This window comes from Lontra canadensis, unplaced genomic scaffold, assembly GCF_010015895.1.
Source record: "Lontra canadensis isolate GAN:19392208 unplaced genomic scaffold, GSC_riverotter_1.0 scaffold110, whole genome shotgun sequence".
In the NCBI taxonomy this organism is placed as follows: Eukaryota; Metazoa; Chordata; class Mammalia; order Carnivora; family Mustelidae; genus Lontra; species Lontra canadensis.
Genome location: NW_022631104.1, coordinates 2920726 through 2987164, shown reverse-complemented (window position 1 = coordinate 2987164; position 66439 = coordinate 2920726). Strand labels below are relative to the sequence as shown.

At 54.4% G+C, this 66439-nt stretch overlaps 6 protein-coding genes across 18 annotated transcripts in view; 2 read left to right on the top strand and 4 right to left on the bottom strand.

The window, feature by feature from the left end:
• KRBA2 (KRAB-A domain containing 2) overlaps window positions 1–3127 on the top strand; it is a 6274-nt gene extending 3147 nt beyond the window's left edge. For both annotated transcript variants that reach the window (XM_032839955.1, XM_032839954.1), the window contains exon 2: window positions 489–3127. In XM_032839955.1, the coding sequence (XP_032695846.1) occupies window positions 509–1744 (1236 nt within the window). In that variant the 5' untranslated portion in view covers window positions 489–508 and the 3' untranslated portion in view covers window positions 1745–3127. The remainder of the gene's footprint in view (window positions 1–488) is intronic.
• A 7415-nt stretch (window positions 3128–10542) lies between these two features.
• ODF4 (outer dense fiber of sperm tails 4) lies at window positions 10543–13559 on the bottom strand. Its single transcript, XM_032839967.1, has 4 exons — window positions 13109–13559; window positions 11408–11581; window positions 11005–11139; window positions 10543–10797 (listed from the first exon to the last, which is right to left on the bottom strand). Exons 1-4 carry the CDS (start codon window positions 13557–13559, stop codon window positions 10613–10615), a joined length of 945 nt encoding a protein of 314 aa, XP_032695858.1. The 3' UTR covers window positions 10543–10612.
• Window positions 13560–21680: 8121 nt separating this feature from the next.
• On the bottom strand, window positions 21681–32647 carry ARHGEF15 (Rho guanine nucleotide exchange factor 15). Of its 5 annotated transcripts, XM_032839912.1 has the most exons (17): window positions 32547–32565; window positions 32047–32080; window positions 30040–30692; window positions 29149–29481; window positions 28892–28946; window positions 28266–28324; window positions 27952–28163; window positions 27694–27854; window positions 27381–27533; window positions 27151–27280; window positions 25551–25625; window positions 25343–25435; window positions 25099–25259; window positions 24831–24983; window positions 24591–24673; window positions 24375–24479; window positions 21681–23301 (listed from the first exon to the last, which is right to left on the bottom strand). In XM_032839912.1, the coding sequence occupies exons 3-17, from the start codon at window positions 30641–30643 to the stop codon at window positions 23150–23152; spliced, it is 2529 nt and encodes an 842-aa protein (XP_032695803.1). In that variant the 5' UTR covers window positions 30644–30692; window positions 32047–32080; window positions 32547–32565; the 3' UTR covers window positions 21681–23149. The 5 variants fall into 5 exon arrangements, with proteins under 5 accessions (XP_032695803.1, XP_032695802.1, XP_032695804.1 ...); XM_032839911.1 differs by lacking the exon at window positions 32047–32080 and having other exon boundaries at window positions 32547–32647; XM_032839913.1 differs by lacking the exons at window positions 32047–32080; window positions 32547–32565 and adding an exon at window positions 31973–31986.
• Window positions 32648–43088: 10441 nt separating this feature from the next.
• Window positions 43089–46207, top strand: SLC25A35 (solute carrier family 25 member 35). 2 transcript variants are annotated; one of them, XM_032839882.1, is made up of 5 exons: window positions 43089–43548; window positions 44400–44465; window positions 44782–44934; window positions 45284–45418; window positions 45595–46207. In XM_032839882.1, the coding sequence occupies exons 1-5, from the start codon at window positions 43174–43176 to the stop codon at window positions 45766–45768; spliced, it is 903 nt and encodes a 300-aa protein (XP_032695773.1). In that variant the 5' UTR covers window positions 43089–43173; the 3' UTR covers window positions 45769–46207. The 2 variants fall into 2 exon arrangements, with proteins under 2 accessions (XP_032695773.1, XP_032695772.1); XM_032839881.1 differs by lacking the exon at window positions 44782–44934 and having other exon boundaries at window positions 43092–43548.
• RANGRF (RAN guanine nucleotide release factor) lies at window positions 46180–47639 on the bottom strand. Of its 4 annotated transcripts, none has more exons than XM_032839887.1 (5): window positions 47445–47639; window positions 47238–47354; window positions 46880–47015; window positions 46679–46764; window positions 46180–46442 (listed from the first exon to the last, which is right to left on the bottom strand). In XM_032839887.1, the coding sequence occupies exons 1-5, from the start codon at window positions 47543–47545 to the stop codon at window positions 46331–46333; spliced, it is 552 nt and encodes a 183-aa protein (XP_032695778.1). In that variant the 5' UTR covers window positions 47546–47639; the 3' UTR covers window positions 46180–46330. The 4 variants fall into 4 exon arrangements, with proteins under 4 accessions (XP_032695778.1, XP_032695775.1, XP_032695777.1 ...); XM_032839884.1 differs by having other exon boundaries at window positions 46859–47015; window positions 47445–47636; XM_032839886.1 differs by having other exon boundaries at window positions 46180–46454; window positions 47445–47636.
• Window positions 47640–60467: 12828 nt separating this feature from the next.
• PFAS (phosphoribosylformylglycinamidine synthase) overlaps window positions 60468–66439 on the bottom strand; it is a 17628-nt gene continuing 11656 nt past the window's right edge. For all 4 annotated transcript variants that reach the window (XM_032839837.1, XM_032839836.1, XM_032839838.1 and 1 more), the window contains 14 exons: window positions 66189–66350; window positions 65786–65911; window positions 65508–65639; window positions 65069–65299; window positions 64740–64920; window positions 64296–64379; window positions 63927–64082; window positions 63621–63740; window positions 63154–63299; window positions 62838–63045; window positions 62589–62680; window positions 62391–62505; window positions 61011–61343; window positions 60468–60905 (listed from right to left, as the gene is read on the bottom strand). In XM_032839837.1, coding sequence (XP_032695728.1) covers window positions 60595–60905; window positions 61011–61343; window positions 62391–62505; window positions 62589–62680; window positions 62838–63045; window positions 63154–63299; window positions 63621–63740; window positions 63927–64082; window positions 64296–64379; window positions 64740–64920; window positions 65069–65299; window positions 65508–65639; window positions 65786–65911; window positions 66189–66350 — 2397 coding nt within the window. In that variant the 3' untranslated portion in view covers window positions 60468–60594. The remainder of the gene's footprint in view (window positions 60906–61010; window positions 61344–62390; window positions 62506–62588; window positions 62681–62837; window positions 63046–63153; window positions 63300–63620; window positions 63741–63926; window positions 64083–64295; window positions 64380–64739; window positions 64921–65068; window positions 65300–65507; window positions 65640–65785; window positions 65912–66188; window positions 66351–66439) is intronic.

Here is a 66439-nt window from a genome sequence, read left to right as displayed (position 1 = left end):
AAAAAAAAAAAAAAAGCCCCTTCCTGGTGCTTACTTCAGGTTCAACTTTGCAGTTATCATGGTGCCTTCCAGCAACATTCTCCCATTTATATTATCTTAAATGTTACTGAGGGAGAGTGTCCATCTACTGCCTGAAGCATTTCCATGTATCCTCTCTCCTACTCATGTAATAAATAAAGACCAGTTAACTAGGTTTCACTTAAAGAGTGAATAGTTTCATTCACTCTGTTTGCCTAAAGTCTAAAATTACTACATATTTCCATATATATCTTAGTAACTTTAAATTCTCTTGACACGCTTGGGTTTTGAGCAGTCTCGGTTGCTTTCTAGTTGATTTATTTTGTTGCTGCTTTTATACTATTCCTCTGTGATCTTCCTTTTCTGTGGTAGTCTTCAAAAATCAGATGAAGAATGAGGAACCTGGGAGGGAAAGTCTCCCAGAGGGAATATCGGGGATTTTAACTCTGTTTTCTCTCTCCCTGTCTTAGGCTCCTTCTTACAGTTGTCCATGATGCCCCAGAAACCTGGAAATGACCCTCCTCATGTGTCCACTACAAGTGACACGGAAACGGAGATACGTGACATGAGAGAAAAGTTTCTTTCAAGTGTGACCAAGTTAGTAGAAAGCAAAAGTTACAACAGCAAGGTATTTTCCAAAGAAAAGTACTTTCAAACGATAAAGGAAGTCAAAGAAGCTAAGGAAAAGGGGAAGAAGTCCTCGCGTGACTACCGCCGTGCGGCAAAATACGACGTGATCTCCGTGCAAGGCACAGAGAAACTGATCGAGGCGACCCACGGAGAACGCGACCGAATTCGGTATTATGTGCATAAGGAAGAGTTGTTTGACATTCTCCATGATACACATCTCAACATTGGACACGGTGGGCGGACACGCATGCTCAAGGAGCTACAAGGAAAGTATGGGAATGTCACCAAAGAGGTCATTGTCTTGTACCTGACGCTCTGTAAACAGTGCTACCAGAAGAACCCGGTACCCAAGAGAGGTCTTGCCCTCAAGCCCATGCCTTCGAAGGACGCTGACTCCAGATGCCAAGTTGAGGTCCTGGACATGCAGTCAAATGCCGACGGTGAGTTCAAGTTTATCTTGTATTACCAGGACCGCTTAACCAAGTTTATTATTTTACGGCCGTTGAAAGCGAAGCGGGCCCGTGACGTGGTCAGTGTCCTCTTGGATGTCTTCACGATTCTTGGTACACCTCGTGTGTTAGACTCTGGCAGTGGCGTGGAGTTCACAAACCAGGTTGTGCATGAGCTCAGTGAGGTATGGCCAGACCTAAAGATTGCCTGTGGTAAGCAGCGCCCTGGCCAGGGCCCGGGCTCCCTGGAGCAAGTCAGCCACGATGTCAAGAACATGGTAAGGGCCTGGATGCAGAGTAACCGCTCACGTCACTGGGCAGAAGGCCTGAGATTCATACAGATGGTGAGGAATCAGCTGTTTGACGTGTCCCTGCAGCAAAGTCCATACGAGGCTATGTTTGGTTTTAAGGCCAAACTTGGGCTGTACTCTTCGCACTTACCCCGGGAAACCGTGGCCATCTTACAAACAGAGGAGGAGCTAGAAATTGCTGAAGAACAGCTAGAGAGTAGCCTTTGGATGGGGCAGGAAGAAAGGGCTGAGGTCGCAGCAGACAGATCTGATGTGGACGAGGACCTCGATCCCACCGCTCCAGAAGCAGCAGAGCCCAGCACCTCACATGGGGCCCCACGTCTCTTTTGCTGGTGACCAGGCACCTGCCGAGTGGGCGCCATACGGCCCTTGGGGAACTGCCACCAAATTCCCTGGGGAAAGGGGCTCGAAGGGTAGACCTTCCCGTCGGTCAAATTGTCCATGGCAGCCCTTGCTTGAAGGGGCAAACCTGGTGAGGTCTGTGACCTGGGGCCACCATGACAAATGACCGCAGTCTTAGCAGCCTAGAACAGCAGGAACTTACCCTCTCGTCCTTCTGGGGCCAGAAATTCAGAATCGGGGTGTTGGCAGGGTCTGCCTCTCCTGGAGGCCCCGAGGAAGAATCCATTCTGTGCCTCTGGCCTTTCTCTGATGGCTGTTGGCAATCCTTGGCTTGTACAAGGCCAGTCTCTGCCCCATCTTCCTGCGGGTCTCCACAGGGCCTCCTGCCCTCGGTCTCCATGTGTGTTCTCCTTTTCCATCTCTTAGAAGGACCCACTGGATACCAGATCCATGTCATTGGGTTTAAGGTCCACCCCAGTGGAGGGTGATCTCATCTCGAGAGCCTCCCCTAAATTATGTTTGCAAAGCCCCTTTCCCCAAGTGGGGTCAGAGTCTCAGGTACTCGGGGTTTGGCCCTGGGCATAACTTTCTGGGGGACAGAGTTCTACCAACTATGGAGGAGTGTGTTTGCCTGCAGGATGTGAACTGATGGGGTCTTACCTGTGAAGCTGATGGGGGTGCCCTCCCTATTTCTAGTAAGCATTCCTTCTGCCAAATCCTGCTCCTCAGACAATATCCGAAAAGACAGGGCACAGAGGAAAAGATGGAGATGAAGGACAAGTCACGAGAGAAGACGTGGACCCAGCACACCCTGGGGACTGGCCACCTCAGCACCTGCTCTCTATTTCCCGCCTCAAGAAAAACTGTAGGTGCCATCCCGGCTCTCAGAACAGCCTGTGCAGGAACGGTGTGACCTGCCTGGAAGGTACTTTAAAAGTTGGCCAGAATTAAGACATGGCTAGGATTTCAGTCTGAGTCTGCCGCTTGTCTCCGCCTTAAGAATAGCAAAGCATGTCTTTCTGGAACGGGTCAGTACATTCCAGGAAGCGACCAGTCGCCAGGGACTCTGGAGCAAAGGGCAAACATGGGCCAGATGTCCCTGCTCTGGCCAGAGGAGACTAGAGCAAGGGCCAGTCTGGGTCATGGTTCAGGGTAAGGAGAGCTGACCTGGACAAGGAGAAGGACAGTGCCTTGGATCTGGGTTCTGCTGTGTTCCCACGGCCAAGACAAAGGCCTAGCCCGCTGGAGATGTTCCGGGAGGATCTGTCGTGGGAACAAATAGTTCTACAGAGATGACCACGGGAAGGAGAAGGGTCTGGTCTTTATTCCCCCGTGCACCGTTCCTGCGTATCCTGGGGCCGTTCAGGCCCATTCTGATCACTCCTCGAGGCAGTTCCCTCCTCCCCAAGGGGCGGTACCTACCCCTACCCACAGAGGGGGCAACACTGCCTGCCTCACAGGGTTGTTGTGAGAACCAGAGAGAAGATGTGGGAAGGGCTTTGTCTAAACGCTGAGTTAGTTGTCCTTGCTACCAGCGGAGCCCATCCCCCACATGAAAGCTGGAGGCCTCTCCCCTTCCTCTGCTGGCTAAACAGTGGTACCAGGAGGCTACATGATTATTATTAGAAAGGAGGTGACAGCACCTTCCAGTTTGTTCCGGGGGTGGGGGTGGGGAATCCTGTTCCATCCTTGGCGGGGACCGCACTCTGCACTGCTCCTTTGTCACTCACCCTGGCCGGGTCTGGGAGGCCCTGCTCGACTCATGTTACGACACTCTTGCTAACCTACTGCCTCCTGGTTGCCAGGCAAACCAGGAACAGCATCATGGACCCAGGCAGGGGAGAGGTGAGATGAGGCACAGCAACCCCGCCTGCCCCAGGGAGGGGCTGCAGAGAACCCAGGTCTCCCGAGCTGCTGCAGCCCCTCCCTGGGTCTTCCTTCCCCTTTTCCTTCTTAATGCTGGCGGTGGGAGAAGTGTTAGAGGTGTACGCTGAGACCTGGCGTGGCCTTACTCTGCGTTTCAGCATCTGGAACAGGAGCTCCCAGGGTGGGAGCTTTCAGCGTGCAAATGTAGTTCGTGTGCGAAACTGAAAACTGTCACCACCATCACTCTCGAAAACCAGGTTTCACATACATCTCTAGAAAAGTTGGAAGACCTGGCCACACCAGGCCTGCGTCTTTGCATCACAGCAGAGTGGAGCTCAGTGGCAGCCCCCAGGGGGCAGTCTGCGCATGCATCCTCCAGGCGGCCACCGTCAGGCCCCTGCAGAATACGGGCAGGTGCATTTCTGTGGCCGTTGCTGGAGAAAGGCACGTGAAGTCAGAATATGAACCAAGGCCAGAAACCGACCTCTGTTTGCTTTAAGAATTTATGATAAAAGTGGCATTCCAGGGGCGCCTGGGTGACTCAGTGGGTTGAAGCCTCTGTATTCGGCTCAGGTCATGATCCCAGGTCCTGGGATCGAGCCCCACATCTGGCTCTCGGCTCAGCAGGGAGCCTGCTTCCCCCTTTCTCTCTGCCTGCCTCTCTGCCTACTTGTGATCTCTGTCTGTCAAATAAATAAATACATAAATCTTAAAAAAAAAAAAAAAGAAAGTGGCATTCCACATCAGCGAGAGGGGTGGCATTACTCCGTTAATGTGTTCAAGCAGGGAACACATGAAGTCTGATTCCGAAACAGGAAAGGAAACTACAAAAGTGTTGGGGGGAAGTGGGGGACTGCTGTGATCTTGGAATGGAGAAAACTTTCCTCAGCACTACAAGAAATTCAAAAGCCGTAAAAGGAAAAGCTAATACACTTGGCCCTCATGAAAATCTCAAACATCTGTGGAAAATCCTGGTTTAAAAAGTGAACAAAGAGGGGCGCCTGGGTGGCTCAGTGGGTTAAGCCACTGCCTTCGGCTCAGGTCATGATCCCAGGATCCTGGGATCGAGTCCCGCATCGGGCTCTCTGCTCAGCAGGGAGCCTGCTTCCCTTCCTCTCTCTCTGCCTGCCTCTCCACCTGCTTGTGATCTCTGTCAAATAAATAAATAAAATCTTAAAAAAAAAAAGTGAACAAAGATAAGTGACATTGGAAGAAAATACTTGCAACACCTAAAACATCCTCGTATTTGAAAAAAGTTTGCTTACAAATGAATAATGAAAAGAGGAACCAATAGTGAGTGAGCAGAGGCTAAAAGAAGGAAAAGAAATGGGTAATGCTTCACGTGTCTGTATGCACCTGCAGTGTGTTCAGAGAACCCCGAGGCTGTTCGTTTCACAAAACAGACTCAAGTTATCTGAGAATCTTAATGTTCTCCACTGTGCAGGGGAGAGAAGAGACACGAGCCTAGTGATCCTGTCTTGATGGGACAAACCTTACCGATAAGGAGCTACAGTGATTACTAGGTTATTTTCAAGACCGCTGTATTCGTTTCCCACGGCTGCCACCCCACAATGAACTGGGGGCTGAGACAACAGAAATGTATCGTGTCACGGTTCTGGAAGCCAGAAGTCTGAGATCAAGGTGTCCGCAGGTTTGGCTCCTTGCCAGGGTGCTGGGGAGACTTCCGTGCCTCTCCTAGTTTCTGGTAGCCTCAGGTGTCCCTGGGCTTGCAGATGACGTTTTCCCTATTCCTTCGCATCTGTGTGTCTGTCTGTCTCTGTGTCCAAGGGTCCCCTTCTAATAAGGACCCCATCATTGAATTGAACAATGAGGCAGAAGAGGAAATGTTGCTCAGAAAGGGCATCTAGCCCAAGATTCAGACCCAAGTCTTTCCAAGTCCAAGGTCAGCTCTTACAACCACCCCTCTTGCTTATGAATTTCTAGGGGTGCCCACTGCTCATGGGAAAATGGCTTAAACCTGATGGCCCAACTTGATGTGTAAGTCGGCACACAGTGTGGTCCCAACTCAGGCACAAGAGCAGCTTCGGTGGCCTCTGCGCTAGGCGTGTGATTTTTTCCACTGCCCTTGCCATAGGGAGAGAGGCCATCAGCCAGTCTAGGTCCTGCTAGAGTTGCTTATACTTGCCAAGGCTTGGTTCCCTCAACCCAGACCAGATGACTGAACCGGCCCAGATGAGTGTTCTTCCTACTCTCTGTGTCATGTGGAAACTGTCCTCTTGTACTTTTGTGCTTCCTGCCTCTCCCCAGAGCTCCATGCCGAAGCTCCCCATCAGGGCTCATGTCCCCGCTTCCAAGAAGGCCACAGAAGTTGGGAGACCCAGAGATAGATGCTTTAGCAAATCTTCTCCATCTGCCACTTTATCAGAACTAGTTTTATGTTGTGGGATAAAACCTGCTTTTCTGCAGCTCTCAGAGAAGAGGGACACTTTCTTCTGATATTTGTGAGATGCTGTTCCCAGTGGTTTTGTGAAGCCAAGCATCGGAGTGGCCTTAGCACTGAGAGAAGTGAGAGAAAGTGCCTGAGAACCTGACTTACACACTTGCTTCCCAATTATGTTGCAAGTTTTTTAGACAGGAGGGCACCAGACCATTAAAGCACGGTTTGCCAAGGCCAAGTTCAATCACTGTGCAGGTCAATTACCTTTGCCCAGTTACCTTAACCTTTCCCAGTCCCATAGCTTTGGGTTGTAGTATTTGAAGGGGGAGGTTTTGAATTTGTTTTTAAATGTTATTTACAAACCTTCCCACTTGATTGTGGACATTTTACAGAAATCAATTTAAAACCTGAGATACTTTTAAATATGAAAGAGAAAGAGTCCTTCCCAGGACTCTTGTTCCAAAAGTTAACCAATGGCAGAATCTGTTTGTCCCTGGAATCTTCTTCTGAATTTTGTCCAGAATCCTATCCCTTTGAATGTATTGAAACGTGGTTTCTCTTTTAGTTCCTGGTTCCTTTTATTGTTTTTATCTTGGCGCTAATCTTTGTTTACCCAGGTTCTGACATTTTTACCCCAGAATTAATTACCCCAGATGGTCTGCTCTCCTGTGTTTTCCAAGCAAACAAAGTGGGCAGGAAATAAGAGTTTCCTGAGCAAATCGGCCTTCCGTTTTAGTATGAGACTTTGCCTTTCAGAAGCTTGCTTCTTTCATGTCTACTTCTTCTATTTGTAATTGATTAAAGATTTTTTTCATTTGGATCTAATTAGATTTTACCTTCTCCCAATTCACAAGTAGTCCTAATATTTTGCCTTTTGCTTTCCTGAGTCTCTTTCGCAGAATCCACTGTTCTGTTTAATGTCAACTGTGACATCCTTTTTGTTGACCAGCTCCTCGCTCAGACCAGCTTCTCCACACCTGGAACTTTGGCTTCAGATCTCTTCTATTCTTCTAGGCACTTCTAGGCACTTCCCTTGACAGGACCGTGTGCTTTAGCAGCAGATGAGCTCTGAGGAGCCTTGCCTCTTGGCGTTTTGCACAGATGGGTCCCTCCTAACTTTGGTGAGTCATTCAGCAACCAGATATTTGCTTTTCTCCCCTCTCCGCTCTACCTCGAGCCCAGGGTGTGCTGTGCCCTGAAGGACAGCACCTTTCTTTCTGCCTTTCCGTGAGGCAGGAATCCTGGAAATGCCCCCCCTTACGTGCAGGGACCCCACCAGGATCTTTCTTCCAAGAGTAACCCATATCACCAGTAATAACCCAGTCGCAGAGCCCTCTACCTGAACTAGGGTTGGGCCAGGCTAGACACCTGAGGTCTGCCTCCTCTGTTGCAGAAACTTTCTGTACCCGGAAGAGAGCCTCCATACCCCCAGTCCTCTGCCCCTCACTTCCATCCATTCAATGCCTACAGACAACTGCTGTGTGCCAGGCGTGCGCTGGTCTGTGGAGGCACCACCAAGCCGGGGATCATGGTAGCGTACTACATGCTGACACAGGGACACGGCAGAGCCTTCTCAGCCATATCAGGGGCTCTGTGAAGGCCCCGCACGAAGGCCACTGAGCAGAGTGCTGAAAGAGGGTCTGCGCCTCACCCTTGAACATGCCCCATCCCGCCTACTGTGTATCAGAGGACTTCTCGCAGGCGGGATCATCCACAGAAAACCCGACCAGACGTCACCTTAACCCAGTGATCCAAATGAACACCTCCAGCATTTGTCCGACCCAACGTTTCTGCGACATTTATACCCCAAATGCATTACGTGCGTCTAATTATAATGAAACCAGATAAACCCAGATTGAGGGCCATCCTACAGACAGCTGGCCTGTGCTCTTCAAAAAGGTCGAAGCTGGGAAAGACAAAGACTGAAGGAAATAAAAAAAAGACTAAGGAACTGCCCCAGGAAAAGTGGGCTAAAAAGACATGGCAACTGAACGCGGTGCATGATCCCGAACTTTCTTTTGTCGTAATGGACGTTGTTGGGGCAGCTGGCAAATCTGAACATTGCCCGAAGCCTGCAGTGTTGTTCCGTCAGTGTTAATGTCCTGATCTTGAGAGCTGTGCTACGATTATGTAGGAGTTTTTAGGAAATACACATGGGAGTATTCGAGGGTAAAGGGGCATTTAGTCTGTAATTTATTGTCAAATGGTAGGAGTGGGAGAAAAAAGTGGGGGGGGGAGTATGTGGGGGGAGGGAGAGAGAGAGAGGCCGGGGGAGATAAAGCAAATGTAGTCATGGTAACATTTGGGGAAATCTGGGTGAAGCGTATAAAAGAATTATACTGTCCTTCCAACTTTTCTATAAGTCAGAAATGTCTAGAAAAAAATTTTTAGGGGACCCTGGGTGGTTCAGTTGGTTAATCATCCAACCCTCGGTCTCGCCCAGGTGGTGATCTCAGGGTTGCAGCATCGAGCCCTGTGTCGGGCTCTGCGATCACCAGGGAGTCTGCTTGAGATTCTCTCCGTGTGTCCCTTCCCCCATGCATGTGCACTCCCTCTCTCTCAAATAGATGAATCTTTATTATTATTATTATTATTATTTTTTAGATTTTAAAGAAGATTTTATTATTTGACAGAGAGAGAGAAAGCAGAAGCAGGGGGAGGAGCAGAGGGAGAAGAAGAAAGAGGCTCCCCACCGAGCAGGGAGCCCGATGAGGGACTCGATCCCAGGACCCTGAGATCATGACCTGAGCCAAAGGCAGACACTTAACGAACTTAAGCCACCCAAGTACCCTCCATTTATTTTTCTTTTAAAGTAATCTCTACACCCAAGGTAGGGCTCGAACTCACGACCGTGAGACCAAACGTCGCACATTCAAGGACTGACCCAACCAGGAGCCCCTGCAGTGAGTCATTGTAGAAAATGATAACAAAGCTGCAGAGTATTCTTTAAGACATTAGATCAAAGATACAAAGACTGTGAATCCTAACCTATATCGAGGAAAAAGGGCCCCAAAGCAAGATGTATATACTTGTGTGGTAAAATCTTTCCATTATTTTTCTGTCAGAATTATTGTAAAAGTTTCTCTCGCAGGGTGCCTGGCTGGCTCAGTCCCTGGAGCCCCAACTCCTGATCTCTGGGGTCGTGAGTTCAACCTCCACCTTGGGCACAGAGATTACTCAAAAATAAAACCTTTCTTTTCTTTTCTTTTCTTTTCTTTTCTTTTCTTTTCTTTTCTTTTCTTTTCTTTTCTTTTCTTTCTTTCTTTCTTCTTTCTTTCTTACTTACTTACTTACTTCTTAAGTCCCTCGATAGATCCTTGCTACCAGGGAGAAGGAGCATAAGGGGGACCATGAGTAGGGATTTGTGGAATGCCTGTTCTGCCCAAATTTCAAGCCATTGTATCCGATTCTTTGCTCAGAATGTTTGCTTGGAGCTAAGTTAGGAATTCCACTACTGCTGGTCAGGTCTGATAAAAATAAGAATTTTAAAGGAGCCCCAACACCAAAGAGAAATTGATCATATAGATTAGGTTGAACTCTATGAAGTTGTTGGCATTTAACTGCTACAACAGCAGTATCGTGTGGTTCAACCTAATAATGTAGTTTCAACATATCCAGTCCACTCATGAGTTGTCCCTTTCCTCCCTAGCTGGCTGGCATGTGCAGAGCTATGACAAAGATCAGTTACGGCTGCTCTCTTGGAGGCCAGACTTTCTGGGCAGGATGTCTGAATCCCAATAGTCATCACCAGTGGGTGTTGCACCTGTTCGTGAGACTCAGGTTATAACCCAAAGGTGCAGTCTGTGTCTTGAGCTTAGGGCCCGACTCTAATGTTTTTCTTCTTGTCATGTTTTAGTCCTGCTGTTACAGGATGGAGAACAAGGGAGGCTTAGGAGGGGAGCAGTAGCAACCAGGGAGTCGTGGAGGTGGTAAGGATGGTGGAGGTGAAGTGGTGGTGGAGGTAGTAGTCAAGGTGAAGTTGTGATGGAGGTGAAGGCGGAGATGGTGGTACCCAGGCACAGGGCTCTAGTTCTCCATCACCTGATCTGGACACAGAAGGTGGGATGGTTGCCCCACGCACACAGTACAGCCACACCCCCAGATGACCTGCCTCTTTGGGCCAGTTTGCTCTTGAATTGTTCACTCTGAATAAACCAACTAGTTCATAAATTATCTCTCCCTCCTGGTCACTCCCCTCGACCCACTAAACATGTCAGAATAGTGGGGACAAAGTTGAAAGAGGCTTAGCTCCTGAGAGGAGTTTCACCTGTGTCCAAGTGCGCTACGGGAGAAATTGGGCAATTCTGGGAACCCAAGGGTGCCAAAAGGCTCCTATGCAGGAACGATTGGGAAACAAAGTTATTCTTTCTCCCTTCCCCTCCTTCAAGTTGTCGTCTTATCTCAACAATGACCAGACATGGTAACAAGAGACCGTTTATTCCACATTGCCCAAGCTATAAGCTAATAGGAACAAGGAGGAGAAATATTATCCTCCCTCTTTAACTCCTTGCAGTGATGGAGGCCAAGGTTGTGAGAAAAGGATGAGGACAGGGATTCCGATGAATGGGCAGAACGTGGCACCAGGATTTCCGACAAGTTTACGGAGATGCCTCCTTTTGCTCAGGATCCCAGACGTCCCGCTGGTCGACCGAGCTGTGTGAGACAACCGGCTTCATCTCCAAGTTTTGTTTGGGGCTGGAGAAGTTGCTACAGAGCACGGTGCCAGACGGACGGTTCAAAATCACCCTCCAGAAATGTTTATGGTTGAAGTAGCACAGGGCCGCTGGGAAATCACAAAGGGATGGGGGAGAGGAAATTTGGAGAACGGGAAAAATGTGGCCAGCGAGGTGAGGCCAAAGGAAAGAGTAATCACTAAGAACTTGTCCCTGGGAATTGCCAGCCCCCCGCCCCCCACCAGCTGCCTCCCTGTAAACTTCCTCTGTCCCAGGCACCCATGTCCCCTCCTTCCTGGGGCCCTCAGGCCACTCACCACAGGTGACATAGAGGACAAACACCAGCCAGCCTATGAAATAGCTCCAGCCGATGGGGATTGATAAATTCTTCTTCAACTCAAAGATCCAGAGGTTAATAGGGAACAACATCATGGTGAAGAAAATAAGGAAAACTAGGAGACAGGAACCGGAGAGAGCTTATTCTTACCTGAGGACCCACAGGGATTTTTCTTCACCTGCTGGGATGCACCCACAAACCACCATCCACCCCTCCAACCTCACCTCTCCGGGGACGAGGAAATGGCAGAGCTCGGTTCTCAAGGACGATCAGTTCTGTTTGGCCAAACCCCTGCCCTACCCCCAAAGAAAGAAAGACGGAGAAGTGCCCAGAAAGATGTGTTTGGGGAGAAACCAATGACCATTTCCAGAGCCACGCGGTACCTTCAAAGAAGCTCATGATAGTCCCAACCCAGCTGAAGCAGGGCAGTCTTTGAAGACCGGGTATGTACGGCAGGTGCAACCAGATGGTAAAGAGAAAGCCCAGCACCAGCGTCAGGCAGAAAGTTATCACGGCCGCCCCGAAGATTGGGTGATTGGTCCACAGCTTGTAACTATCTGGAGAAAACAAGAAACAGGATGAAACTAAGATTCACAAAGGGAAAAAATATATAATCGAATGACATGAGAAAAGATTAACTAAAGAAATGCACATTTTTTTAAAAAGATTTTATTTATTATTTATTTATTCAGAGAGAGAGAGAGAGAGAGAGAGCACAAGCAGGCAGAGGCAGAGAGAGAAGCAGGCGCCCTGACGATCAAGGAGCCCAATGCAGGACTCGATCCCAGGACCCCAGGATCATGACCTGAGCCAAAGCCTGAGGCACCCAGGCATCCCAAGAAATGCACATTTTTAAGAAAACATTTTGTTTATTTATTTAACAGAGAGAGAGAGATCACAAGCAGGCAGAGAGGCAGGCAGAGAGAGAGGGGGACACAGACTCCCCGCTGGACAGAGAGCCTGATGTGGGGCTCGATCCCAGGACCCCGAGATCATGACCTGAGCTGAAGGCAGTGGCTTAACCCACGGAGCCATCCAGGCGCCCTGAAATGTGCATTTTAAAAACAGATTTATCTATTTATTTTAGAGAGAGAGAGAGCACTTGCCGGGGAAAGGTAGAGGGACAGAGAGAGAAACCCCAGCAGACTCCTCACTGAGCACACGGCCCCATGCAGGGCTTGAGCTCATGACCTGATCAGGACCTGAGCCGAAATCAAGAGTCAGACATTTAACCAACTGAGCTACCCAAGCGCTCCAGAAATGCACATGTGAGATAACAATGAAATATCATTTTCCCTCCTTAAATAAGCCATGATTCTTTTTTTTTTTTTTAAGATTTTATTTATTTATTTGACAGAGAGAGATCACAAGTGGGCAGAGAGTCAGGCGGTGGGGAAGGGGGGGGGAGCAGGCTCCCTGCTGAGCAGAGAGCCAGATGCGGGACCCGATCCCAGGACCCTGAGATCGTGACCTGAGCAGAAGGCAGAGGCTTTAACCCACTGAGCCACCCAGGCGCCCCACTATCATGCTTTTTGAAAGCAACATGGAACAGTGAAGGGAGACATGGTGTTCTAAGTACAGGAACTGGCAGTGAAGGGCGACGAGAGGCTGGGAAGGAAGGAACAAGCAGGGCCTGAGACAGAAGGGAAGAAATGAGGCTGGGGCCAGGGCTGGGGAAGGAGAGCATCCTGGGGACTCCTCCCAAAACTGGACCCTCGGGGTACACAAGCCTAGAGGAAGGCAATCCCCACCTCCCTGAGGCTCTTCTCCCCATATAACAGGGAGAGTTGTGTGATTAAGGAGTGATTCACCAGCACTGAGAGTCTATGCCCCTTGCAACATGGTGATACCCCCAGACGAGGCTCAGAACCTTCCCGAAAGCAGTGATTTGGGTCAGGCAAAGTGATGTGGCCGGGATGGATGGGGACAGGAAGACCGATCCTTGGTGGTCTCCGCCGGTGAAGCCATCTTGCAGGCCAGATCACTGCGGATGACCAGAAGGAGAGGACAAGGGCACAGGGTGACCCAGAATAACCAAGGCAGACTGGAGCCCCGGGGTGGGATGGGGCTGTGGAGGGTCTCACCTTTCCAGTTTTCTGAGTGGAAACAGCTGTTGGATCTGCAGATATGCAGGAGCCCCATGGACATGACGTGGGTGGCCGTGTAGATTCCGGCGCTGACGTTGGCGGGCCAGCGCTGGTAGAAGCAGCTTCTAGAGGGGTCCAGCCATTTCTTGGAGAACACCATGACCAGCAGCAGGGCGAAGGCGACTAGGCTGAGCTCGGAGGCCAGCACCTGCACTATCCAGTGGGAGCTGTGGGTAATTCTCCACCACAGGGGCAACACAGAGACTCTCCGGGGCTCTGAGTGCTTATCCTTGAGCCCCTGCCTGCTCCCGCTGGGCTCAGAGAATGAGTTCCGTCCCCTGGCTTCTTGTTCCCCACTCTCCTCCACCCCATCCTGTGTCTCAGCAGCCCCCTTCCCTTCCAAGTTTCCGGTTTTCATCCCTTTCTTTTCCTGACACAGGGAACTCATCCCTAAAGTCCCCTGCCCCCATCTTGCACACCCCCTGTCTCCCCCTCTCCCCTCCACCCCATCCCCCCTTCTCCCTTGTTGGACTCAGTCGTCCCTCATCTTGTAAATATTTTATGCAGCAGAGCTCTTTGCACCACAGGGCCTGGGGGCTGGGAAAGCACAACCCATTCAGTAAGAAAGGGCCCCTAACTGCCATGGAATATTCCTGAAGGGTGGGGGAGGTGGTTCGTCAAGTGGGGGAGGGGCCCATGGGGCAGCCCCACTCCTAAGAGCTATGGTTTCTGAGGGTGTCCCCTTCTCTTCCTGTCTGCTCTGCCCTGACCCTACCCGCAAATGCTGGCAGAGCAGGAGGGAGAAGGTAGGTGCTTGTCCTCAGGGAAACAGCCTCCTTCCATTGTTCTTTGGAATTGTCTTCCAAAGGGGGGGGGCCACCCTCTCACTGCCTCCCCCACCCTCTTCCCCTCCTTCCCACCCCCACTTGCTTCTGGTGAACCATTGCCATTCCCCTCCCTCTTCTCTGTACTTTCTTCCCTTCTTTTTCCCCTCAGTACTAGAAGGGGAGGGACATAGGATAAGGAGGGGTGGGCGGGCATCTCACAACCTGAGATCTTTCTTTTTTTTAAGTTTTTTTTTTTTCCAGTAATCTCTACACCCACCATGGGGCTCGAACCCATAAGGCCGAGATCACGCGTCGCACGTCCCATGCACTAAGTCAGCCAGGAGCCCCACAAGCTGAGATTTTTTTTTTTCCCTAACTTCCTTTTTAAGCTACAGGAAAATAGAAATGAGTCACCTGATGGTGGTGGCTTCTGGGAGAAGAGAGACCCTGGGAACTCTCCCAAGGAAAAAGGCTTTTGGATTTGGGATGTGAGTTTGAATCCCACCAGAGCTGGTTTACGCTGTGGAGGCAGTGACGCGTGTGTTTAAGAACACAGGCTTTGGCGTCCAACAGGCAGAGAGAGGAGTACGGGCTTGTGAACCTGCATGTACCCTCTAGCTTCTATGTGCCTTAGTTTACTGATCTGTAACACTGGGACAATGAGACTTGTCTCAGACTTGGTTTGAATATCGAATGAGGTAAAGAAACAGTAAGCATTCATTGCTTCATAGTGAATTCCCAGAAAGTGAGAGTGGTGACTGTTACATTATTAATTTTTTAAAAGATTTTATTTATATATCTGAGAAAGAGAGAGACAGAGATAGCAAGAGAACCCAAATTAGCCTAAGCAAAAAGGGGAGTTCATCGTGAATCCCAAGGTCATGTGCTCCCTGGACCCGAGGAACAGTTGGAATTAGGAATTCAAATCCTGTGAGAGCTCTTTCTTCGGTTTCTTAGTCCGTCCAGAGGCTACGACAAAACACCACACACAGGGTAGCTTGTAAGCAACAGAAATGTAGTCCTCACATTTTCAGAGGCTGAAAGTCCAAGTTCATGGTGCCAGCCTGGGCCAGTGAGGGCCTGCTGGAGGTCTCGGACTTTTTGCTGTCACGCTCCTGTGGGACCAAGGAGCCCTGTGGGGTGTTTTTTATAAGACACTGATTCCATTTGTGAGGACAGACTCCCCAAAGCCCCTAATCAACCCCCGCCAAAGGCCCCAGTTCCTAAAAGCATCACCTTGGGGTTAGCTTGCCAACACGGGAATTTTGGAGACACAGACAGTCTGGCTCTGTGCCTGCTCACCCCTGAGCATCCTTCTCCTCCTCACCAGACCAACCTCCTCTTCTCCTCTGGCCCACACGATGAGAAACGCGACCCTCACACCTCAAGTTGTCCGTCTTATTCCTTCAATCACCAGAGCGGAGACCTCTCTGTGCCAAGTCTGCACGCGATCTGGCCCTGCCAGGGACAAGCGCCATCCTTAGAACCCTCTGCCATGGTCAGGGGCATCCGGGTCAGGAGGCTGAGCAGAGCTGGTGATCCTCGGGATTTCGTTTCCTTCCTTGGATCTGTTTTCATTTTCTTGGAATTTCTAAGAGTTTCTCATCCTAACAAGCGGTTCTAACAGTAACACAAAACAACACAGGAGAATCTTGGAAATACAATATCTCCCGAAAAACATTAACTCCCAGAAGACTACGCTATAAACATGATACCGTTTTTATAGAGCTCGTAAACAAATTCAGCAAAACAAAACACTATTTAAGCACACATACTACTATGATGGCATGGTAAGTTTTTAAAAATCAGCAGAGGGGCACCTGGCTGGCTCAGTTGGAAAGGCGTGCAACTCATGATCTTGGGGTTGTGAGTTCAAGCCCCATATTAGGTGTGGAGATTACTTAAAATAAATAAAAATGTAAACAAGACTAAAAATAAAAATCAGCAGAATGATAAATGCAAAATGTAGAATAGTAGTTATTTTATTTCCCGGGGAGGCAAGGGAATGGGACCAGGAGGATGGCCCTGGTACATACATGTTATTGGTAATAGGTTATTGGTTCCTGAGTTAGGATAGGTGCACAGATATTCATTATATATTTATCTCTTATAACGAACGTGTAATTCATATGGTCCCGTGAATGTATGAGGTCCTGTTTTTCAAAAGGTAATTAAAAATAGTCTAAGAAAGGAAATGCAATCTTAGTGATTACTAGGTCTGCAATGAAAGCTATTTATGTAGTCACAATATATAAGGTAAACACTGTTAATTGAGTTTCAACTTTTAGAATCAACAGATGGACAAAGCACGGAAGACTGAACTATGGCTACAAAAGTAAACATAGCTGTTATCAGCCTCGATGCCGTCCAAGTAAACACTTAGAAGAGATAAACTGGCAGGTGGAAGGAGGAGAAGAGAACTGAAGGGAAGGGTGGGGGGACCTGACAACAGGGTCTCCACAGAAGGATGTGCAGGATGTGCACTGCACAAGAGCACTCAGCTGGGGGTGGGGTGAGGGATGAGTGAGAACTGAAGTCCAGTCTGCATTCTGCTCAATAATTGAGGACCCTCCAAGGGGGTTCCACTGAATGGGAGGAAGAAGTTCTTTGTTCAATATCACGTAAAGGTGCCACTCCCCCCAAGACAACCACCCCAACATCCATTCAGAGGGGCTGCCTTTTAACCACAAGGTCAGAGGCACAAGCAGCGGTCCAGCCAATGACATGACTGTGTATCAGTGGGGGTTCTCCGGTTGCAAGCACCCACCCAGGCTAAGTTAGGCGAAAAGGAATGTCTTGGGGCAGTACTGAGCGAACGCAGACTCAAACAGGAAGCCAGATGTCCAGTCCAGGCTAGCAGGAGCCAGGGGAGCACAGGCGAATCCTCGGCAGGAGCTGCCCCCCTCCCCCGCTTACTGCTTCGTCATAGAATTCCCCACTAAACCCCCTCTACCCTTGTCTATTTCTGATCAGGATTCCACATCTCAGAATCTGCATGGCCTCAACTGTGTCACCTGCCCACCTCTGAGATGGGAAGGCGGATGACCTGACCAACAGCCCACCAAGAGCCACATGGACTTGGAGTGGGACAGTTCCCCAAAAGAAAGGAAGCCGAGCATTCAAAAAATAATGATAATGTGGGGGCGCCTGGCTGGCTCAGTCAGTGGAGCCCTCGACTCTTGGTTTCAGGGTTGTGAGATTAAGCCCCACATTGAATATAGAGATTACTTATTTTTTTTTTAAAGATTTTATTTATTTATTCATGAGGGATGGGGAAGGGGGGCAAAGGTAGAGGGAGAAGCGGGCTCCCTACTGAGCAGGGAGTCCCACAGGGGCTCATCCCAGGACCCCAGGATCATAACCTGAGCCAAAGACAGATGCTTAAGCGACTGAGCCACCCCAGTGCCCGCGGGTGTAGATATTACTTAAAAAAATATTACTTAAAAAAATAAAAAATAAAAACAGAGTGGAAGCCAGAATGGCGTACAAGGCTGGAAGCTTTCCAAAAAGGAAAGTGGCCACTGTCCCACTGATGGCGTGGGCCCCTGACGTCCCTTATAAGACAATAATCCCGGGGGCCTGTGTGGCTCAGTCAGCTGAGCATCTGCCTACACTCAGGTCATGATCCCTGGGTCCCTGGATCAGGCTCCTTGCTCGGCAGGGAGCCTGCTTCTCCCTCTGCCTGCTGCTCTCCTCCTGCTTGTTCTCTCTGTCTCTCTCTCTCTCTCTCAAGTAAATAAATAAAATCTTAAAAAAAAAAAACAAAACAGAATCATTAGCTATAAGAGAATCAGAGATTAAAACCATAAGAAGGGGCTCCTAGGTGGCTCAGTTAAGCATCTGCTCAGATAGTGACCCCAGAGTCCTGGGATCGAGCCCCGCCTGGGGTTCCAGGCTCAGTGGGGAGTCTGCTCAGAATTCTCTCTTTCTCCCACTCCCTCCCACCTCCCTCCCACCTCCCTCCTACCTCTCCCACCTCCCTCCTACCCCTCCCTCCTCCCCCTGCTCGTGCTCACAAGCTCTCTCTCAAATAAAAAAAATCTTTTTTTAAAAATTAGAAACAACCCAAATGCCCCCCCACTAAAATTGATATATCCATACAACGCAATATTACTCAACAGTAAAAAGTAATGACGTACCTGGATGAACCCCAAATACATTAAGCTAAGTGAAAGACTACAAACTTGAAAGTCTACCTGCCCTATGATTCCATTTACATGACATTACAGGAAAGGCAAAACTACGGGAGACAGAAAACAGATCAGGGGTTGCCCGAGGCTGGAATTGAGGAAGAGGTTTGCCAGGAAGGGCACAGGGGAATTCACCAGGGTGATGGAAGGAAGTCCTTCGTTTCTCAGTTGCGATGGTGGTTCCATGACTAGTTATGTTTGCCAAAAATCTCTGACTTTTACACTGAAAGGGGTGAATTTCTCTGAATGTGAATTGTACCCTAAAAATATACCCTAATTATGTATAGAATTTTTGAATCACTATATTGTACACCTGAAACTAACGCTGTATGTTTACGAAAATGAAATTTTTTTGAAAGATTTTATTTATTTATTTGACAGACAGAGATCACAAGTAGACAGAGAGGCAGGCAGAGAGGCAGGGAGGAAGCAGACTCCCTGCCGAGTAGAGAGCTGAATGCGGGACTCGATCCCAGGACCCTGAGATCATGACCTGAGCCAAAGGCAGAGGCTTTAACCCACTGAGCCACCCAGGCGCCCCCTAAAATAAAATTAAAATGTAAATAAAAATGAAAAATGCAATATATATTATGTAATATAGACGTATATATTACGTAATATATACGTCTATATTATGTAATACATATGTATATATTTTTAAAGGGCAGAAAAAAATATTATATTTTACAAATAGCAAAAAAGTGACTTCTGCGGTCTCCGGTGGGCGGGTGACATAATTCCCATCAAGAATGATGCTGGTGGGGCGCCTGGGTGGCTCAGTGGGTTAAGCCGCTGCCTTCGGCTCAGGTCATGATCTCGGGGTCCTGGGATCGAGTCCCGCATCGGGCTCTCTGCTCAGCAGGGAGCCTGCTTCTCTCTCTCTCTCTCTCTCTCTCTCTGCCTGCCTCTCTGTCTACTTGTGATATCTCTCTGTCGAATAAATAAATAAAATCTTTAAAAAAAAAAAAAAAAAAAAGAATGATGCTGGTTCTTCGCAGAAGGAAGAGTGGGGCAGAGAGCCACGCCCAAGAGCTCGATGGGGATGGAGGAGGAGCTGACAGGTCGAGCTTCTTGCAGGCCCCAGAACCACAGTGGGAGATGGACACAGTGCAGGGGCGAGAGCGGGGCGGTCGCTGGGGACCGCCCAGGAGCCCGGGGATCAGGTGACCCGCACGCGCCCGCAGTTTGCGCTTCAACCTCTCAGGGCCTCCTCGGCGGGGGCGGGCCACCTTGTCGCGAACCCGGAGCCGGAGCCCGGCCGGAGGACCGGAGGCGGGAAGCCAGCCTTCCCAGCGCCCGAGGTGCGGAGAGTGGGGCGGAGCCGGGTGCGGAGGGGCGGGGCCAGGACTGGGGGCGGGACTAATCCGTGAGCTCGGAGCCCAAAGGGTCCCGGCCACGCCGCGCCCCCCGGGGGTGCCTGCCTTCAGCGCTCAGTCGAAAGCGGAGTTCTGCCCCTCTGCGCTCCCTAGGCCTGGCCAGAGGCGCTCTGGGGCTGCGGGGTGGGGATTTGGTTTGGATTGGGCATGCTGGGGACCGAGGTCAGGGGTTCGCCGGGCAGGCGGAGGAGCTCTCGGAGGACACTACCTTTTGCCCCGATGGGGGTGCCTCCCTGGTGACCTGGCCAAGCCTGACAGCAGGAACCATCACCATCACATACCCCTGTGCCTGAAGAGAGAGGGAGCCCTGCGAGGAAGGAGGGAGGGGAGAGAGAGACCAGCTTTTGGGGCTGGACAGAGAGCCAGGCTGAAGGACTCTGGAAAGGATCTCAGGGAGGTGGGAGGGCTCAATGGGGTTAGGAGAGGGGGGAGAGCTAGCGAGCAGGCTGTGAGGAGGGGGTGACAGCTCTTCTCATCCACCTGCTGCTTGTGGTCGTGGCTGTAACCCCCTCCGCCACGACAGCGTTGACCCAGAGCTGTAAAAGGGCCCATGCAAAGACCCTTCGGTGCCCTGTCCCATCTTTATGATCATTGATCATCCACTCGCCAAACACGAAGGCCACAGACATGAGGGGCAGGGCTGTGGGTGGAGAAAGGGCTTATTGACTCATAGAGACTCCCAACAAGGGCCCAGCTTCCCCACTCTGTCCCCTCCTGCACCTTTCCTAAGCCTGTGACAATATTTGTTTCTTCCATCCCCCCAGCATGGCAGAATGTGAATGAATGGGGTAATGCGACATGTGTCCCTGCTACCCCCTCCGCCATGCCTGGAGTGGCAGACTGGGCAGCCCTGAGAGGCGCCTTCTCCCCTGGACCCTCCTACCACACCTCCAAGAAACTGGCCCAAAGCACCCAGAGGGGCAGGAAGGAGCTGCACAAAGAGGGAGAGGCTGATGGACGCCTGGGGGTGTGTGGGAGAGGGAGGGGAGGAATGCAGGATGGGACACGTGACCCACTGCCCCCAAGTACCACCTCTACCGCCTCCCCGCTATTCCGCCTCCTCTGTCTTCCTTACCTGGGTCCCATTCCTTCCCTCATCCACTCTCTCTGCACGCACAGTGGCCCTCATTCCTGCCCGCACCCCTTCCCCCTACGGTTGGTGTTGCGTGCCCCGCCCCCCCCCAGGCCCGCAGAAGGCAGACCCCTCCAGGACTGCACAGACACACCCAGATCACCCCCCCAACATAAAGAGGCCTCCAGGGACACAGAAACATGACAACCCCTTCCCTCCCTGCCTTTTCTGTCCCTTTAGGGACATGCCGCTGCATTTTATGTGCTTTATGTCCCCAGAAAGACTCTTGTCCACTCCCCATCTACCCATTATCCCAGTATCAGGACATCTGAACTGGAGAATGAAGGCATCTGTAGGGACAGGAATGGGGGAAGCTGGGAGGGAGTGCATAGAGGGTACCTGTGTAGCTTTGGGTCAGCCTCTGCATGTCTGCCTGTCTGTCTCAGTATCTCAGAGGAAGAGGGGAGGAGAGTAGGGAGTGGGGAGGGGCTCCCCCACCAGGAAACTTGAAGGAGCATGTGCACCAGCTCCCTCCTATGATCACTACCTCCTCTTCCTGGACTTCAGGCCCCCGTGGCCACCCCTAGAAAGCTCTTTGCCCAGACGGTCCCAGGGCTGCTTCCTTCTTGTCATTCCCAGAATGTAGGCTCCTAGAGGGCAAAACCCTTGTCTTTTTCATCTCCACATCCCTATGTTCTAGAAGGCACTGGATAAACACGTGGCGAATTGAATTGCATTGAACAGAGATGCTTGGCTGGTCGGTAAAGGACATTTGCTGCTGACTTACTGTCCTTTCTGTCCTTCTCGCTCGCAGCTTCGTCCCCTGCTGGAGCCCCAGCGATACCTGGCCTGGCCCTGTGCTCCTCCCCAGCCCACACCAGCCTTCTGTTCCTGCCTCCCTCTGCAGACCTACCACAACCTAGATCCCTAGATTCCTCAGCAACTAGGAGTGGGCCAACACACTCGGGCCATGCTCCCAGTCTCCAAGGCCCAGTCCCAGCCCAACTGACCGCGGCTCTCAAAGAATGTCATTCCAAGCAGCCTCACCCCCTTACAAAGCCAAATTTGCAGACTATTGTTCCCTTAAGCACACACTCCCCCCAGTACAGGCCCACCAACATTTATTGAAGGTTTCTCATAAGCCAGGCACTGTGCAAAGTCCTGGGTGGCCAAAGGCCAGTCCCTTTCTCCCTCCCAGCCTCCCAGAGTCCTTGCCCCTCCTGCGGTTGGGGGGCAGTTGCCATCCTGGGCCAGCTGCCATACGTGAGCTGAAGGGACACTGTGACAGGCCCAGCTCAGGGACGGCCTGGTGCCAGGCTGAGCCACCAGCAACTGTGGGCTCTGCTCTGTCTCCATCCCTCACCTTCTGGCATCCCCTGGGGCACTTTCTCCCCTGGAATGAGATGCTAGGGTAGGGCTGGGACTCCACAATGGCTCTTTGTTCCCTCCCCACTGGTGAGCCCAGAGTTTCCATGAGAGGTCCAGAATGAAGTCAGGAAAGCTGGAGAAGCTCCCCGGCCGGCCCTCGATGCACAGCTCCTGTTTCTTCCCCCAAATCTGGGCCCAGAGCCACTGTGAAGCCCGAAGCTGAGCTGGATGGATGGCTGGTTACGGTTCAGGTTGGAGGCCAAGGTTGAGGCAAGGAAGCCTCAGGGGGCTTCAGGCCGCGGCTACTGGCCGTCTTCAGTCCCTCGGACTCCTCGACCAGGCTGTGTGGCTGAGCCCCAGCATCACCCTCCAGCTGCCGTGGACCCCTGGCCCAGAGCTCAGGCTTCTCCTCCCCCACTCTGGCCTCTGGCTGCCAAGCCACACCCAGCACATCATCTCCGGGGGAGCCCAGACCTCCTGTCTTCTTGGAGAAAATAACAGGAAAAGCAGGGGGTGAGGGGAGAAATGGAGCGCTCAGTCCCCGGGGAGGAGGCGGGACCACACACACACCGCCTTCACTAGGACACCTCCCCTGACACCTACAGAGACACAGGCACACATGCGCCGATTCTCTGAGACACTCACTCTGGATTCTTCTAGAAGAGAGGAAGTGGCTTCAGAGGGCACAGGAGGCACCCCAGGAATGGAATGAAGCGCTTCCCACACTCGAAGGGCAGGACGGTCATTGCTATAGAACCAAGCAGGTGCAGCACAGGTCTCTGCGGCCCGGACCACCGTCTTCCGTGGCTGGACGTCCCTGCTCACTGCTGTTGGCTATTTTATCCCGGGCCTTCATTTCCAACGCAGCCCTTTTTAAAAACTTTATTGACTTAGTTTATCAGTCTTCCTTGGCTGTGAGCGGAGCAGGGATACTCATTGGCCAGCGGCTCAGCCAGCTCAGGACCCATTGGCTGCTCTGCACCAGGCCTCTGTCTCCATTGGCCACCCACTCAAGCCATCCTTCGCCGGTGGGCTCCGACGGCCTTGCTTTCATTGGCTGCCTTCTCCTGAAGCTCGGTCCCTATTGGTTGCCAATAGAGGTAGCGTTTCCACTGACAGCGAATCCGATGGATGGATGAGCTTTGTCCTCTCCTCGCCCAGCTGCCAGCTGTCCCAGCCTGTGCACCGCCGCCGCCCAGCCTGCATTAAGGTGGGGGGGCACTGGGGGAGCCCGAAGAGGGCCCAACAGCCTCGAGGAGCCTCTGGTGCTGCCGAAGGTGCTTCCTCCTCTCGTGTTCCCCTGTGACTTCACACACCAACTGGGCAGGGAAGGCCCCCGGAAACCCCTTCAGCCAGCCTTGGGAAAGAGAGACAGGGGTCCAAGTGAAACCAAGGCAAGGGAGAGGTCGGGAAGGAAAGGAGGAGGTCCCATGGGGTCTAATGCCCAAGGGTCCCAGTGAGTGCGGGGATTAGTGGAGAAGCCTGGAGCATCAGGAGAAATGACATTAGAGGCGGAGGCCACAGCAGCAACAGAGGATGGGAGTCCCTCCTGTCGAGCCCTGCAATGCCCGCTCATCTCACTCAGAGGGAGAGCCGGATTTCTCAGGGGAACCTAAGGGGACCCCCATGGCCCAGTCCCCATTACCTCTGTGACCCCATCTGCCCCTCTGCCCTTTTCTCACTCCCTGTAGCACACTGGCCTCCTTACTGTTGCTCAAATGCCCTGGCCACAGGACCTTTGCACCCACTCCTGTCTGGGCTCCCTGACACTCTTCCCCCAGATACCATGTGCCTAAGTTCTTCACCTCTACCAAGTCACTGCTCACACATGCCTCCTCATGGAGGGGCATCTTGACCTCCCAATTTTATTTTATTATTATTATTTTTAAGATTTTATTTATTCATTTGACAGTGAGAGACACAATGAGAGAGGGAACACAAGCAGGGGAAGTGGGAGAGGGAGAAGCAGGCTTCCCGCTGAGCAGGAGCCTGATGTGGGGCTCGATCCCAGGACTCTGGGATCATGACCTGAGCCAAAAGCAGGTGCTTAACGACTGAGCCATCCAGGCACTCCTTGACCTCCAGATTTTAAATCGTAATCCTACCCAACCCTGGGACTCCTGACCTCCTTGACTCTGTTCCACTTGTGTTTTCGCACAGCACTTATAACTGTCAGACACACTGTAGCATTGTGATCTCTACACCCAAAGTGGGGCTCGAATTCATGACCCCGAGATCAAGAGTCAGATATTCCAGTCAGGCGCTCCTGTATCATTTACTTTTATATCTTGTTAATTCTTTGTTGTTTCTCCTCCACTGGAATGTGCATTCCAGCAGGGCAAGAATCTCGGGGCCTGGGACAGCAAGCAGCACCTGGGAGGTGCTTAATAAAAATTCACTGAACAAATAATAAGTACAAGAATTTCTCACCTTCGGGGCTCTTGTGTGGGTGCTTGGGGGGAGCCCTGGACTCCAGACTTCGTCCCTCCATCCTGGCCGCTGCAGAAGGCTCTGAACACAGTTCCTGGGAACAGTCTGGTTGGGGGCAAGTGACACATAGTGGGATCGAGATTCTTTTTAGCTTGTCCCCCATCTTCCCTTGAAGCCTCATGTTTCCTTCCCTCCTCCCCTCTGGGGGACACTCACCACAGTCCTCATAGACAGTATCCGGGGAGCAGGGAAGGGGACCCGGGGTTGGGAAAGCTCCCAGCCAGCGCTGCATGTCTGATCTGGTGGGGACAGAGGGAGGAGTCACATCTGAACCAAGAGGTCCTTCTTGGGGACAGACAAGGGCTGCAGAAGAGGGAGACTGAGGAGGAGAAGGGTGGTGCTCTGAGAAGCCTAGTGAGGGTCCCTGGGGTGTTTTCTGAAGGAGATAAAACTCACAGGGACGAAGCTTGCAGGAGCCGGTGGGTAGGGCGGCCCTGGTGGTTGCTGAGAAGGGAGAGGCGGAATGTGGGGGGTCCGGATGGGTCTGGAACCTGCTGGGCCTGGACCAGGGAGCGATGGGCATAGTCCAGAACTTGTAGCCGCTGCCCGCTGCCCGGTGGAGGGGGTGGGGTGGGGAGGAGAGGCGGTTCAGAGGGAGGACAGGGATCCAGCCGGACCCCTCCTCCCTCCCCCAGCCCGGGCACCCTCCCTCCCTGGGACGCACCTCTTGGGCTGAGTGATAAGCAGCAGGTCGCTGAACAGCAGCAGGCAGAGGGGGGTGAAGCGGGGGCGCGAGGTGAACAGCACTCCGCCCCTCCGGCAGCCGAGCTCTGTCAGCTCCCCCTGCAGCTCCAGGCGCCGGGACCAGGACACCAGGGGCAGGGCCTGTGAAAGCCAGGGGGGCTTGTTGCAGCATTGGGGGTGGGGGAGGCGGGAAAGGGAAGGTGGGAACCAGGGCAGGGACCGACCTTGACTTTGTGAAAGCGCAGCCTCTGGGTGAGACGGATCAGCTCCTCCGTCTGCTTCATGCGCCCCACCTCAGCGCTGCAACGCTCAATGATCTGGGGTTAGGGGAGTCGTGTCACCCACCCCCACACACCCCTACCTCTTCTCCCACCCACCCTCTGCCCGCCCCTGTCCCTGTCCCCTCCCAACCCCAGCATCCCTGCTGCCCACCTTGCTGACAGCACCCAGGGCTTTCTGTGCATTCTCCTGGCGGCTGGACCCCTCCTCTGTCTGGCGCAGAATATTCTGGGGACAAGGCGGAGCTTCAGTTAAGAGGACCCCACCTGGCTTGACAAAATGCTTAGTCTGGGTTCACAGGGTGGGGTAACCAACCTCGATCAAGCCAAGAGACCTCACCTCTCACTGCCTGCACAACCCTGAGGACCTCAGGTTACCTCCCCGAGCCTCAGTTTTCCCCATCTGTCAAATGGGGAGAAAACACACCTAGCATACCACCAATAGCCCTGTCGTGAGGATTCAGTGAGGTAAGGAGACATAAAGGGCTCAGCATAGTCCTGGGTACATGGGAAATGCAAAAGAGAGGGTTGCTACCGTTTTAATCATTATCAACCACAACTCTTAGCGCCAACAATGTAGCAGACTGACTAAGAGTGCTAGATTCATGTGTTGCCTCTCTCAATTATTTTCCGTGCCTCAGTTTCCCCATCTACAAAGTGGAGTCAGTAACAGTTCCTACCCACAGTTGTTGGTAGGGGTAAACAGGTACAGAGCACTTAGAACCGTGTCGAAGATGGGGTGCTCTGTAGTCCTGTAGCTGCTATGATTAGTGTTACAATTATTAGGTTGTCTACACTGGGGATACACAAAGTTGAACAGGATATGAAAATGCCGATAATCTAGATGGGGACTCCTCACACCAAGGCACCCCCATTGCATCACCTGGTTTAAGGAGAAGTTTCTACTTTGCCAGGAAAACTCTTTCTCCACCTGATCCCACCCCCACTCCCCACTCTGCCTCTCTCTCCACAGGGGAGCCTTTTTAGACACATTTTCCCTAAGTGTCCCACCCATCATGACATTTTAATACCCCAGATACACTGCGTGTCTATTTACGAGCCCTTGGGAGTCCCACCAACATTAGCATGGTGAAGATTTTGCCCCCCCCGAAGAACTAATTTTTGCCTCTTTGGGAGTGACATCTCTGCCATCGGGAAGGCATGCAGTGGGAGAGCCCAAAGACCACCCCCCATATTCCTCTTGAAACCCGGAGAAACGGGGCGCCTGGGTGGCTCAATGGGTTAAAGCCTCTGCCTTCGGCTAGGGTCATGATCCCAGGGTCCTAGGATGGAGCCCAGCATCGGGCTCTCTGCTCAGTGGGGAGCCTGCTTCTCCCTCTCTCTCTCTGCCTGCCTCTCTGCCTACTTGTGATCTCTGTCAAATAAATGAATAAAATCTTTAAAAAAAACCCAAAAACCAAAACCCAAACAAAACAAAACAAAACAAAACAAAACAAAACAAAAAACAGAGAAAGGAAGGGACCTGTCCAAGGTCCCTCAGCCAGTTCTCAGCAGAGCTAGGTCTAGAACTCGCGTCTCTAGCCAGGGGCGCTTTTCACCTGCACCCAGATGGCTCCCGGAGACATCTGCTTACCTCCAGGGAAGGCTGGTGTGTCCTGGATTGAGAAGCCTGGGGAGAATTCCCCAAGGGGGCCGGTGCGGGGGCAGAGAAGCAGAGGACCTCTTCCCCTGGCCCCCTCCCGCCCTCCCTTGCCACAACCCCCTCCCTTACCCCTACCCCCCTCCCCAGGCACCTGCAGCAGCATGCGGAGCCTGGTGATACGCTGGAAAGGCAGCAGCAGGAAGGATGGCAGGGGCAGCCGCTCGCATTTCGGGAGGCTCTGCAGGCGCCTCAGCTCCGCGGAGAAGCGCACGTTTGTGTCCCTGAAAAAGCAGGCCACCTCCAGGCTCTGGCCCTGAACCCCGCTCCCCAGCTTCCTCTCCCACGCATGCACGGCCCGCTTTCCACCTCCCGCACGCTCACATAAGGCGGCTGTAGGTCTCCTCCTGGTATTGCTGGTTCCGCACGTAATCCACGTACACAGAGAAGGGACCCACGGCGTGGTCATGCACCACGTCACATAGGTCGCTGATGTGGGGGGAAGAGCGCACACGGGACAGGAGCGTCCCTAGAAACCTGAAGGGGAGGGGGCAGAGAGCCAAGTCTACCAGGAGTTTGCACAAGAGCTGGGCACTAAGCGGGCGCGAGGAAGGGAAGACCTGGGACAAGCAGAAAGCTAAGGGAGTGCTCAGCCGCCCGAGGCCTGCTGTGGCTGCAGGGACAGGACCCCACTGACCGCTCGCTGACACCCTGGACGCGCTGCACGTTGGAGAAGAGGGTGTGGTGGTCCCGGGGGGTGAGCGTGTCCCGGAGAGCCTGGCTTAGCACGAAAGTGTCCGTCAGCAGCCGCAGCGAGCGCAGGTAGGAGGCCTCCGATGTCACCACCTCGAACAGGCTCTGAGGAGGCAGAGCTGGGCCGTAGTGCAAAGCCCAGCTCCCAGGTCCCACGCCCCCATCCCCTGCGCCAGCACTGCCCGAGCCCAGGCGTGCCCACCTCCTGCATGCGCCTCTCCTGGGCGCTCAGCGTGTCCAGGAGGCCACTGGCTCGGACGGCCGGAAGCTCCTGCCACAGTGTGTTGCGAGGTCCAGGGGGCCGTGCGAAGGTGGAACCTTCACCGGGGGTTGTGGAGGAGGGACATCCGTCCTCGCTGACCCCCCAGAGCTCCTCGGACAGCACAGCTGCTCGATAGTTCTGGTACAGGGGCTCTGCAGAGCAGACAGAGCACATTAGGGAAAGCCAGCGCCCCGGGACCCTTCCCCCAGGGCTTGCTGGTCACAGCAGGGACCCCCACATCCGGAGGCCCTCACCATCCTGCAGGGGCAGCTCCCAGTTCTGTTCCTTCAACTCCTCCAGCCCCTCCTTGTCTCTGTGGAGAGAAAGAGATGGAGTGCCCCAGAGCCCCCACTGAGACCCCCCTGGGGGTGGGGGGTAGTTGCTATTCACACTCTAGTGTAAAGCCTCTCTCTCAGCTGTTTCAGGATGAACCATTGTCTGCGATGCCCTGTTTGTGCCTCAGGGACACTCCGTGTGATCAACCCAAGCTTGCACCCCCCTGCTCTTTCCCATGCAACCGAGAGATCCGCCCAGGAGAATTCATGCCAGCTGGGGGTCCTGAATCTAAAATGAATGACAAGCCCAGAGGACACAGGAGAGATGTTCCTGGTGCCAGACAGATCTGTGGACGGTGGCCACAGAGGGAGGCTGGAGGTGGGGGACTGTCAAACGGACCCCCAAGACCACCCTCAGTGCCTCGGGTGAGGTCACTGGCGGGCTTACCCCCGCCCACAGATGAGGACCTGAGACCCGGAAAGTCAAAGTGATTTGTCTCAGGTCACACGGCAAGGAACAGAGCCCGAGACGTGCTTTGCCCCATATTGGGGCAGGGCAGGGGTTGAGCTCTGGGGTAGGGAGTAAGTGTGAGGGGGTTTGGTACCTGCCCTCTGTTGTTGCTGGAGGAGTGTTCTGAGGAGTTTCATCAGGATTGTCCTCTGGAGAGAGATTGCCCACAGTGAAGAGAACAGACCTCCAGGTCCCCAGCCCAGGACCCCTGAGTCCAGACCCAGCAGAGACACTTACTGGCAGAGGAACCAAAGCCCCCGGGGCCTGTTGAGGGTGGCAGTCTGTAGGCTTTTAGACCTCTTCGGCCCCTTCCCTTCCCAGCCCGGAAGCCCCCTCCCCCAGGCCCAGTACCTGTATGGATTCCATCTTCCGAGGGCGGATCAAGATCTGGCTGGGGCGGGTCCCCGGAGTTGGTGGTGTCCTGCCTGACCCAAGTTGGTTTGGGGGCTTTGAGGGGTGGGAGGAGTTTGTGCTCGGCTGTGGAGCGGTAGGACGTAAGGACCACTGGGGGGAGACCGATGCTTGGAGGGCTGGGGCGAGAGCGGGAGGCCCTCAGTGGGGAGGCGCGGCAGAAAGCCCTGGGGCCATCCTCATAGCCCCCCACAGGCACCCAGCGGAGCTCAAGGCCAGGCCGGCCTATGTGACAGACACAGGGGCAGCAAGGAGGGCAGGCCAGGCCAGCATCTGTGGGAGACACGGGTGTCCTAAGGTGGAGGCCCTTGAGGCCTGGTCCCACGCTGCCCAGGCCCCCTCCCTCCCCTGAACCCATCCAGCAGGGGGACATGGTGGTCTAGCCTCAAGTATCTCTTTCCTCCACCTGCCTGTCTTCAGACCCCAGCAAATATGCAAACCAGATTTTCCAAACATGAAATCCATTTTTAAGATCGTAACCTCTGGGACGCCTGGGTGGCTCAGTTGGTTAAGCGGCTGCCTTCGGCTCAGGTCATGATCCCAGTGTCCTGGGATCGAGTCCCGCATCGGGCTCCTTGCTCGGGGTGGGGGGGGGAGCCTGGGAGCCTGGGAGCCTGGGAGCCTGGAGCCTGCTTCTCCCTCTGCCTCTGCCTGCCTCTCTGTCTGCCTGTGCTCGCTCACTCTCTCTCCCTCTGTCTCTGACAAATAAATAAATAAAATCTTAAAAAAAAAAAAAAAGATCGTAACCTCTGAAAGCACCCAGTCTTAAAGCACCGAGAGCAAAGAAGATGGGCTAGAAGGAGCCCACCCAGGGCCCCATGACACACTTACCCGGAGTGCCGTTCTCCTGGGATCCACTCCCAGCAAGGTTGCCCTGTGGAGCCTCTCTCTCCCCATTCACGTCCGCTGCCCCTTGGGGACCCGACTCCAGGGCCTCTGCAGCCTGGACCCTGCTTTCAGTCCCCCATTCAAACCTGCCAGCCAGTCTCCGCACAGTGCCTGGGGCTGAGGCAGAGCCGCCCTGGGCGGGGACCCCAGGCGTGGGGAGCAGGGGCAGAGTATGTGACCCAGAGGGCTTGGGTGGGGGAACTGGAGACCGGGGAGCAGGCTCTGGGGTGACCGAGCGCCTGGACGCAGGACTAGGGGTGCTAGAAGGCGAGTCTGGAGAAGTCTGGGAGTCGAGGCTGGCTTTAGAAGCTGATGGAGGCAGGAGGGCAGGGGGCTTGAGGGAGGAGGCAGGGGGGTCCCAGTGGATGGGGGTGCCCACTGGGGTTGGTGCATCATTGGAGGTGAGGGCAGGTTCTTGGGGAGATGAGCCGTTGTGGTGGGCCCCTAGGGACTGGGCAGTCCGGGGTCGAGAAGGGGGGCGGGGGCGGATGATCCGAGGGGGCTTCTGGGTAGGGGGTGTTGCTGCAGGAAGAGACTGGGCTGACATCTCCCTCTGGGCTCTTCAAAAGAATGGGGTGCTCTGCTGGAGTCATCCCCTGAGGAAGAGAGAGGGAGAAAGAGACCCTTAGTGCCCCCCAGCCCGCGGGTAGACTGAGGCCTCCGAGCAGAAACTGTGGGCCAACAAAAAGGGCAGGATGTCAGGGTCAGGAGGGGAGGCTGGTGCCCGCCCTCGGCTTCCTTCTCATCTCGCTGTCTCCTGCCTTCACCGCTCACCTCTCCTTGCCTCCCCGCCTGCATTTCTGTTTTCTGGCTTCTGCTGCCACAGTCAGGCCAGAGGAGACAGTGAGCGGGCTTGGGGGCGCCCAGTTAGAGACCCAGAGGGGGCGGGCGGCGGTGGGGGGGAAGTACATGAGAACTGGAAATGTAAGGGACGCTGGGCTTGCCCTGTGGCCAGATGCATCTAGCTGCCGAGCTCTGTGTGTGTGCACGTGTGCGCGCGTGTGTGATCGCGTGTGCAGTGTGTGTGTGTACGCTCGTGTGCCATTTACACGGCTGCGGTGAGACACGCTGAGAGCGCACCGCTCTGTGCAGACAGGCGCCGGCGAGCGGAGGCTGCTGGGAGTGTGCGGGGGTGAGGTGGGGTGCACCGGGCGCCTGTGCCCCGCGCCGTCTACGGGGGTGGGGGGTGGCGGGGGGGCGCCTGGGCCGCCGTGTGCGCAGGCGCGCCGCGCGAGCCCGGCGGTAAGGGATGCATCACTATTTCCCTGCCCCAGCCGGCCCTCCGCCCCCCATTTCCCAGTTCCTCTCTCCGGACTCTCCCTTTCCGGATTATTTTTAGTCTCCTTTTCCTGCCCTGAAGATTCCTGGAGCCTCTGACCCCAAGAGACCAGGAGGCCCCGGGCATGGTCTGTCCTGCCCCGTCCCCATCCCTGCCTGCCCCCCCCCACCTACCCCCTCCAGTCTGGTCCGAGAGGCCCCAGCGGCAGCCTGGGTCCTGCCAGGAGGCCGGGTGGGTGGGCAGGAGACCAGACAGAAGGTGAGGACCAGTGGGGCCGGGATACCCGCATCTGGGCTTCACCTCCTCTTGCGCGCAGGCAGGCGGCAGCAATCCTGAGCAGGCTGCGGGGGGTCAGGGCGGTGCCCCCAAACTCCGGAGAGGAGTAGGCAGGAGAGTCAGAGCCCTCCAAGACCCAGGCTGGGTTCTGGAGAAATGATGCCGGGTGGCGGCTGCGGGCGGGACGCTGGAGTCTTACAGCTCAATGGCCTCTGTGTTCTGGCAGGAAGTTCCTTAGGTGGCCTGGCGAGTGGCCTCACTAGCCCGCCAGCTCCTCCCCAGCCTTGGCCCTCTCCTGGATCCCTCCCCACCCCCAGGTACCTGCGTTTACTTCCTTTCCCGCCCCCCACTCGGGCCTCTGGCAGGACCCAGGTACTCGGGTTCCACGCACTCACCCTTCAGTCCTGTCCCCTCTGTCACCTCCCAGGGCTGAGTGAGTAGGGGCAGGAAACAGGAATCGGATCCTCCTCCCAACCGGACAACCCCCCCCCCCAAACCACAGCGCACTCCACATGCGCACACTAGGGTCTGGAAGATGCAAGGGACCCAGGATCCCGAGGGTCCTGGGAAAGGCTGAACCTCAGGCCCAGAGGGTGGTCTCTACTGTACCAACCATTGGGTTTGCCCTGCTGTTTAGATGGGGGTCTCCCAGGGGCTGCAGTGAGGACTGGGTAGCAGTAGCACAGGACTGGGCTGGCGGGAGGGCCCAGGGTCTAAACTCCTCTCTGTCAGCTAAGGGACGGTGTGTGAGTCCCTCCACTATTGTCTGACCCTCTGTCCCACACCTCACACCATAGCCTGTCCCTTTAACTGCTAACCTGTCCCACGGGGTGCGACAGTCCATTATTTACACCAAGGCACCCCCACCAGCTCTGTGATAGTGCCCTGAACTTACCTTTATCTTTCTGGAAGCAGCGTCTACTTTCAGCGGGTCCTGCTGACCCCTTGGAGGGAGGAATGTGGGGCCCAGTCTCTGAATGTCTGTTCCTGTGTTTCTGGGGCGGGAACCGAGGGCCCAGATTGAGATCTCCACAGAGGAAGCCAGTTCCTCAGCCCCACCCGGCCATTGTGTCAGGCATGTGTGCATGTGTGTATGGGGTGGGGGGGGAAGCAGCGGGAGAGGGCCCAGGAGCGAGAGGAGAGCTGAGACCGTCTCCTCCAGGTGGGTGCTGGACATTTGCTGGGATCCCTGCCTGCCCCCGGTTCTTAGTCTGCCTCTCTCTGGGTCCCAGGCGCTGACTCTCCCTTTCCCAGTGGGCAGCTTTGGTGTCCACCACTGGGGCTGCGTGGGCAGTGGACCCTCTCACTTCCAGTTCGCTCTGTGCTTAGGGAGCTGAGTCCAGAGGGCAGGGTGTACGCCGTAAAAGCAGCTGAGGGGGTGGCAGGAGCCACACCCAAGCCTGGCTGCAGGTGACGGGGAGGAAGATACAAGGGCAGTTTTGAAATCCCGGGGCCTCTGCCCACGCCCAGGTGCGTCTTTTTCTAGATCCGTACGTGCACACACACCCCGAAACAAGACACTGCAAATTTTTCTCAATGATCGACCAGGCACTACAGGATCTACCCTCCGCCCTGCCCTCTGCTAGCAGGGGAGGGGGGTGGCCAGGGGCAGAGGGAGAGGGAGAAGCAGGCTCCCCACTGAGCAGGGAGCCTATGACCTGGGGCTCCATCCAAGTGATGTAGGAAAGACTTTAGGATTCAAAGCCCGCGGCCAAGAAAGAATTCTTGAGACATCTTTGGTGCAAAAAGGTGATTTTACTAAAGCAGAGAGACAGGTCCCGTGGGCAGAAAGAGCTGACTGGGGTCATGAGTGGCCCGTTATGTACTTCCAAGTCAGGAGGGGGCTAGGGAGAGTGTAAGTCTCTAAGAAATTTTGAAAGCAAGGTTTCCAGGACCTTGAGGGGGCTAGCTGTTGCTGGGAAAAAGTCATTTATTACTGTCTAAACAAACCTGAGTCATTACATTTCAGAGGTAAATCAGTGGGTTATATGCTTGGGGGATGATTGCCAAAATATATCTGGGGGGTTGGTTGGAGATAAAGGAAGTTTCCAAAGGAATTTTTATACATTAAAGTAGACTTACAGGAAGGGGGGGTGTGGGAGACTCAGGCTAGGATTGCTGTTTGCCCTCAGCAAAGTGTTAACACTGAGGCAGTTGAGTCCCTAGAGGAAAGTCACTCTGCTTGTTTCAAGGACCAGTCAGTGGGCTGTAGGTAGTAAGGAAATTTGATCATTCTTCTGCCTTTGTTTCCCACATCACAAGGACCTCCAGATCATGACCTGAGCTGAAGGCAGAGGCTTAACCAACTGAGCCACCCAGGCACCCCTGAGTATATAAATCTTAAAAAACAAACAAACAAACAAACCCACAACCACAGCGTTTACCATTAAATTGATAGATTATGTCCATAGTTAATTATGTTTTCATGTTAAAAAGTAAGCTTCCTGGTGGCGGAATCTTTATGTTTTGTTCCCTGATGTATCCTAAAATTCTGGAACAGGGTCAGGCATATAATAGGTGTTTAATATTTTAGAAATTAAGCCAAATTGAATTGAATTCCCCCCTCCCCAATAGCCCACTAGCCCCCTGACTCACCTTCCCTACAGACCATTTCCACAACTCTGTTGATCCCACTGTTTTTCCATCTCTCTCTCTCTCTCTCTCTCACACACACACACACCGACCAGAAATCCAACCTCCCAGCCCTCACCCCTAGGTCCTTTTGGGCTTTCCAAAAGAGGACATCTCTCCAAGATTACCTCACAGACCCACTCAAGAAAGCTAGATAGACATATGTAGCCAAACGAATCCTGTTTTGTTTAGAAATAGGAATATCTTATTCATTTTGCTACTTATAAAAATAACATCAGGGGCACTTGGGTGGGTCAGTCAGTTGGTTAAGCATCTGCCTTCAGCTCAGGTCTTGATCCCAGGGTCCTGGGATTGAGCCCTGCATCGGGCTCTCTGCTCAGTGGGACGCCTGCTTCTCCCTCTCCCTCTGATCTTCACCCCTGCTTGTGCTATCTCTCTCAAATAAATAATCTTTTCTAAAAAATAACATTAAAAAAAGATAACCCAAGGGGCGCTTGGCTGGCTCAGTCTGTAGCGCGTGTGACTCTTGAACTTGGGGTCATGAGTTCAAGTCCCAACTCGGTGTACAGATAACTTTAAAATATTTTTTTCAAAAAAAAAATAAACAAAAACAAGGTATCTGGGGTGCCTGGGTGGCTCAGTGGGTTAAGCCTCTGCCTTCAGCTCAGGTCATGATCTCAGGGTCCTGGGATCGAGCCCCGCATCGGGCTCTCTGCTCAGCAGGGAGCCTGCTTCCTCCTCTCTCTCTCTCTGTCAGCCTCTCTGCCTACTTGTGATCTCTCACTGTCAAATAAATAAATAAAATATTTTAAAAAAAAGGTATCCCCAAAGTGAAGGTTATTAGCTGCAAACATGAGTGGCATCTGGCATCCCATAAACCATGCCAGGCAGTGTGAGTGGGAACGTAGGCAGCAGCGGACTGGAGTGACCTGGACCACCCTGGGCTCCCTGACCTTCCTCTCTCCTCTCTCTGTCCTGACAGACCCACCTAGAGGCTTCTCATCGGCCTGTTGGTGAGACACGTTCCCCACTCCCAGAAGCAGGACAGCGTATTTTGGGGAATGGAAGTTCCTTGAAACAATGCTCTGAATGTTCTAACATTCCCAACAAAGAGGTTCTACCGGGCTCACTGCTCAAAGCAACCACAAAGACCCAGACCGTGAGACTTTGCAGAGCTATAAAAATCACCATCTGTTTCTTTGTACATCTGCCCCGTCTCCTTCCAAAAGGAAACTGAGCTCTGAAAATCTGATCATGTGATACACACCAGGTTATTTTCTTTCGCACACACATATTGTGTTGTACAAGTGCTTTTGCAAAGGGAGTGAGCGTCGTGAATGCAGTCATACAGTCTCCCACCACCCCCGCGAGGCGAAGGCTTTCTATGATACCGCATTCCAAAGGGACCAGCATGGTTTCAAGTCTGTATTCTGCCTCCTTCTCTTAGCATTGCTTAATGACCAGTGATCATGTTGCTACATGGTCTTTGTCACTACACCTTTTCCTGGACTATAATATCCCATCAACTAGGGTTTACCGTCTTGGTAAGAGCAATAACAATCTTCTAGGAAATTCATCGCCTCCCCCCGCAACCCTCCCCACTCTGTCTGGTTCCAACCAACCACAAGAACCTCCTCGCGGCCATCTGACACAGGTTTGGTCAGTCACGGTTCCTATTCCTCTGGCCACAGCGACTGGCCCAGGAATGCACAAGTCACCCCAGCCAAGACAGCCTCCTTCTCCGGGCCCCTGGGAAAGAGCTGCTTTCTCTTTCCTCCAAGGTCACAAAGCAGGAACAATGTAAGTCCAGAGCAATCAGACTTGGCCTCCCTTCCACCACCCACCACTCCCCTCCCCTGCGATGGAGGAAACTAGTCAATAGTGGGAGAAAATGAGTCCCATACCCAAGGAAAGCAGAGCCAAGGGTTGGAGGGGGCCTGACAACTCAAGGGGGTCCCTTGGACGGCCCCATTTCCTGAGCCACTGAATTCCCTTTTGTGGTTAGGTTAGTGGGGAGCTGGGTTTCTGTCTCTTATTTCTGAAAGAATCAATGATAAAAACCCATTTCCACGTGCAAGCCACATGGGTAGCATTCAGGTTTTGCCATTACGATGAATGCTGCAATGGACTTTTTTTTTTTTTTGGTCCATATGCTTTCAATTTGAAATATAATTTTTTAAAAGATTTTATTTATTTGACAGAGAGATCACAAGTAGGCAGAGAGGCAGGCAGAGAGAGAGGAAGGGAAGCAGGCTCCCCAAAGAGCAGAGAGCCCGACGCAGGGCTCGATCCCAGGACCCTGGAATCATGACCTGAGCAGAGGGCAGAGGCTTTAACCCACTGAGCCACCCAGGCACCCCTTCAATTTGAAATATGACTAACGAAGTAATCAAGGAGTTTCAATGTGATTGGTTTTGATTCTGCTTGAAGATTATTTTCTGGAAGGACACAGGAGCCCTCAGGTCTTATCTCCCAGTTCTTTACCTCCACATCAGGCAGCCTTGAGTGTTCCTTGAAAATCAGGTAGGAAAAAAAAAAAAAATCAGGTAGGGTTTGGCCAGGACATCTGGGGAGACCATGGAAGCATAGACATAGTGAAGAGGAAATGGAACTATCCAGAGAACAGTGAAGGGGAAGCTCAGGGGCACCTGGGTGGCTCATTTGGTTAAGCACCCGCCTCTTGGTTTTGGCTCCGGTCATGATCTCAGGGTCCTGGGATCGAACCCTGCGTCAGGCTCCCCACTGAGTGTGGAGAACTGCTTAATGTTCTCTCCATCCGCCTCTCCCCTTCCCCCTGCTTGTGTTCTGTCTCTCCCTCTCTCAAATAAATAAAATCTTTTTTTTTTTTTTAAAGGGAATCTTAGCTTTTCAAAATGGAAAGAGGGATAGGATGCCCAAGGAAGGAGAGGCCACATGGTGGGCAACCAGATGGGACGGAACAGGCACTGAAGGTTGAGCCTGGATGAGGGAAGTGGACAGCAGTAATTTTAATTGGTACCATGCCTGGTCCCCCCCTTCTGGTACCTGGTTTTCCTTTGGGGAACTGTTCCCCCCACCGTTTCCCGCTCCCATCATTCTCGTCCAGATGGCCCATCCTGGGCGTGATGCATGGCCCAGAAGCAGCGAGTCAACACATTCTGCCTCCCCTCGCTGCTGAGATGGGTTCCAGGGCTGAGCGTGGGATACCAGCAGGGCCAAAGCCTAACCCACGCAGGATCCGGGTTCCACTCATTGAAGAAGGGACTCGAGTCCCACTGGTAGCTCATTTCCAAAGACAGCTGCCGCAAACCCTCCCATCCCAAATGCCCTCTTGCAGTGTGACTGTCACCCCTCTCATCAAGAGGAAGACTTGATTTTCCCTCCAAGTCAATCCGGGCTGGCCCCACGGCGACTTGCTTTGATCTAGAGACTTGGGGATGAACCCACGCTATGCCCGTTTGGGTCCTGAAGAGGACTGGTAGCTTCTGCTTTGTCCTCTTGGGAGCGGGCCACAGGGTGCAGAAATGTGGGCTAGACTCCACTGGGAGGGCACACGGAGGGAGAAGCCACTCAGAGAAACAGCATGCCCCAGACACCGGCTGGGAAGGAGGTCTTAGGACACGTGACAAGCCCATCTGATGCCACCCAAGGGCATCCACGCTGAGCCCTGACCAAATTCTTTATTTCTTTTTTTTGTTTGTTTGTTTCAATTCTTGATCCACAGATTCATGAGCAGTGAAATGGTTTGTGTCTCAAGCCACTCAGTTTGGGATTGATTCATGATGCAGCTCTGGACGAGCAAAGCACTGTCTTTCCACTGGGGCTACGAGGCTGGGGGGGGGACACAGGGCTCGAGCTGCTGGGGGCCATTAGTGAGGCGGCCTGAGAACACCACCAACACAAGGGAGAGGTGGAGAGACACCGACTAGAGTCCCTGATGCCGCTGGCCTGAAATTGTAGCTGTGTTTCCCCTTCTCGGTTAGGTGGGTCAGTAAATTCCCGTTCTGCAAGCTGGTTTGGGTTGGGTGTCTGTCACTTGTAACCCAAAAAACAGCCCCTTATGAGGGGAGAGAAGCTGACAATGAAAGAAATGTTGAGTCTGACTGATCTCTGAGCTGGCCAAGACCTTGACCTCCAGAAGAATCTTCTGGGAGTCCAGACTCCCCCAGGTATGGGATGAATCAGAAGGGGGTAGTGAGGAAAGGACTGCCAGTTCTGGGAATCCACACAGGTTCTGTTCTCAGTGAGGACAGAGGATCCTGTCCCACTGTCACCAGGGGGAGCCTGAGCCCTTCAGGCACCGGACCTGGCATCAGCATCCGGCCCACCCCAGCAGAGGCACAGCCCAGTGCCCTCCACCCCAGCATCCTCCCCCCTCTCCTTCTCTCAGGCACCTGGGGCCACCTTTGAGTTCTCCCTCCCCTCCTCTCAGATCTGTTTTGGGACATTTGTACTCAGAAGAACGTGATAACAGTTGACAGAAACCAAGATGACATGGCATTAGCAAAAGAACAGACACAAATAGGGGCATCTGGGTGTCATAGTCGGTTGAGCGTCTGACCCTTAGTTTCGGCCCAGGTTGTGGTCTCAGGGTCCTGAGATCGAGCCCCATGTCCACTAAGCGTGGAGCCTGATAAGGACTGTCTCTCCCTCTCCCTCTGCTCCTCCCACCCTGTGTTTTCTCTCTCTCTCTCAAATAAATCAATCTTAGAAAGAAAAATATTTTTTAAAAATCCCTTAGGAAGCCAAAGGCTCCCCGGGGGGAATGCAGAATGTAACTGACCCTAACTGTAGGACAAGTGTATGCTACAACTTAACCAAACAGGGTGGGCGGGCGGGGAAGGTGCCGACCCAGTCACTTCAGAAATGAGTGGAGTCTCTGTGATGACAGGCAGAAGGAAACTGCTCTGTACTGGAGTCGATCAGGTGGATTCCCGTGGGGCTGTGGGTTCACAGTTCTGACAAGTCCTGCACATGTACACTGGAACTGAGCAATTAAGTAAGTGGATGGTGATAAGAAAGGAGTCGGGTTGGGGTGCCTGGGTGGGTCAGTCGTTAAGTATCTGTCTTGGGTGCCTGGGTGGCTCAGTCGTTAAGTATCTGCCTTGGGCTCTGGTGGTGACCCCAGAGTCGTGGGATCGAGTCCTGCATCGGGCTCCCTGCTCAGCGGGAAGCCTGCTTCTCCCCTCCCACTCCCCCCGCTTGTGTTCCCTCTCTTGCTGTGTCTCTCTGTCAAATAAATAAATTTTAAATAAATAATAAATCTTTAAAATAAAATCTTAAAAAAAAAAGAGGGCGGGGGTGGGGGCGCCTGGGTGGCTCAGTGGGTTAAAGCCTCTGCCTTCAGCTCAGGTCATGATCTCAGGGTCCTGGGATTGAGCCCCGCATCAGGCTCCCTGCTCAATGGGGAGCCTGCTTCCCCCACCCCCACCCCTGCCTGCTTCTCTGCCTACTTGTGATCTCTGTCAAATAAATAAAATCTTTTAAAAAAGAGAGAGAGAGAGAGGAGTCAGGTTGCTCGCTGTTGGAGTGAGAGTTTACAGAGAAGCACCGGAGAGGAGGTTACAATGATCCCTGTAGCAATGGATTAGGGCTGGAGAGTTGTATGAATTCACGTTCAGCTTAAAGGAGATACAGATTGATACACACAGAAATACATAACACGGCTTACTCTACACTAACATTTACTTGCTCTCCCAGGATACCCCAATGGCAACAAGCACATTCAGTGCCCAGATTTTGGTCTTTTCCTTTCTTTCCTTTTTAGACATGTGTTTAAAGCAATCTCTACAACCAGGGTGGGGCCCAGACATTGGTTTTTGATACATTCTCCAATAGAAGGAACTAGAGCTTCTTGGAGAAATGGCTGATTCTAGCACTGGGACAGGGAATATACAAGACAGCCAGGAGCATCATATTGGGTCAAAAAATAGAGAAGTGCTTCACAAAAATGTTTTAATTAAAATTTTTTTTTTTCTGATGGCGATGTGTCAAAGAAATACAGAAAGCAAGTAAAAGAGCTCCCAGGGCTAAAGTTGGAACACTTGGGGCAACAAAATAAAGTATACCGAAGTACAAAGTAGAAAATAAAAATCCGTTCAGTCCATACTGATAGAAATCCACAGGTGAATAAACAAATAAATGAGGGCGACAAACTTCCCATGAAGAATTCCAAATAAGGGGGCACCTGGGTGGTTCAATGGGTTACACCTCTGCCTTCAGCTCTGGTCTTGATCTCAGGGTCCTGGGATCAAGCCCCACATCAGGCTCTCTGCTCAGCGGGGAGCCTGCTTCCTCCTCTCTCTCTGACTGCTTCTCTGTCAAATAAATAAATAAAATCTTTAAAAAAAATAAAATAAAATCATGTTTTAAAAGTAGTCTATCTCTAGGGCATCTAGATATCAAAGATAAATGGCTTAAGCCAGGGGCACCTAGGTAACTCCATCCATTAAGTGGCTGACCCTTGATTTCTACTCAAGATCCCAGGATCCTGGGATGGAGCCTTGCATAGGGCTACCATAGGAGTCTGCTTCCCCTTCTCCCCACCACTTGTGCTCTTCCAATGGTTCCAAAACCTATGCACACACCATAATAACCTGGAGGGTTTGTTCAGTCTATCTTTCACCTCCTGTTTACCTCCTGATGAAGGAAGTCTGGGGCAGGACTAGACAATTTGCATTTCTCCCTCCCCCCCCCACCCCGGTGCTGCTGGTACTGCTCCAGGGACCCCACTTTGAGAACAACTGGTGTAAACTCTAGGATTAAAATGATTAAAATACTGATTAATTCTCATCCCATCCACCAGGTGGAGAAATCTGGGAGCATCCACTGGAAATTTTCAGGGTACTCTTTCGGAGCGCGTCTTGAGAACCCTGGGGGAGAAACCCACTGTCTGCTCTACTTTGCCCTCCAGCCCTCCTGCCTCCCTAAGGCTCAATAAGATGGCAGGAGGAGGAGGGCGACAGAGAGATGGCTCAGACACACTCCCCGGGGGGGGGGGGGGGGGGGGGGCCACAGCCCCCCGGGGGGGGGGGGGGGGGGGGGGGCTCCAAGAACTCCCAGGGTAGTGAAAGGAGCCAGAGAGTAAACAATTGCTAATTTACTGCTTGAGGAGCAAAGCAACATGGAAAACCTTAGAAAGCTTCAAGGGTCAGGAGAGATAAAGCTCAAGGTGAGGAATGATTTGGGAATCAACCAAAAGAAGGGGGAAGGGCATTCCCAGCAGTGAGAACAGGATCCAGGAGGGCACAGGGTTCGGCAGCTCTTGACTTTTCTGGAATCCTGATAACTGGACACTTGGTAGGAGTCCAACACTTTTCGCTCAGGTAACTGCAATAGATAATTAGCATTCCCATTGCCAAAGGAAGCCCTGAAATGTTAAGTAACTTCCCTAAGGTCATCCTGCTGGTAAGTGAGTTACACACCGGAGCTCCAAAGCCGCTGTGAGTCTAAATCTGGAGGCTGCCTCACACGCAGGCAGGCAGTCTGTCTCCTCCTCCTCCTCCCCACCCCCCGCACCCGCCCCAGCTGACATCCCCCATCCTGCTTTCTTTCTCCAAACCTTCTTTCTCCTTCAACCCCTTCCCGAGGTTGCTAGCTTCCCCAGTCTCTTTTCTCAGGTCTCCCGTGATTAACCGTTAGCAGACTGATGAGCAAAGACCCAGGCGCTCTTCCACACTAGGTGACCGTGGAAAGCTAAGCCCTGGGATCCACCCCCCTGCCTCTCCCCGCCCGCCCTTCTCTGGATTGCCGCGAGGATCAAGAGCTCGGGGCGGCGGCTGAACTCCCACGCCGTCCTTCGGGGCCCGCAGCCAGCCACACCCCGGCGCTGGGACCTACGAATCCCGCCCTCAGACTCGGGAGATCCGTCCGGTCCAGCGGGTGTGTCCCCTCCGCACCTGCGGGCGGAGCCCCAGCTCCCGGGCTCACCTGGCGCCAGAGCCCGCGGGGGAGCGGATCTGCCGTTTGGCAGTCCCCACCCGCCGCGAACCCGGGCTGGAGGTGAAGGGACGCGCGCCCTCCGCCCGCCCCAGGAGCCACGCCAACCCAGCTCCCTTCCCGACCCCGTAGGGAGCGGCTGCCTCCGCGCTCGGCCTCCGCGCCCGCCCTGCAGCCCCGCGCCCAAGCTCCCCTCCTGGCGAGAGATACGAGCTCCGCTCCCGGGGCGCCGCTGCCGAGCCCGGAGTCTGCGGCGCCGGCGCCGGCGAGCGGAGGGTTAATCTCAACCTCCCCGGCCCCGCGGAGTCCGGGGGCCGGGTCGCCGAGAGCACCTCCCATTGGCCGAGGAGCCGGCTCGGCGCTGATTGGCTGACGCTGCGGGCCCCGGTTCGCCTCGGCTCCCGATTGGGCGCCGCCCCCCGGTGGCTGGAGTGTGGCGGTCCGGCCTCCGCAGGCTGCGCGGGGCCGAGCTAGCTGCTGCGGGTTCGCGGGGCAGCTGCCTGGGGACGCTGCTCCTGGGCCGGAGTTCCGACTTCCTTCCCTGATACAGACGCCGCCGATCTTCTCCGGATCCTCTTCCTCCGTAACCTGCTGCTTTCCTTTTTCCTTCCTCCCGGCTCCCACCTCCCGAATCCGCGCTGCCCTCTCCTGCTTCAGGGCCCCCCGGAGCCGAGCATCCCCGGCATCCACCTGCCATCCTCCTGGCTTCTTGCCTTTCCTTGACCTCAGGTCCCGTGACCCACGGAGCCCCGTCATAACCTCAGCAGACTCTCCTAAACTCCTTTTCCTCCTCTCTCTGCCAGCTCCCCACTCCAAATTCCAGCTACCCTTGACCTCTTGACCTCTGACCCTGACCTTCTCAATGGCTATCTCCTGCAGCGGTGAGGACTGCTGACACGAGGCCTGCCCCTGAGTTCTGCCCACCCCCCACCATCCCACCCTACCCTCCCGTTTCTGAAGCTTGTTTTTCACTTTCTTACTCCTGGGCCACTTCCTGTTACTGCTACCCCACCATGGACTTCTTGATGAGTGGCCTGGCGGCCTGCGGGGCCTGCTTGTTCACCAACCCCCTGGAAGTGGTAAAGACCAGGATGCAGTTGCAGGGGGAACTGCGGGCCCCCGGCACCTACCAGCGGCACTACCGAAACGTCTTCCATGCCTTCATCACCATTGGCAAGGTGGATGGCCCGGCTGCGCTGCAGAAGGGACTGGCCCCTGCTCTCTTATACCAGTTCCTGATGAATGGCATCCGCTTGGGCACCTACGGGCTGGCTGAGGCTGGGGGCTACCTGCACACGGCTGAAGGCGCCCTCAGCCGTCCCCGCAGCGCCGCAGCTGGGGCCCTGGCTGGGGTCATGGGAGCCTACTTGGGGAGCCCCATCTACATGGTGAGAGGAAGGGTCTTGCCTGGGGCCTTCCAGCAGACCCTGGTGTAGGGCGGAGTCTGGGCCTTCAGGACCTGATCCTGAGATTGGGAGCGGGCTTGTGTTGTGGTGGATGAGGAATTTGAGTCACGTCATCGGGTGTAGGGTTCAGGGAAAGTCTGGGCACCACAAAATTAGAATCCCACAGTCTCCTCCTTTGAGTCTTCTGGAATAGGCGAAGGGTCAATAGCCTGAGGGCCAGAGACGGGAAGTGACCAGCTTAAAGTCACACAGCTACTTGTTGCTAGGAGTAGGTCCTGTTTAGTGCTCCTCCTGGAAGAAACTGGGAGGTAGGCAGTTCTGTAAGACAGGCAGTGTGGTCTCACTCCCTGTGTGGGACATTCAGGGACAGTGACCCCCAGAGTCAGCCTCCACATGCCTCCCCGGGGCTTGGCTGACAGATACCCCTTGCAACATGCCCAAGGGTCGGATGGCGGAGCCTGGTCACGGCGGGTGGCTGGAGATCCAGTCTGGGAATAGGAGCCAGGGTGAGCCCGAGAGTTGCCTAAGGGGAACAATCTTAGGAAATGTTGCCATTCTCTAACCTCTCCATCCCCCACCCAACCCCCAAGGGAAGGAGGATGGAGAGGGGGTGGGGATGTCTCGAAGTGCTAGGAGATCCATCCCCTGGGACTGGAGCCAAGGGACACAGAGTCTCATGACCAGTGTGTTAATGGGAACAACAATAATTATCAGATTAAAAGGATATTCCTTGCTGAACACCCTAGCGGAAGTATTATGGGGTCAGGCCTTTGGGTCTTTGAGGTGGGAGGCTGGCCCCTGGGCCACAGGCTGTGATAGTCTTTTGTTCCCAGGTGAAGACACACCTACAGGCACAGGCGGCCTCAGAAATCGCTGTGGGTCACCAGTATAAGCATCAGGTGAGGGTTCTCCAACCCTGCTGGAGTCCCTGCCCGTTCTTTCCCATCCCCTGCACTGCCTCCCCTCCCCAGCTCCCTGCCTGCCCCCTACAACTCCAACCCAGCCCCACCATCCCCCCCCCCCACCCTGCCCCTCTTCTGGAGCAGGGAGGAAGGGAACAATGGCGGGTGGTAGACCCATTCCAATTCTAAGTCCACACGGTACCGGTTGTCCAGACTCCGGGTGCCCGTGGAGGACCCATCGTTGGCAGTGTGAGGTGGCGGCCCCTGATGCTGGGGGGACTGAAGCCCGCCCCCATGGTCTTCCCCCTACCAGGGCATGTTTCAGGCGCTAAGCGAGATTGGCCAGAAACATGGGCTGGTGGGGTTGTGGCGCGGGGCCCTGGGCGGCCTGCCCCGAGTTATCATCGGTTCCTCCACCCAGCTGTGCACCTTCTCGTCCACCAAGGACCTCATCACTCAGTGGGAGGTACTACCCTGGGGGGGGAAGAGGGCGGGGCCTCCCTTGGACTTTGGGCAAGGGGTGGACACGCTGAAGGGGACCCCAGAGGGGACCGTGCTCATGGTCAACATCAAGGAACGGCAGGAAGCCTTGGGGGTCACCGACTTTACACCCTCCCCACGGTCCTCTTGTCACTCCCTCCCAGATGGTGGATCTGAGTCCTCCAGCATCCTGCCCTTCCTCCTTCACGGTCTTCTAACCAGCCGCATGGAAACTCCCTGAGTTACCCTCTCTCTACTCTCTCCCCAGGGCAGGGCCTGTCCTTTCCGAGGGGTCCAGGGATGAGCTGACACACCTCTCCCCCCTTCACCCTTAGATATTTCCGCCCCAGAGCTGGAAGGTGGCTCTGGTGGCTGCCATGGTGAGTGGCATCGCAGTGGTCCTGGCCATGACACCCTTTGATGTGGTCAGCACGAGGCTCTACAACCAGCCCACTGATGCCCGGGGCAAGGTAAGGGAATGTTTTGGAGGGCCGGCCGGCCAGGCAGGCCACAGCAGGTGGTGGGTGAAAGCGAATGGTGGGTGCTGGTGGGGACAGCCTAGAATGCAGCCTGCTGAGAGGAGGCCCCTGGCGGGCTCTGACAAATGCCTTCCCTGTGCTCTCCCCCCCTCTCAACATGCTCTCAGGGCCTGATGTACCGGGGGATACTGGATGCCCTTCTACAGACTGCTCGGACAGAGGGCGTCTTTGGCATGTACAAGGGTATAGGTGCCTCCTACTTCCGCCTTGGCCCCCACACTATCCTTTCCCTCTTCTTCTGGGACCAGTTACGCACCCTCTACAACACATACACCAAATGACACCAGGCACTCTTGCACACACCACCAAATCAGCACTCCTTGGACACTTCTGCCTCCACTCCTGTGTCCTGGCAACTTCTGACCAGGTGACCCTTCATCCCTCCAAGGGGGACAGCCAACTCCATTCCCCGTCTGATTTTTCTCAGGGTTGAATCACTACAAGGGACAGTCTCCCTCCTTTCCTTGGGTGTCCCTTTAAACCTTCCCTCCCCCTCCTCCTGGACATGTCACACCCCTCCCCCTTTCCTCAGGGCTGAACCAGTCACTCCAAAGTTTTCCCTCCTTTTGTTTGGACGGCCTCGGGTCCCTTCTGATCCTATGCACAAACTTCTTTAAATCCCCACTCCAAGACCAAAGGGAACTGAGGGGACCTAGGTGTCTTGTTAGATGCAAAGGCACAGAGATCTTATCTTGATTATAAAGTGAGTTTATTTCTGCAGACAGGAGGTGTCTCATGTTTATGCACAGGGAAGGAATTAGGGGTATGTATCCAACCCCTTGTTTCCCTTGAAGAATGAGGTCCCCATGTGCTAGAGCAACTTCACACAGTGCTTCAGCATCTTTACTGGGGACCAAAGATGTTGGGGTCGTGAAGGGTCAGACTGGTCACCAGCTGTTCAAAGTCACCCAGGCTCCAGGGCGGAAGTGACAGATTTTCAGGACCAAGAGATAACCTATGGTCAGGCCTTGGGGGTGGGGGAACAGAGGGAGAGAGAACATCATCCAGGCCGCGGGTGGGGAAGTTCCCACTTCCTGTGCCCCGGAGGACCTGGGTATCTGTGACCCCAAACCTCTGGCCCTCTCCCTCTTACTTGGAGGACCCCACCAGCCAGTCTCCCGGCTCTGCCCCTCCCAGCATATCCTCCTGGGGACCCAGTCATGAGCCATGCATCCTTCCTGTCCTCCTTACGGGGGATCATTGAAGGTGAGCAGAAGATCAGTCTGGTACTGCGGCAGCCGCAGCAAAGCCTGGTGCACTGTCACATCCTTTGCTACCTAAAGGGATCAGAGTGGAGATGCTTACCTGACCATCCCTGCCCAGGGCCACTCCCTTCACCCGTCTGGGAATCTCACACTCCCCTGCCCTCACCTGGTGGTTTTCTTTAGCTACCTGCTGCTTGCCAGACAGGACCCAGGCTTCTTGACAGCAGCTCCTCAGAGCCAGGTTCTCCAAAAGGAGGGGCTGCGCACTGTCCACCTGCACAGCCCTAGCCCCCTGCACCCCGCCCACGTCCTCAAAATGGTACCTAGAGTACGGGGATGAGGGTCAGGGAGGGCCGTCTCACACACCCCCAACTCCCCTCTCCCCCCAGCATCTTTGAGTCCCTAGAGCTCCGCTCACTTCCGGTGATAAGGTGATGCCCTTGGGGTTCTCATTGCCCTGATTAACCGTGCAGCCGCAGGCCCCGCCCACCTCCTCGGCTCCGGCCCTCCCATTGGCCCGCCGCGCGGGCCACCGCCTCCCTCACCGCGCAGCCTCCTCTCCCTGCACGTGGGCCTGCAGCTCCAGAAGTTCCACGATCAGGCTCTGGTCCGTCACGCGGTGGCAGAAAACTTCCTGGTTGTCCGGGACCGGTCGGAGGTCGCTGGAGGGAGGCGAGGCGGACCCCGGCTGAGCCCCGCCCGCCTCTGCCGGCATCCCACCCGGCAGGCCCGCGGCGCCCACGCCTTCTCACCTCACGTCTAGGGCCCCGGGAGGGAGAGCGGCGGAGAAGGCGCCCCCGAACAGCGGGTAGTCTCGCGCGGGCTCCATGGGCTTGGGACCAGGGGCGGGCATTAGAGAGATGTAGAAGAAGTCCACGCGCGGCCACGCGGCATCACCGCCGCCGCCTCCGGTCCCCCTTAGCTCCCGCCCCTTTAAGAATGGGCCCCGCCCTACGGCCGCGCTGGCCAATCGGCGCCTGCGTCGTGGGGGCGGGGACCAGGGGGGCGGTGCCCGGAAGCCTGGCTCTCCCGGGGGCGCGGGGAGGGACCTGGGGGTCGGCTGGGAGGTCGGACCTCGCGCGTGGGGTTTGTGACGCCGTCGTGCACGCTGGGTCGCGCCCCCCAGGCTTTTTTCTTTAAAGGGGTCGTATCTTCTGAGACTGACACCTGAGACCCTCCTTGGGGGCCCTTGCTCGCGCGAGGTGGGGTCCAGGTGCGGTCTCCCGAGTCCGGGGAGAATCTTTTGAGGGTCTCGCAGCTCCCCCATGGGGCGTCTTGATGGCAGCCAGCTGCAAACCAGACCGCTAATTCCCGGATGCGGGGAGTTCGGGAACGCTGGGGCCAGGTGTGGGGCCGGGTTAGGATTCAGGCCTCTCGCCTTCCTTCAGGTCAGTCCCAACCCAGGGATTAGGTTTTTAATCCGCCTCAAATCTTGCCTTGAGAACGAAGCGGGGGCTGGGGGTGGCGAGGGGGGGCCGCCCCCACACGCACCTGGAGGAAAACACGGATTAAACCCTCTGTTGTTGCTCTTTCATAGATTTTTAGAATTTCTTCAAGTTTCGGCTCGGTTACATCCTCCCAGCTCATTTCTCCATTCATGTTTGATCCCCGGTACCCGGCCATATTTGGGACATAACAGACCCATTATGTATTGTTGAACGATTGAATAAATCCCACCCATGGGGTTCCAAGTGCTGACTCTACTTACAGATCCTAATAATTTCAGGACACTGGGGCCAGGGGACACCTAATTTTCAGCCCCATACCAAAGCTGTGGGTACAAGGGCAATTAGGTCAGGATCCCTGCCTCACCGGGAACGGATGAGTACACTTTGAGTTGTAAAGTTTGGCCCAAAACTCACCAGGACATCCTAGGAGTCTGTTAGGCAGGAGAACATCCGGAAAGGTGGTGTTTTGGGAAATGCAAGTGTATCAGCTGGGCAAGGGCGCAGTGGGGGTCCGGTGGGATCCGTGAGCGGTGCTGCTGGAGAGATGGTTTTGTGCAGGGTTTTTACAGAGCATCCTAAAGAGCTTGGGCCGTTCCCTTCTTACTGCCAGACTCAGACTTCTCTGGTCCTTATGTCCTCATCTCTAAAACGTTGTTGGGATGTAGCTCGTCTGTTTCTGGGCAAGGAGAGTGGACTAGGTTTGATCCACGAAGAATTCTAGAGAGGGAGAGTTGCAGACAATAGGGGGAGAGAAGGAGCCCAGACAAGGGAAACCAAGGGAGCCAGAACAGAGAAGTCTGCTGTACACTGCCTCTCTGGGATCTGGGATGGGATGCGGAGTGGCAGACCTCCTCTGCCCCCCTTCCCCGTTCCTGCCTGCCTGCCTGCCTGCCGTGCACTCCCAACCCCCATCCCAATCCCCCAGGGCAGTACCGGCTCTAGCTGCTTTGTGAGGAGTCTAGCAGATAGGGAACTCTTGGGAAGGGACCTTCAAGGAGGAAGAAGTTAACAGGGCCCTGGCACTGGGCACGAGGGATGGGAGCCTCCTGAGCCAGAAGGAGGTTGCACAGGATTAGGGAGACTGAGGAGGAAAACACCCCACTTCCTGATTTGGGGGTCTCTGGCATGCCAGGAGCCATGCTCTTGGATGAACCTTGTGCATCCGGGGACTCCTGGCGCACCATAGTTCTTGAGCTCTTCCAAGTGGTAAGAAACTGATCTCCACAAAGTGACACAGGCACAGGGCCAGACCTCCTCTGGGAGAGTGGGGAGGAAAGCTGCCCTAACCCGGCAAATTCCCACTTGGACTTCACTTCCCTCCCTCTCATCCTCACTTATGTCTTGGTGTCTGTCACTTCCCTGGGCCCTCCCAACTGCTGACTCTCTTGTATCTTCAAATTCCAACTCCCAAGAGACAGAATCCAATGACCTGTTTGGACAGCTGTCCTGCCTGGCGTCTTCCCAGGCGCCCCCAGTCCAGCTGTCTGTGGCTAGGTTGATGGGACAAATCTCAGTAAACTGAGGTGGCCCAAGCCATTTTTCTCGGGGGAGGGGGGTGAGGATTTGTCCCCGTCTCAGCTCACTGGTTGAACTAGACCTACAACTGATGGATTCTGTCCCCTTATCTGAAGAACACTCCCTTATCTGATGCCGTGCCTGCAGTTGACATCTCTGGTTCCTCCGGGGACAGGTGTCCCAGAGCACCCTGAGGGCACCAGGAGGTGGAAGGGATGCACTTGCACCAGGGAGATGGCTCAGTACACCCAAACTCAAGCATCCATTTGGGGAGACACATGTTTCTATTAAGCAGAGGTTCTGAACCTTTTTTTCTCCCAAGCATCCCCTTGGCAGCTTGGCGAGACCCACAGCCCCCGACTGGGGATGATGTTTATTCCAATTCATAAAATATGTAGGGATACAAAGGAAATGAAAATACTTTTTTAAAGATTTTGTTTATTTGAGCGAGAGCGAGAGAGCACAAGCAAGGGGAACAGCAGAGAGAGGGAGGAAAGCGGACTCCCTGCTGAGCACGGAGCCTGATGCAGGACTCCATCCCTGGACCCTGGTATCATGACCAGAGCTGGAGGCAGACATTTAATCGACTGAGCCCCACCAGGCGCCCCAGGAAATGAAAATATTTAAATACAATAATCAAAATTAAAACTCCAGATTTTTCTTTGAATAAAAATTGCTTCTTTGTTATCCTGTTAGTGAGGTCTAGCAGCAGGTCTGGTGAGTATAACGTGTAACACAGACGCTCTGTTACTGCTCGTACTGCTGGGCTCTCGGATCTACAGTCGCGCTTACAGGAGACGCAAAATTTCAAACAAGAGCTCACTGGAAACAAGTGCAACCATTTCCCATCCAAACTGATCGATTGGAGCTTAAGAAACCCAGCTATGAATTATGAGCCCTGGCCCAGCACCAAGCCGCAGGAGAAGCTTGGGGGTAACCACAGTAGGTTTCTAAACAAAGGCCTGGCATCATGAATGCGGTGTTTGAGGAAAACACAGCGTGTCCTTGTACTGGGGTTGAGCCTATAGCTGTCACCCAGCACCTCCCACAGAATTTTCCAGCCTTGTATCTCCCCATTCTCCCCTCGTGCTCTAGATGCAAAGTACTCTGAACTTCCTTCAGCCCCTTGACTGTGTCAGCTTCCTTTGTGCCTCTCAGCTTTGACACCTGTGCCATCCACCTAGAACTTTCTTTCTCCCCCTCTTCCCTGGCTAACTCATTGCCACGGTTCACTGCTCCTTCTGAGGGTGCCCGTGGCTCGGCCTTCCTGTCCGGACCACAGGCTCCCCACTGTGTTGTAATGCCCTAATCTCCAGTGGATTCTGAGCGCTAGGAGGTCAGGGACCGTACCCATCATTCACACGTTTAGCTTCTCCCTGAGTTGTGCAGGAGGGAAGGGGGGGCTGTCTATAAATATTTCTTGAGTGGATATTGCTTAAAAGACAAGAGGTTACTTACCCGTCAAGACCAGTCAAGAGATGTTGCACCAGGAAGAATTTGAGTGGCCCTCGTTCCTGGTTCCTAGGAGGGAAACTCTGAATCCTTGGGATTTTCCAAGTGACAGGAGTTCTTTGTTATTCTTGGTGGGCCCTGATAGTTTACAGTAATGAGATGACTGATTGTTGATGCAAAGGGAAGAATCCGGATGGGGGTCAGCTACACCGTAGAGACAAACTGTGTGACTGAGAGCGTTGGTGCTTCGAGCCACTAGATATCAATCCAGTAAAACCCCAAGCCCCAATAAAAATGCTGAGCATTGAGGCTTAGGGGAGCTTCTTGGATGGTAAACACACCCATGTGCCCGGAGGTGACACACCCTGTCTCCTGGGGGACTGGGCTTGGAAGTTCTGCTTCTAGGACCTTCCAGAACTTACCTTTGCCTGTCCTTACAGTGAAACAGCAATCCCAAGTCTGGCACTTTCCTGAGTTCTGCGAGTTGTCCTGGTGACTTAGTGAACATCTGGGCATGGCAGGAACCCTGGAATTTAGAGCCACTTGGCCAGAAATATGGGTGACTTGCAGACCCGTGAGATTTACAGCTGGCATCTGCTGTGAGGGTGGTCTTGTGGAAAACAGCCGGTAACTCATGGTGTCCAGTGTTCCTCCAGTCAATGTTAGACCAGTTAGGGGGCAACAGAAGAAGTCTGTGATATCCCACATTCAAGGGGACGAGGGTCTGGGCAAAGCTGGAAGAGACAGGAGAGGAAGAGATGGAGCCAGAAAAGCAATAAAGAAGAAAAACCATAATCTGGGTGATCCGGAAAGTGTAAGCGTGGTGTCCCCAGTGGAAGCCGGGTCAAGAACAATGGCAAAACCAATGACCAAAAAGGGTGGGGAAGGGGTTGGTTGTGCGTGGGGCAGAGAGGGGAGAGAGCCTCTGTCCTTGGCCCTAAGTCACCAGACTGGGTTCTTCCCTCCTGCCACATCCCAGTGGTGGAGTCCAGCGTCTCCGTTCCTGCCCTCCCTCCTTCTGGGCCTGGGATTGCCCAAGTCAGTGACCCAGAGACAATAGCGCTCTGTGACCGTGCTCGGTGACGTTCCTTCCCGAGGACCTTCTCTCTGCCTAGAGTTGGCAAAGGGCGCGCAGCCTCAGAATGAGTTCCGTGTTCTCCCAGCTTGGTCCTGGCGAAACCCTCACTTTTGACCTCTCCACAGACCCTTGCCCTCCTGAACCTCACATCGTGTATTCCAGAAGCAGGAGAAGGAGGCCGTCTGGACGTGGGGAACTGGGAGAGGGGATGCACCGTGGCAGACACCCCCCTGGTGGCCTGGCCTGCATCTGAGGGAGGCAGGAGTGGGGAGGGGTCCCCTAGTCACAGCTCTTCGGAATCTGGGGGACCCTCACAGGGAGGGGGGGTACACTACATTCTCATAGGAGGTGCCCTTAGGAGTCCACGGGGTCCCAGCCCCCAAAGTGCCACATAAAACTTCGTTCTTTTCATCTGTTTATTTGGCTAAGGTCATTTCCTTGTAACCAGCCACAGGGGAAGTTTTGGGAGTGGGGAGGGCTGCGTGCACTCTGTGGGAAAAAGATCTGGGGGCCAGAAGAGTTTGCCTCGGGGTGAAAAGGAGGTCAGCAAAGCCAGGACTCAGCGGTGAAGGACTTGGGCTGGCTCCCTAGCTCCTTCTGTTGCCCTGGATTCCTTCCCAGGGGTGACCCGGGATACTCTAGTGACTCGGGCCATGGGAAACCAGCCCCTCAGCCTCCTGTTTTTTCTGCCAGTCCATTAAACACGGATTAGCAGGACCTTCCTAGATGGCCTTTTCAGTACATACACCCAGGGATTCCCCAGTCATCTCCATCCCAGATCTCTCCTGTCTGCCTGCTGGATACCTCCATTCCTGCATCCACTAACCCCTCAGACTAGACTCGACATGTCTGAAGCTGACATGTCACCTCCCAAATGTGTGCCATCCCCTGTGTTCCAATCACAACTGGTGAGGTCATCCCTCCCCAGTGATCCAAGCTTCACCACTGGCTCTGCTCTCTTCTCGTCCCACTACATCCAGTTCGTGGCAACTCTGCCCACTAGCGTCTCTGGAATCCTTCCATCCCTCCCCATGGATGTTTCCACCGTGCCAGTCCAGCCAGGATTTCCTGCCTGGAGAGGGCTGTGCTTTCTTACCCGACTCCCCACATCCTCCTCTGCGGCCCGAGTGGTCGTGTCTCTGTCCCTCTATAAACTCCTCCCAGAGAGATTCCCCATTGCTCTCGGGATGGAGTCCAGATTCCCTAACATGCTTTGCCAGGTCTTTCACTGTGCCTGTCCTCTCTCCCCCCATGCAGGGAACGTTCCAGACTCTCACCTTTGTTCAGTCAGGTCCTTAAGTCACCATGTTGCTGGCCGGGGAGGCTTTGCCAGGACCATTCTGCTTTCCTCAGCTGTCCTCCCCTCTTCCCTGTAACAAGCTGCGACTTCTCCCTCAGTCCTCAGTTAGTCCCGGGACCCCAGTCCCTGCGGGGAGCTCCCACGGCACCCTAGACTCCCCTGAATGACCCTCCATGGAGATGCTCGATTTGACAGTCTCCTCCCTCCCAGCAGGAGGCCCTTGAGCTTTTCCTTACCTGAATGAGGTAAGGAGGGCTGTTTCACATCCTTTATCCCATTCTGTCGCACCCAAAGCTGCACCAACCCACCCCTTCCCTGGAGGAAATGACTCACGGTCGCAGGCTGTGCTCCTAGGGTGCTGCTCACACAGGAAGATCTTCCTTGAAGCCCAAGACAGTACTCCAACCCAGCACAGGGCGGCCGGGGCTGGGGAGGCGGGTAGGGGAGTGGAGCGGAGGTGGGGGCTTCCACCATCTGGCTGGGTGCTGCCCTCAGGTGTCCAAGGACAGGCTGAAATTTCTTTGATTTTCATCCAGGGTCTTTTTTTTTTTTAAGACTTTATTTATTTATTTGACACACAGAGAGAGATCACAAGTAGGCAGAGCAGCAGGCAGAGAGAGAGGGGAAAGCAGGCTCCCCGCTGAGCAGAGAGCCCGCTGCGGGCCGATCCCAGGACCCTGGGATCATGACCCGAGCCGAAGGCAGAGGCTTAACCCACTGAGCCACCCAGGGTCTTGACTAGAGCAGGAGGTAGGGAAATAGGCTTGCCTGCCCCCCCGGGGTGGGGGGGACTGCCGGCTGCCAGGCAGGTGCTAAATTAAGAAAAAGGTAAGACTGGGGCGCCTGGGTGGCTCAGTGGGTTAAGCCTCTGCCTTCAGCTCAGGTCATGATCCCAGGGTCCTGGGATCGAGCCCCACATCGGGCTCTCTGCTCCGCAGGGAGCCTGCCTCCACCTCTCTCTCTGCCTGCCTCTCTGCCTACTTGTGATCTCTGTCTGTCAAATAAATAAATAAAATCTTTAAAAAAAAGAAAAAGGTAAGACTTAGTGGCCTGGCATCCCTCCACCCCAACCTGAGTGTGCACACACACACACACACACACACACACAGTGTCCCTCATTTGATGCGATGACAAGAGCTTGTAACTTTGAACCCCTAGAGAAAGGAAGTAAAAGGAAGACATGCTTGAGAGGAGCTGCCAAGCCGAGCCACCGGAAACCAGACTGAGTTCACTCTTCTATTAAAGAATAAAAGCAAAAAACCCCGAATGTATCGATCCTTACTAATGTTAACATTCGGATTTATTCCTGTGTTCCTAGTGGGTGACAGGTGCCACACTAGGTGGGAGGACACAGGGGAAGGTGGAGATGCGGTTCCCGCTCTCATGGACTGAGGGGACCGTCGCCAGAGGGACATGTAGCTCAGTGTACAGCTGCGATGCGGGGAACCCCTCGCAGCAGTGACTGGGGCGGAAAAGGGTGTGCGGAGTTCCCAGTATCAAACTGTTGACTGATGAAACCCCAAAAAAGGACAGGACTCGATGGTTAGCTTTAGATGTTTCCATGAAAGTTTTGTTTTGTCTTTTGAGAAAGCAAGTGTGAGCGAGGGCCGGGGTAGGGGGGCCAGGGGGAGGGCAGAGGGAGAAGGAGAAAGAATCTCAAGCAGGTTCCACACACGCTCAGCGTGAGCCCGACACAAGGCTCCATCCCACGACCCTGAGATCAGGACCTGAGCAGAAATCAAGATTCGGATGCTCAACTGACTGAACCACCCAGGTGCCCCTAGAAGAGCTTGTTTTTTTTTGTTTTCTTTTTGTTTCTAACATTTTAAAAGTAATTGCGGGACGTCTGGGTGGCTCGGTCAGTTGAGCGTCTGCCTTTGGCTCGAGTCATGACCCCAGGGTCCTGGAATCGAGACCTGCATCAGGCTCCCAGCTCAGCGGGGACTCTGCTCCTCCTTCCGTCTGCAGCTCCCCCTGCTTTCTAGTCTCTCTTCTCTATCTGACAAATAAAATCTTAAAACAATTTTTTTTTAAGTAATCCCTGCACCCAATGTGGGGCTCAAACACACAACCCTGAGATCAAGGGTTGCATGCTCCACTGACTGAGCCAGGCAGGCACCTCCAGGTGGCTTTTTACAATTCTATTTATTTTTTTTTCCAAAGATTTTATTGAATTATTTGACACAGAGACACACAGCAAGAGAGGGAACACAAATCAGGGAGGTGGGAGAGGGAGAAGCAGACTTCCCACTGAGCAGGGAGCCTGATGCGGGGCTCGATCCCAGGACCCTGGGATTATGACCTGAGCTGAAGGCAGAAGCTTAACAACTGAGCCACCCAGGCGCCCATAAGTGGCTTTTTTTTAGAGCTCAAGTGGAGAGCTGTTGCTATACCTTCTCCGTCCATGGCAAATTATTATTCTTGCTCAACTAGAGTGTCCGCTTACTGCCTCTCATCTCTAATTCCCATTTTGTTTCCCCCATGGGTGGTCAGGATGAATTTAGGAGACCGTCGGCCCTGTTGTCTGGCTTTCTCAGAGAAAGCTGATGGGTTGGATTTTGTCACATGGAAATGTGGAAAGATACTTGGTCAACTTAAAGGGCATTGGATAAGTTATACCTGGCAGTCAGATGAATGGGGAAGAAGAAAGAAGTGGATTGGGGGGATGGTGTTACTGAGCAGGAGGTCCTGATGACTTTGAGATCTCAGGGTACTGAAGATGAAGAAAGAAGCTAAACGGAAGGGAAGTTATGGTCACAGGTAGGGTGCTGGGTCAGTGAGCTTGGAGGTACAGCAGATGTGGGAGACGGTGAAACCCAAGGGAAGTGATTGGCCAAGGTGGAATGAAGAAAGTCATTGGAGAAAGGTCTAGAGTGTTCAGTGGTCATTGATGTGCATCTAGGACAATGGGAGGGACTGAGGTGGACAGCAAGACTAGGAACCAGGAACCAATGCCTGTGAAGAATGAGAGGGAGTTAGGATGGGTGGCATAGGATACGGTTTGGCTCCAAGTGATAGAAAACACCAAAGCAAGGCTAAACATGATGGAAGTTTGTCTCCCACACCCTCTTCAATGTCAAGACACCCAGTCTCCTCCTATCTTGTTACTCTGCACCACGTGATGCCAATTCAAAAATCTACCTCCTGGTCCAATATGGGTGCTGGAGTTCCAGCAATCACGTCTTCAGTCCAGAGGGCAGGAAGCAAGAAGAGCTGAAGGGAAGCATCCACCCTTCCTTTAAGAACACTTGGAAGTTGTAAACATGGTTTTCTCTCCTGTTGGTCAGAATATAGCCCCACCTGTTAAGAGCAGCTAGGAGACGTCATCTTTATTTTGAACACACACAACCCCTGCTAAAATACTTGAAGGTTATATTTGTAGAGGGAGAATCAGATATGGGGGAACAATTGGCTGTCTCTCCCATAGGCAATGATTGGGAAGCCAGCAGAATACCAAGTAGGGGGTAAAAGTGATTTAGTAGGATGGTGTGAGCTTAAAATGGGGCAAGATTTTCTTCAAAGGGGGTGGAGGATAATCTGGAAGTGGTACAGGGAGGACCCAAACCCCAAATCCGTGGGAGGTGTGTGAAGTTTGAGACTGAAAGCCACCACTTGAAAGGGGGGTGGAGTGGCTTCTTGGGAGTCACTGGTTTCCTGTGAAGAAAATGAGGACCGGGGGCGCCTGGGTGACTCGGAGGGTTAAGCCTCTGCCTTCAGCTCAGGTCATGATCTCAGGGTCTTGGGATTGAGCCCCGAATTGGGATCTCTGCTCAGTGGGGAGCCTGCTTCCCCCTCTGTCTCTGCCTGGCTCTCTGCCTACTTGTGATCTCTGTCTGTCAAATAAATAAATATTTTAAAAAATAAAAATAAAAAAGAAAATGAGGATGGGCAGCCTGTGAGGGGTTTGCTAGGGGGTCTTTGCAAGGAGTGGGCAGAGGCAGGAGCTGGGTCTGGGGCTGGCAACACAGGGCTGGGAAGCTGCATGGCCTCAGTCCCGGTCATGGTTGAGGGTGGGTCTTGCTTGGTCAGGGTGACCTGAAGCAGAAAACTCTCCATCTCCAGATGCACACATGAACTGATCACAGACAGCCGGACAGTCACCTCCCACATCCTCCTTTTTGCCTCGAGCACTAAGTAAACTTGACATCTAAGCCTTGATATCAGTCCTGATGTTCTGCATTTGGGATTATCTATGAGTTTAATAGATCATGGTTAAAAATTTCAACAGAGTACATGTGAAGATCTAATTGGCCTTTCTGGATGATTCATGAATTGGGCAGCAAACCCTCTAGCAGATGAGGTAGGGTAGGGGGGCTCTGAGCAATTGGCAAGTGGCAGGAGGATGGGGCGAGAGTGATTAGTAAAATGATTGTTCCTGGCAAGGTCACTTTCCTTTAGCGGGGAGAACAGGGGGCCCCACAATGCACAATACAGCTTCCCTTGGAAGATGGAGAGGCTCGTGTGGCAGACTCATTGGTGCCCATCGGAAAACTCAACTGACCGGTTAAGACTACATTTGGGGGGGGGGCACATGGGTGGTGTAGTTAAGCATTCAATTCTTGGTTTCGGCTCAGGTCATAATCTTGGTCGGGGTCATGGGACGGAGCCCCGCAGTGGGGCCCGAGCTGAGCACGGACTCTGCTTGTGATTCGCTCTCCCTCTGTCCACCCGGTTCATGCTAAGATAAATCAAGCTTAAAAAAAAAAAAAAGCCTACATTTTAGGGGGGAGGGCGACAATGCAATGGGATTAGGTATTAAGCCCCCTTTTGGGGACTTGGCCTAAGTGATGTTGCTTGGGGCCTATTGTTTTAAGACTGGGAGAGAGAGGTGGGGGCAAGGGGCAAAGGGATAGAGAGAGCATTTTTATCTGAGAGTGAGCCAGAGCGAGCACAAGCAGGGAGGGAGTGGAAGGAGCAGACTCCCCGCTGAGCAGGGAGCCCAATGCTGGGCTCGATCCCAGGACTGCAGAATCCTGACCCCAGCAGATGCTTAACCGAGCCACCCCAAGAATTTTTTTAAAGGCATCTTTCAGTGTGGGAACTACTTTTCCACCCATTTTTTTTTTTTAAAGATTTTGAGAGCGAGCGAGCATGAGCAGTGGAAGAGAGAGAATTCTAAGCAGACTCCCCACCTAGCACAGAGCCCGACATGGGGTTCAATCCCACGACCCTGAGATTATGACCCGAGCCCAAATCAAGAGCCAAAAACTCAACGGACTCAGCTACCCAGGCACCCCCATTTTCTTTTTAATTATTATTATTATTTTTAAAGATTTTATTTATTTATTTGACAGAGAGATCACAAGCAGGCAGAGAGAGAGGAGGAAGCAGGCTCCCTGCTGAGCAGAGCGCCCGATGCGGGGCTCGATCCCAGGACTCTGAGATCATGACCTGAGCCGACGGCAGCGGCTTAACCCACTGAGCCACCCAGACGCCCCTTCTTTTTAATTATATACATGGTTTCCCAGCATCAGGGAGTAATATTCAAATGCCAAAATTCACCCCTAAGCGCCCCCCCTCATCTGCCCCACCCCACCGGCTGCCCAGGGTAGGTTTGTGAAGCCTTAAGAGGCCTGAAAAGGTTTTCTTCAAAGAGATTATTAAACATTGTTATCATTCCCATGATACAATCCGTCTCCTCTTGTGGCTGTCCCACCAGGAACCTGTGCTCAGTCCCCCTGGCCATCTACACCCAGGCCCCACGCCCTCCAGGATCTGACTCGAGTTTTCATTCTTGGGGATATATCTTTAATGAAGATGTTGAACTATTTAGGGGACAAACGTACTCTGTGTACAAGTTCCACACACAGGCTGTCATGGGCAGCTGTCATGGGCAGCTCTCAGCGAGACGGGACAGTAGAGCCCCAGCATCTGGGTCTGCAGGATGGCGGGCAGCAGCAGCAGGAGGGAGAGAGCGGGCCTGGGGCTCTGCCCTGACACACTGTGTGGCCCTAGGCAATTTATGTAACCTTTCACCTTAATGGCTCCTTTGTAAAAAAAAAGGGGGGGGGACACCTATCAAGTACCTTCTTGAATTCTTGCGAAAAATACTTTAGACACATACAAAATGCGAAGTGCACGCCTGGTTCACGGCAGCTGCCACACAGAGCTATGTTGTTGTTTTCAAGTTTATTCACTTAAGTAATCTCATGGGGGCTCAAACTCACAATCCTGAAATCAAGTCACGTGGTCTTTGGACTGAACCTGCTGGACACCCCCACAGTTATTATTTAAAACTCTGTCAGGTCGTAAAACCCCTGGGGCCGGTGGCAGTGCCTGGCACTGTAACTAATCATCCAACATTAATGGAATGAATGAAGGAATGAATGAGTGGAAGAAGTGGAGGGAGGGAGGGAAGGAGGAAATTGACGGATGGACAGACGAGAGAAGGAATGAATGGAAAGGATGGACAGGTGAAGGAAAGAGTGGGATAGATGGAGGGACAGAGGGAGGAAGGCAGGCTGGCTGGCAAAAGGCTTAATTCTAGGGAAGCAGGCGCTGACCATTTCTTTCAGGAAACTGCTGCATCGAGAAGAAATACTGAGTTCCGAGGCCGCACCGGGGTAGCCTGAGGACGTAGCGGGAGACCCGCTCAGAGAAACGTCAGCAAACTACTTGTACTATATTTAAAAAAGCGGAATCCAGAAAGCTTCTGCTCTTTCTCTGATGGGGACACGTGGGTCCTGACTTGCGTGCTGTCATACACCCCCAGCCCCTCAATCCCCGGTACGAGGAAGGGGTACATGAAACACCCCTGAGCCCAGAGCGATGGGGGCACAACGCGGCAATCACTGGGTAGAGCGTGTGCGTGTGTGTGGTGGGGGGTGAGCAACGGACTATTCTCACTTCCCAGGGCGGCTCTGTCCTTAGCACACACTGCTTCCCAGGCCCCCAGACAACCCCGTTGGAGCAGAACCGCAAATAGATCCAACAGCGTAAGGCAAAAGCAGGCAGATTAATGAAACCAGCAAAGGTTTTTGGGGGGCATTTTGGCCCTTGTCTGTCCGAGACGTATTTGGAGGGAAGGTGGGGTGCTTCTGAATTTGAGGCTGGGGACAGGAGACCCCCAGGCACAAACCGTCAAGCCCAGGGGAGCCCCCCCGCCCCGCTCAGCAGCCCCCTTCCCGGGTCCAGTTTCGGGCGTTGATGAAGAGCTGGAGCCAGGGGGAGGTGGTCAGGGTGTCAAACGGGGGAGGTCGCCACGCCCACTGCCACGGCCTCACAGCGCGCTCAGGGTGTGGCATGAGAGCCAGGTGGCGGCCATCGAGGGAGCAGACGCCAGCCACACCCCCAGGGGACCCGTTGGGGTTCATGGGGTACTGTTCCGTGGGCTGCCCAGCATCGTCTGCCCAGTGCAGTGGCGCCAGGCCCATGGCTTCGATCTGGGCTTGGAGCTCCGGGGAAGAAAATGCCATGTAACCTGCAGGGAGGGGAAGCAAGACGGAAGGGAGGGCAAAGCTCCCTCATGCCCTTCACTCACCCCGCCCCCCCGCCCCGTCCCCCCCCCTGCCTTCCAGAGCCTGACCTTCCCCGTGAGCGCTCCACACAGGCAGCACGGCGCCCTCCATCCCTCGCAGCATCAGGGCTGGCCCGGGCCCCACACGCACGCTGGCCCAGCGAGACTCGAAGCGGCCAGACAGGTTGTGGCGCAGCACGAGGCCAGGAGGGGTGGGCCAGGAGTCGGGGCCTGGCTCCTCGGCCTGCTGGGCCTCGTCGCTGGGGCTGCCTCCAACCCAGCCCAGCAGCGCCAGCAGCTGACAGCCGTTACACACGCCCAGGCTGAAGGTGTCGGGCCGCTTCCGGAAGCGCCTCAGCTCGGCCCCGGCCAGCGGGTGGAAGGTCACAGCAGCCGCCCACCCTAGGAGGGAACAGGGACGTCGCGGTGGGGCCTGGCACGGAGGGGGGCGGCTGCTCTTCCGTCCCTGCCATGACCCTCCCAGCCCCCAACACACATGCACGCACACAAACACAAGTACACACGTACACCAATACACACACGCATACACACACAGGTGCACACACGCACATACCCTCTACAGGGCAAATGCAAGGAGAACAGGTTTATCTGCTTAGATGTTGCCATTCGTGGCCCAGAGATGGCCCTTAAGTTTTTCGGCCTGGCCAGCAGAGTACTTTCAACGTTCTTTATTTAACTCCCTAACATTTAAAAATAAGATTTCATATAAAAATCTGGATTCTGGGGGCGCCTGGGTGGCTCAGTTGGTTAGGGATCTGCCTTTGGCTCAGGTCATGATCCCGGGGTCCTGGGATCGAGCCCTGCATTGGTGGGGAGCCTGCTTCTCCCTCTGCCCCTGCTTGTGCTCCCCTTGCTCGCTCACTCTCTCTCAAATAAATAAAATCTTAAAAAAAAATTAAAAAGTAACCACCCGGGGTGCCTGGGTGGCTCAGTGGGTTAAAGCCTCTGCCTTCAGCTCAGGTCATGATCTCAGGGTCCTGGCATCGAGCCTTGAATCGGGCTCTCTGCTCAGCGGGGAGCCCGCTTCCCTCTCTCTCTGACTACCTCTCTGCCTGCTTGTGATCTCTGTCAAATAAGTAATAAATAAAAATCTAAAAAAAAAAAAAAAAAAAAGTAACCACCCAAAAATAATCTGGATTCTTGGTTTCTCCTGGAAACCAGAAAGATCTGGCCATGCTGGGCCCGCCCTCGGAGAGCACAATCTACACGAGGCGTAGACGCCTTTAGATGGAGCCCGTGCCACCCCATGCCACCCCGCCTCACATCAGTCATCCCTGGGCCTGCTGCTGGCGTCTGGCCCGGAACGGATGTACTCCCCAACCCTGCCGCTGCGGAGGTGAGAGACCAGCTCCCGGTCAGGAAGAAGGGAGCCACGGCACCCCTGCAGGAGTGTGCGGGGGAGGGAGCAGGCAGACGCACGACACCTACCTTTGGCAGAGCCCAGGACGTCCGCGTAGCTGAAGCCGCCCACAAAAGCCACACCACGAAACGTGTCCAAGCCGATTGCCCCAGAGCACAGGTCCTGCATGGTCATGTCCCACACCTGGCAGGACGGGCAGGGGCAGCATGGACAGACATAGCCCGAGGCCCCGCCCTGGCCCCGGCTCTGCCAGCCACCCCGCTCACCTCAAACCCAGCCAAGTGGAAGGCATCTGCCATCTCGCGGTCTCCGTTACTGCCCTCCTCTCGCAGGATGGCGACTCGGGGCACGGGACCACCTGGCGGGGAGAAGGAGTGTCTCTGGGCCAGAGGCCTCCTTCCCTACCACAAAGTCCCCCCACATGCCTTTTCCTGGGCAGGCCCAGGCGTCTAGGCCTTGCGTTCCGCGCCCCGGGCTGAGGGTCGGGGAAGCCGGGCTGGCACAGGCTCCCTCACCGGGCTCGTGGGGCACGGACGCTTCGGGGAAGGTCGGGGGCAGGCAGTAGCTGGGCCCTGTGCGCTCCCGCAGCCCCTGCTCTTCCTCCGCCACACAGCGAGGATCCGCCTGCAGCCGGTCCAGCTGGAAACTCGTCTCTTCCCACACGGCGCGCAGCTGCCCAACAGTGTCCTCCAGGACCACAGCCCCGTTCACGGACACTCGCACCTGCAGGGAGGGGCGCGTCTCTCAGGGCCAGGAGTCAGGAGGCTGCCCCCGGGGCTGGCGCATGGGGGCCACGGCCTCCTCGCCATGCACCGTCCTGCCCTTCCTCACCAGGGCGTGGGGCCCGGCGTCGCCCGTGGGGCCCAGCTCCAGGCAGCAGAGTCCAGCAGCCCCGTAGCGCTCCAGCACCTGGCCCAGGTCTGCCTCCTGCACCTCCAGCACCAGGCCCGGCTCCTCGGCGAACAGCACCGGTAGCACTGGGAGAACGAGGTAGGGGCACAAGGGTGACTGGGGGACACCACGGATGTGGGAGGGTGGTGGCCAGCAGTGGCTCCGGGCTGAGGGACTGGAGGCGGGGATCAGAGGGGAGAGGAGGGCTGAGACAGAGGAACCAAGGATGTGGCCTCAGGGTCTTTGGGGAGGGGTCCCAGATGGGTGAGTCACTGGGCTGAGTGGTCAGAGAAGATAGCCAAGGACTTGGGAATGGGGTTGGGGACGCTCCATTTTTTTCACTGGATGCGGGGTCCACAGGGTGGGGCACACAGCGCAGGCCCGAGTCTAAACCACCCGCTCCTCACCGTCGACCCCGGGGGCAGGCACATCCACCTCTATCCCACAATTCCCAGCAAAGGCCATCTCCAACAGGCAGGTGATGAGACCCCCATCACTGACGTCATGGCCTGAGCAGACGAGGCGGTCTGGAGGAAGGAGAAAAACGCTTAGCAGCCTTGGGGCCCAAACCCCCTTCTAGAGGGTAGGTCCCATATGCGAATGTGGGCATGCTCCAAGAACTGGAGACCAGGGTGACGGACCCCGCTTGCCCCACCGTTGAGTACCTGCCATATGCCAGTCACAGGCACACTCTGCCCCAAGGCCTCACTCACCTCTCAGCAGGCCCTGGGTGACATTAAAGGCATGCGCCAAGTTCTCGGGGACGTCCAGGTTGGGAGCCTGCTCGCCCAGCTGTGAGAAGCACTGGGCCAGAGCCGTGCCCCCCAGCCGGTGCTGCCCAGGGCTCAAAGGCACATACAGCAGACGGCCTGCGGAAACGGGGCAGGGGTGAGGGGGTGGGATGGCTCAGAAAGCCCCCCTACCACCGTGCTCGCAAGTACTGAGGTTCCCGGCATGTGGGTGGACAAACAGACCCCCAGTCCCAGAGCCAAGACAAGGGGCCCAGACCTCCCAAAGCTGACCCCAAACAGAGGACCCAGCTCAGAATGCACAGTGCAAGGAGGACGGGGAAGCGCCCATACCTCCTCCTCCAGGATGCTTGAGGTCTGGGGTTACAGTGGCCGTAATGTCTGGACAGACAGCGTAGGCTGAGATGACCAGCGATCCTGTAGAGCAAGGAGCACAAGAGTGGGGGCGCCTGGGGGGTGCGGTTGGTGGAGTGTCCAACTCTTGACTTAGGCTCAGGTCATGATCTCAGGGTCCTGAGATCAAGCCCTGTGACCGGCAGGCCCCACACTCAGCGGGGAGTCTGCTTCCCCTCTCCCTCTCCTTCTGCCCCCTCCCCTGGCTCTCACTCACACTAATTAAAAAAAAAAAAAAAAAGGTAATCACAGACCCATCCCCCTGAAACATGTAATAGATTATATGTTAATTTTTTAAAAATTAAAGAAAAAAAAAGGAGTAAGAAAGTAAGATGCCAGCCCAGCCCACAGGTCTGCCCCTTCCCCACGACCCCCAGGCCCTACCAGGAGCCCGCACTGTCTCAGAGCCCACTCGGGCGGCCATGCTGAGAGAGTCCTTGCCACCATCCACTGCCACACCCAAGGCCGCCATCACTGCCACCATAGCCTCACAGGCGTCCGCCAGAGCCGCGCCCTCCCCTGGGAGCTTGGCGGCCCACATCCAGTTCCCGCTGCATTTCACGTCCTGGGGAGTGGCGGACATGGGTGCGTCAGAGACAAGAGAGGTGGGGAGTCTGGGGCGGGGTCGGAAGGGCTGGGAGGTCCGGAGGCGAAGGTGAAGGGCGGAGGCGGATGCCCACCCCCCCCCCACCACAACCCGCTCCGGGACTCACCCGGAGGTCGGTGACTAGCGCGAACACCAGGTTGGTGAGGGCTTCGGCCACGGCCAGGCGGGCGGCCACCTTGGGGTCCAGCAGGCTCTTGATGGGCTGCTCTCCTAGAGCAGTGGCAGCCCCAACGAGCTCCTGGTGACTCAGGGCCACAACGGCCACATCTGCCAGGGGGGTCTGCAGGGCTCCCACACACTGCTGCTGGGCCACCAGGCCACCCACGGAGCGGTCCACCTGCAGAACCAGCTGCGGTTGGCAAGGGGGCAGGGCCAGGGACGCCGGGGTGGTGGGGGGACAGGCGTCATCACAGACACACAGGCCTCAGGTGGTGGGAGCAGGGGAGCCGGCCCGCAGGCCCGCTTCTCCCTTGGACCTGCTGAATCCCCACAGCCTCGGGGAGGCCAGGGGTGTGGGAGCAGCAGGAAGGGGACAGAGTCTGGACCTTGTTGGTGAGGTAGCGCTTGCTGGCCACAGCGGGCAGCCTCAGAACACGCTCCAGAGCCTGGCGCACACGCAGACCTGGGGGCAAGGCCAGGGGCTTCAGCACGGGGAAACTCCTCTGGAGGAAGAACTCCTACAACACAGAAGGTGACAGGGGTGTGAGAGCAGCTGCGGGAGCGCTGGGCACAGATGGGACAAAGCACGTGTCAGGCAAAGGGCAGTTGGAAGAGCTGGGGCAGAGAAGGGAGGAAAGCCGGCCTCCCTCCCACCCCCACATACCTTCCGAGGCATCTTGCCCAGCACCCAATCCAGCTCCAGGTCCACAGGGGTTGGGGGGGACAAGGGGGAGCCATCCTCATGGCCATTTCTTCCAACGGGGCACTCGCGATCGTCCACCAGCACTATCTATGGCCACAGAGCACAGAGCAGAGGAGACTGTGAACCCGAGCAGGGAATGCTTCCAGAAAGCCAGGCAGAAGCGCTCTCTCCACCCTCTGTCTGGCTTCCCTATTGAGTGCCTGCCCCTGGCCGTCTCCTACACGCTGTCCCCCAGTCTGCGTGCCACTGACTCCCATCTTCCTCTCCTTTTCTCCCCCAGACGGCTCTCCCTCCCTCCAGCCCGGACACAGGCAGCTCTAAGCCCACGCACTGCGGCCACCACCAACTCCCTGGGCCCACTCACTCTCCTGTCCCCAGTGATGGTGCCCACAAAGCAAGCCGGACAGCGTTCCCGGGCGCTGACACGACTGAGGAAGTCCCGGTCAAGAGGCCTCAGCAGAAGAGCATTCGACTCCTGGTACTCAGCCCCCCAGATTTCCAGGGCGTTCAGGGTCGGATCCCCAAGCTGCATCCAGGAGGGAGGAGGAAAGGAAAGGGTCAGTGGGCACTGCCCTGTCTCTTGTCTTTGCTAGGAGTCTGGGCGTGGGGGGTGGG

Bases quoted from the DNA above. Each gene is read 5' to 3' on its own strand.
- ODF4 (XM_032839967.1), bottom strand. From the start codon at position 13,559: ATGAGTTCCCTGTGTCAGGAAAAGAAAGGGATGAAAACCGGAAACTTG. The intron at 11,582-13,108 runs GTGAGACCCTCC...TGTTTTCTCCAG, and splicing joins CCACTCAGAAAACTGGAAAG to ATAGTTACAAGCTGTGGACC. The intron at 10,798-11,004 runs GTGAGTGGCCTG...GTGATTTCCCAG, and splicing joins TGTCCTCTATGTCACCTGTG to CGGCCCTGTGCTACTTCAAC.
- ARHGEF15 (XM_032839911.1), bottom strand. From the start codon at position 30,643: ATGTCAGCCCAGTCTCTTCCTGCAGCAACACCCCCTACCCAGAAGCCC. The intron at 27,281-27,380 runs GTGAGCGTGCGG...CTGCTTTTTCAG, and splicing joins GAGACCTACAGCCGCCTTAT to GGACACAAACGTGCGCTTCT. The intron at 25,260-25,342 runs GTCGGTCCCTGC...TGGCTTTCACAG, and splicing joins TGCGCTTTCACAAAGTCAAG to GCCCTGCCCCTGGTGTCCTG.
- SLC25A35 (XM_032839882.1), top strand. From the start codon at position 43,174: ATGGACTTCTTGATGAGTGGCCTGGCGGCCTGCGGGGCCTGCTTGTTC. The intron at 44,466-44,781 runs GTGAGGGTTCTC...TCCCCCTACCAG, and splicing joins GTCACCAGTATAAGCATCAG to GGCATGTTTCAGGCGCTAAG. The intron at 44,935-45,283 runs GTACTACCCTGG...CTTCACCCTTAG, and splicing joins ACCTCATCACTCAGTGGGAG to ATATTTCCGCCCCAGAGCTG.
- RANGRF (XM_032839883.1), bottom strand. From the start codon at position 47,545: ATGCCCGCCCCTGGTCCCAAGCCCATGGAGCCCGCGCGAGACTACCCG. The intron at 47,016-47,237 runs GTGAGGGAGGCG...CCCGTACTCTAG, and splicing joins CAGGGAGAGGAGGCTGCGCG to GTACCATTTTGAGGACGTGG. The intron at 46,765-46,858 runs GTGAGGGCAGGG...TGATCCCTTTAG, and splicing joins TAGCTAAAGAAAACCACCAG to GTAGCAAAGGATGTGACAGT.